The 69,972-nt window shown below is 39.9% G+C and overlaps 1 protein-coding gene across 5 annotated transcripts; it reads right to left on the reverse strand.

The window, feature by feature from the left end:
* Positions 1–5,249: 5,249 nt before the first annotated feature.
* On the reverse strand, positions 5,250–59,781 carry OGDHL (oxoglutarate dehydrogenase like). Of its 5 annotated transcripts, none has more exons than XM_032694754.1 (23): positions 59,711–59,781; positions 54,902–55,136; positions 48,723–48,902; positions 45,060–45,162; positions 41,498–41,613; positions 39,600–39,754; positions 36,792–36,938; positions 36,073–36,163; positions 35,382–35,561; positions 34,874–35,002; positions 34,320–34,499; positions 33,908–34,060; positions 32,548–32,650; positions 31,812–31,940; positions 29,882–30,032; positions 26,527–26,654; positions 17,531–17,709; positions 13,843–13,914; positions 12,424–12,549; positions 11,742–11,814; positions 9,440–9,603; positions 8,725–8,879; positions 5,250–7,940 (listed from the first exon to the last, which is right to left on the reverse strand). In XM_032694754.1, exons 2-23 carry the CDS (start codon positions 55,106–55,108, stop codon positions 7,817–7,819), a joined length of 3,045 nt encoding a protein of 1,014 aa, XP_032550645.1. In that variant the 5' UTR covers positions 55,109–55,136; positions 59,711–59,781; the 3' UTR covers positions 5,250–7,816. The 5 variants fall into 5 exon arrangements, with proteins under 5 accessions (XP_032550645.1, XP_032550643.1, XP_032550646.1 ...); XM_032694752.1 differs by having other exon boundaries at positions 59,586–59,728; XM_032694755.1 differs by lacking the exon at positions 59,711–59,781 and adding an exon at positions 59,316–59,339.
* Positions 59,782–69,972: the final 10,191 nt, after the last annotated feature.

The raw sequence follows: 69,972 nt of genomic DNA on the forward strand, positions 1-69,972 counted from the left end.
ATGAGTCTAATGAGGGGTTTGAGGGCTGTGACAAAGGCCTAAAAAAAAAAAAAGGGATGAAAAAAAATTATCACACTTCATGTAGCATGTGCCTAATTTTTTAATGCACATAAATATCAGAACAGTGATGCTGAAAAGAAGGAAAAATATTAGATTTTTTCCCTGACAGTTCCTCCAGAAGCTATTTATGTGCAGTCATAAACTGACATGCACACTCAGATATATTTTCCTGAAGCCTGTACAGTTTTGTCTAAGCAAAATCTTCAGAATATGTATGTGTATACAAATTAAAGACTGTCTGGTTTATAATGAGAAGGGTGTATTGTGGTATAAATATTGCAGAGCACATTAAATAAACATGGTCACATATGACCAAGTATCTATTAAATGAGCACATCACAGGAGAAGTTAATTATCTAAGAGTGTAACTAGGAACCGTTTAGAATCACTGGAGATTAAGTTGCTTTATTTCTGTTTATCTCTCCATCTGAATAGGCAGTAGGTCGTAGCAATGAAGAGTCCCTCAGCAACACAAAGCTTCAGCTCTTCATCAACTCTAAGATGACAGTTTTGTCAACGCCAGCTTGAAGTCATGATAAACCAAAAATTTTCCTCAATGTAATTTTGTGCAAAGTATGCTGGCACAAAACAGTATTTAAGATGTAAAAGCGCAAAATATTTACAGGTTTTTTGATATCTTGTGCTGTTCAGGGGAAGGAGGAAAACTTACATGGTAGGTATGTATGTCTCTCATATGTTGCAGCCTAAAAAAAGTATACATGGACTTCTTCAAACATGGTAGTGTCAGATACTAATATTCCAGCAGTAACATACAACTTCAGTATATTAATAAGATTTTTCTAGAGCTGACAAGTTATTGTGTTTCAGTCCACATGCAAAAACATGAGTTGAGATGGAATTTGATTTTGCTTGCGCAAGGAAACTCATGAAGAAAACTTTCCACTATTCGTTCTATACAATATAGTCGACATTACAAACACTGATTAATTAAGGATATGGTTGTGCAAACTGCTATAGCACAAAGAACAACTAATGAAGGAATAATCACAAAATTTTTGAAAGCAAAAAGAAGCCAATCCCCTTAAATTACTTAAGTACTGCTTAAACACTGTAATTAACATATAGTAATAAATATTTCATCTTTAACAAGTCTGTTGGGAGCAGTTTGTTAAACATTTATTTCTAGTCATGGGAAATTATGTACGGTCATTTTGTCATGTTCTATATTAGACAATATTTACCCTCTTTATTTTACACCCAGCAGTGGATACACTCATTTGGGGAAATATAGTCTTTCCTCTAATGTGAATTAAATATACTCTTCCTTCATATGTCCTTTGCTTTTTGCTAATTAAGTTCACCCTTGCAAAGTCCTGGCCAGCACACAGTGACTGTTCACGTTTACTTGATGGCCTCTGCTGTGGAACTGACTTACTACAGATACTGGAGTTTTATTGGAAACCCCAGCAAGACTACCCAAGGCATCACTGCAGAATTACCCTCACAAACTGGGCAAGGTCATTTTGGGACACCAGAGAGAAGAATGCAGGTGTCCTTTACAGCACAGCCGAGCCCCAGACACAGGGTGCCAGTGCTGTGTTCTCAGGCACCTTCTAACACTGATCTGCACCTTTTCCTTCAGCCCAGGTAGCATCACAGGTGCACAGAGAAATCTGTGAGAGCACTAAACATCACTGCCCTTCAACCAAGTCTGTGTGCAGACAGCTGCTATTGCACTGCAGGGCCAAATCAAATGCAGTTACTTAAACCAGTACAAAAATAAGCCCATTATAGAGATAATGTCTAATACTCACCCAAGGAAAATGACCTAGAGCCAAGCCAAGCTCTCACACAGACCTCCTTCTCTTATGAGAGTCTGAGTGCACCCTCTCCTGAAGGGGAGGAGAATTTAAGGCTGGCTGGGTAGAACATGGGCAGAAAGTCTGTCTGTGCTCCTTTATGAGAGGATCAGTGAATTTATGGGCTATTGAACAGGAAGTAAAGATTTCTGCAACAGAAATGATATTTCTGTGTTTCATGCAGCATCTTTAGTGATGAGCAAAACTGTTTTCCCTTCTAAACAAATTAGATCTCCATTTGCCATTAATGACTCCATCACTTACATATCACAAAGGAACTGCCTGGTGCGCTTATTAATAATTGAAAACTTTGAGGAAATCTGTGAAACATTTTCAATCAAAGCTAATAAATGTCTAAAATATTATTTTTCCTGAATAATTATTCCTCTTATTCTTTTATTTCTTTTGGATAATAGGTTACAATTTAAATAATGGCATTAAGAAAAGCACAAGCTGAAGTAACAGTTGAGAGGTATCTGAAACCAGAAGTGGTTTCAATGTTAAAAAGCATGCATTAGAAAAGAAGCAATATTCATCTGTTTCCTTCTTCAAAGTATGTTGAATTTCTATTTTAGACTTCATGCTGTTTCCTGATATCTTACACTGATAATTAAGAAAATGTATCCACTTAATCTCTGTCTTTGTTCTGCATAAACATGAAGAAAAATTTTCAATGATCTTTTTAATCAACAGAGTCCATGAAATCAAGACTTCTGTTACTACACAGTTGGACTGTGCAGAACTACAAAGCAGCCAAAAGGACCAAAAAAAAACCCAACAAAACTTTTTTATCAGAGCTGATAGAAATTTTGAATGCCTTCTGCCATTTAAAGTTTCACATTGTAATTATTCTACTCAATTACCTTCATTATTCAAGAACAAGGGCAAAAAGACATATGCCAAATTATGCTAATATGCACAGATTTCTTTTGTTTATTGATTTTTGATTTATAATGGCACGTTTTCATCAGCACAGAAAAGTTGTGTGGCAAAAGCTCCAAGACCTGCAATCTTGTCCACAGGACATGGAGAGAGGGAGGAGTAGTGGTCCAGTGTCTGCCCATCCCAGCAGATCCAGCCTGGGGATTGTGGCTGCAAGCCTGGAAAAGTTGGGTTATTCTGCACCTCTCCTCAGGGAAGGAGGATTAATTTTTTTATGTGTTTGTTTTGTTGGGGTTTTTTTGAAAACAGAGCAAAAAAATCCCATGCATTCCCTATCACCTTTCACTCAAATGTCTCCTTAATTTTTCCAAACAAACCTCACTGCACTCATTCTGTAAGTAGCAGTATTTTACATCCTGAGCAGCTTTAGCCATTGGCCTGCATCAGAAATCCACAGCCACACTCTTATGGTTTTTTCTAGGCCTTGAAGTCCTCAGAAGCTCTGATAATAATTCCAGAAACAGCATTCCCTTCATCCCAGGGGCAGAATGAGACACCCCTACCCACTTCCCACCAGCCTCCTCTCTTACCTGCAGCTGGGAGCCTGAGGCCCTTCCCATCTCCTGAGCCTTTCCCAGCAGCCACCGTCAGCCTCGTTCACCATTCCTTAACTCCAGTCCTTCCTACTGCACAAATGGCCACCAACGCCCCACAAGACCCACACAGGGACCCCCAGGTCCAGGAAAACAAGGGGAAGTATTTTGAAGCATTTAGGGGAGGACAACAAATGAGATAGAGATGGGCCAGCCGGGGCCAAAACCTGGGCTTTAACCAGCAGCATTTGCTTGGCTGCCCCCACAGCACACAGGCCAGTCCCATCAGCCATAATTAGGTGCTCAGGTGCACTGGGAAGCTCGTCAGCCTGGCAGGGGCCCGGACAGCCCCTAATTGTGTCCCACAGCCCAGCACCAACCTGGGGAACTGCCTGTGCAATCAAAACATTCTGAATTCACTGAACCAAGACAAAAGACAATAGCAGACTTTTTTATTTTATCTTTGACCAGACTTGTTAACTTTACAAAGATATTCTGTCTGCTTTTAGGTAAGATTTTCTGGCTTTACGTAATTTTTCAGTGTGCCTCTATTTTGTGTTTTAAACAGTGTTCAAAGTCCTCTGTGCCAACAACAATTAAAATACTTACATGTATGTGTGAGCATAGAGCAGAGGCTGCCAAGCTTTCATTTTCTTATTATTAGCAGCAGGGGCTATTCCCAGCTCTGTATCAGAGGCAGCACATGTGCTGGTTGTGCACCAAGGTAAGAGCTACCCACAGCTCTTGAAACAGCAGCCAGAGATTCTAGCAAGGGGTTATTAAAACAAATAACAAAAAAACAACACACACTTTCATCTACTCAGTTCAAACAATGCACACACATTCCTGGTTTTTGTCTGGTCTCATATGTTAATTTTCACCTCCTAGAAGGAGCAGAACGGTTCCCTTTCCAGAGAACAGGTTACTCCTCTGCTCTGGGACGACTCCAGCTGTACCGTTGGCAGAGCAAAGGTTTCCACCAGGCACCCCCCTGCTGTTAGCACAGCTCATCAGGTCGCTGCTAGGAATGAAAAACAATTCTGTGACAGGAGCTGTTTGTCTTCGCGAGTCTCTTGCTGCTGTGGGCATGGATGGCCTGGTGTGTCCCCCACAAATGCGATGAAGTCAATGGGCTCTCACATTTGCTGTTTCTTCCAAGTTACGAAGCTGCCATTTGAATTTCAGTGCTGACTTTTTTGCAGGAGAGGCTTATATAATTCTTCAGTCCTCTTCAAACACTCTACGAAGACTAATCGATTGCTGTAAAAGGTATTTAACTTGTCCACTAGTTCTAACAAAGTATTTGTTTTCTGTGAGATCACAGAGATTTCTTAACCTGGTGTAAAGCTGCCACTGCAGAAACTTGCATCCGTTGTTGATAGTGCACCTACTTAATGTGCCCCTATTTGAGAACTCACTGTAAGAGTTTTTTAATCAAGGGGCCTCATTGAAGTGCCACAGAATTCTGCAAGTATAAACTATGCATTTAGCAATTTTTAATGCTCTTTTTAATCGTCTACCATCTGAAAGCTGAATGAAATTAGTTCCAATGTTTAGAAATTAGAGAAGTTAATTCCAGTCTAGTTTCAGTATTTTAAAAACTCTCCTTGAAACAGGAATGCATCCACTTATTACTTTAAAAATTGGAAAATAATAGAACAAAATATTCTAATATAACCTCGATTCTATTACCAATTTTAACCCAATGGTTTTGAATAATTATCTTTTTCTAGTCCAAATGCTGCCTACCTCAATGCTTCTATATTTAAATAAGCCATTATTTAGGAAACAAACAGAAAACAGAAAAATGACCTGCCCTAGCACTCTTACAAATGGGATGTTAATGCCAGCACTCAAAAGAGAAACTGTCAAAAATACCAGCCATAACAGAGAATTTTCTTCTTATGTATTTTTATTTTATTGGGTTTTTTACATTCTTTGATGGAATTTTTATGCAACTATTATGCCACAATCTATGATACACAATGAAAGTGGAAATCTGTCATTTACCATTTATATTTCTATGTTAATTTTGTTTTCTACCTCTGCATATGCTGTGGCATAAGTGCATTTATCATACTCCATGCAGCACTGACCTGCCTTATGCAAACTGAGAATACAATAAACAGTGCCAGAAATATTTAGCTGCTCTCAATTCTTGCTACAGAAACAAGCATTCATAAAAGCATTAAAATACTTTAGGTGATGGTTACTGCCTATGAGCTTAATGTTTTGAGCTATACAAAGGGACAGGAGACAATATTTGTGGCTGTCAACTGCAGTACTTTCCGAGTTCATTAGGTTTCAAAAGACTGAATTAGCTTTAATGCTTCAGTGAGAGAAAAAGCCCAAGGCAACCAGCCTGATTTAAAAGGGTGTTACTGAGTTTCACCAACATGAGACTAAGTGGACTTCTGAATCCCATGGTAAGTACCTTGCCACGTTGAGTTTATGCTCTGACAGGACTGTTTTTTCACCATCATGTAGTATCCAGGCCAAACAAAGGGACAGCATAAGGCACACATCCCTTTTTGGTAACCTGCTTGGGTAAGTAGTACCTGATCATAGTTGAAAGTTTTTAATACAGGTGTTTAATTTGATGAGACAAGAAGCTTTCCAGCATCACCCAACTCCTTGAATCAAACAAAAACTGTTGTGCTCCACTGTGTCACAGCCAATACAGCAGCAGCAGCAGGGCTAAACCAAGCACAAAAGTGTCTCTGAGGAGTTTCAGGGCAGGGAAGTGGAGATGGGGGAAGTCTCATCTATGTGTTTTCCAGTCTCTTGCTATGCTGTATCCAAGTGTCTGCTCAGCAGATCTAGGATAACCCTGCAGGCACTGCAGGGCCCTTTGTGTAGCTGGTTACAGCTCCAGCAGAGGCATGGCCATTCCTCTGCACCCTCCTACACCACTGACCTGCTCATCCCGCTGTTCCCTCTGCCAGCCAGCAGAAAGAAGGGAAGAAGTCTCCTGCCACTACACAGGTTGGTGCTGCAGAAACCTGCAGTCACGAGATCCACCCAGAGCCAAGTTCTCCTGGGGCAGAGGGAACAGGAATTCTGACAATACTAGTTCTTATATCAGGAGGGGAGAGCAAACAGGGCTCACCTGCCTTCCAGCGCTGTGGAGGAAGCACAAGCAGTGGCTCTCAGACCACCCTGCCATGCAAGCACTATGTCCTGGGAGAAACAGCACCTGCTGCACCTCAGCCACCTGACACAGAGCCAGCTTCTGAAGTGGTTCACTTTTATGTCCATACTGAAAGTACATGGCAATTAATATCCTAATTGACAAATAAACACAAGGGACCAAAGAAATCAATTCTTACTTGTACAAAACCACAGCATGTGCCTTTGGTAAATCAGCAACAGTTGCTTGCCCACCTTCCTCTTTACATAAAAAAAGGGTGAGTCAATCAGGAATAGCCACTTCAGAGTTGAATTAGTATCAGCAAGATGTGAGGCAGGAAATAGCACTGGACAAAACAGAGAATCCATTGCTTGTTGCATAAACACAGATTTTTCATCCAAACACAATCTTTTTAGGGGTGGTACCAGGTCAAAGAGAAGCAGATTCTAGTAGCATGCTGAGGGAAAGTAGTATGTGTTCATCCAAAATAAGGATGTTTACAGGATCCCACAGTTCCCTAATACTACACAGCATCAAAGCAGGCAGCCTGGGGAATGGAAGCAATTGGTGCTGTCACCTCTTCCGAAGTCATTTGATGCTGAATTCTCCTGCTGATGACCCATTTCTCTGTCTGCTGTGGTCTTGTGCACCCTTCTTCCCTCCTCAGTTACCCCCAACAAACCTTTTCTTGGTCCCTTTTATGTCTGCCTTCATCACCCTCCTTGACCTTAAACCTAAGTGGTCAACACCCCTTCTGTTATCACCCAGTTTAACAATTTGTAACCTCACCCCCTATTTTCAGCCTCCTCCTCACATCCTCAGGTTACTTTACCATCTCCTTGCAACAGCCACAGCTGGTACATTTCTCTACCAAAGTCATCCACCAGCTCGCTGTTTTTCAGTTCCATTACTCTTCTCCAATATATAGACAGAAACAGCTGTCATTTACTTTCCTTGCAACAAAGCCTCTTGTGTGCATAACTATCGTGCTGTCCATGCCTACTCTACTTACTTACAGTAATTAGACAGTGCTCATGGACTGTGATACAAGCCTTACCGAGCTAGACCTTGGATCCTGGGATAGGAGACACTTCTTGTGTCAAAGAGCTCCCAATATAAACAGATAAGCGACAAAAAATGATGGAAGGCAAATTGGAATTGTTTTTTCCTTACAAACTGGGAAGCAAGGTACATATTAATGAAGTCAGCTGCTGGATCCTTTTATTTGGTAAAGCAAAGTTACATAATTTCCAGTATTTTCCCCGCTTTTGTTTTCTTTTGGATGCAGTGTTTTGAGAGACTACTAGCCAGAGATGGGCAGTGCCCTGAAGTTAGAATGTCTTTCCCTCAAAGGCCTCCAGGTTGAAAGCTGTATCCAAGAATCTCCTGAGTGACACCAGATGCATGTTCTTGTTGCCTGTGGCAGCTGCAGCGGCAGGCTCTCGGCCAACATACCTGTGTGACAAAAAGAATTGGGCAGACAAATGAGGTGAGAAAAGAGACTGTTTTGACAATAACAAGCATGAGAATACGCTGTTTAACGTATTCAAGTCAGCTTGGCAGATTTGGACATTTAGTAATCAATCTTTCTTAAATAAAAATCAACCTGAGTTATACCAAATTATACCTTTTGGTCAGCTTCCCCCTCTTTTCCCCCTCCCATCATTATTAAGCAGTGTCTTCTCCCCCATCCCTCCCAGGGCAGCCAGCTACACTGCCTAATAATTAGATAATTTGCTTTTGGCAATGAAGATTCTCATTCCTCTGACAGCTGCACAGGCAGATCTGAGAGTCAGTCATCTAAAATAATGCAAAGGTACCTTGAATGAGCTCTTAAAACAGCTGTTTCCTCCAGAAACCTAACATTTGGAAATTCTTAAAAGACAGAATCTTAGACAAAAAGAGAGAAAAATCCAAGAGAGCTAAGTGCTGTGCTAAGTGGCAATAAATACAGAGCTAGTTGCTACTGGTTTTCTTTTAGAACTACAAGAAGGAGCAAAATATGCATGTTGTACTTGAGGAGTAGTGGTATAGGCTTTCTCCCTCCTTCACCAAGAACCCAGACTCAGAGGTTTTGATTTGTGAACAATCTAATTTACCCATTAATACCATCCTCAAATCAAAAAACAAATTTAAAAGGAAAAAACCCAAACACACAAAACTTGAAAACGATCCCAAAGACATTTAAAACCAAACAAATCAGCTCAGGAGACAGAGCAATTGTTTTGAAGTCTCATACCAGATAGGTCGAGTGTGGTTCACAATAGTGCGGAAACGAGGTTTGACATAATCATAATATCCACTGTTTTTGTGCTCCTCCTGACACCAAACTAGATCAGCACTGGGATACTTCTCAAGTTCTTCTTTCAGCAAGTCAAAGGGGAATGGTGAGATCTGGAAAGAGAAGGTAAGAATTGGCAAAGCTTTCTCTTACGTGGTTTTAAGCCCATGGTGAGTCATTACTTTTTCATGGAAAGTGACTCATGTTTCTCTAATTGATTTAATGTTCAGAAATAAATAAACACATATTTTATAGCTGTACTAGTATGAACAGAAGTAGGTCATAGACCAGATCACCTGCACCTCTACAGCTTTTTTGGTGAAGCAGCTGTGACAAGTCCTTAATTAGCGAATGACAATACACTTCAAAGTGTCCTATTCACAACTTAACAGACTGGATATACAAATTTAAGGTGCCATCATGTTGTAACCTTCACTTTGTTATGTTGTTCTGGAAAAGTCATTAAGCATTCTGGATCTCATTGTCCAGTATACTACTGATGTGTTCCTTCTTCCAAAGGCCACAAAGGATTAAAATATGTCTTGTAAGATGCCAAATGGTACAAAAATGCTATTACCATTCATTCTAGCAAGTGGTGCCTATTGAAAAGCACAGGAACCCCTTGCTGGAAGTCTCCCCCAGGACTCTGTCTTCTGAGGATGAGGGAGCTCACCTGTTCAAGTCTGGTTATAGCTACTTGTTTCTCCAGGTCTTGATTCTTTCTCTCTTTCACGAGATCATAGTACACCTTTCCTGTGCAGAAAATCACTCGCTTGACCTCATGTGGCGCCTGAGCTGCCGGACCGTTCTCGGGAATCACGCGCTGGAAAGTGGTGCCTGTTTGGAGCACAAATTAGAAAAAGTGCTCTCAGTGGAACTGACATTTCAATAAAGCAGCCCAAGCAACAGTCTCCTCTACTGAGCAAGCAGCAGGTTACAGTGATCACAGGGTTCTCCTGCCTCTCTATTCTTGCTTTTCAGACCAGTAACTCTGCTAAAGTGACTTTCAGCAGTTCAGTTTCAAGAAGTTAGAAGGTTCTCAATAATCCAGTCTTTCACACTTAAAGACAGAAACATGTTAACAGTGGATTATCTTTTAGCTTTGTGTTGTGCATTACACCTTCACTTTTAAATTGATTGGATAGCTCACTTTTGCTTCCAGCTCTTTTTTTTCAGAGAATTACCTGAAATACTGTTTCTTCTTTCCAAGATGATTTCAACCATGTAACATTAATATAGCTTTACAAAATGTTAGAATATTCTTATATGAAAACAAACCACATATCCATAATGCAACTACATCTGGCAACTGCAGAAATATTTACACAAGTACGCACATTACTGCCATATATTTAGGTGATTTAAACCTCTGTTTGAGAGCTAAAATGACATTATCCAGAGCAGGAATTAGCATAGAACTGAGCCATATGTATAAATGATAATGTTTAAGTACAACTTCAGATGCATATCCTCACTGCTAGAGATCTTTTCCCCTGCAATATCAACTCCCAGGAGTACAGTTTGCTTGGGATACATGAAACTGGAAGAGGGACTTGATGGTCTAAAAGATCCTTTTCTTTGCTCTCTTATATGAATTATTAGAACTATTTCCACATTAACCAACTGCAGGGCAGCAGACAGCAGCACGACCTCCTAGTCTGAATCAGCACACCCACTCACCAGCAGAATAAGCTCCTGTTTGAACCATTTATCTTGGGGGAAGAAAAGCAACAGCACAAACATATGACAGAGGAACTGATTTATGTCAGAATTATCCTGTTCCACTGAACAGCAGAATTCATCATTAAAAAAGCCTGAATCTGTGCTTCACTGGGTCAGCTGGAGACATTCTTGCCCTCCTCCTCAGTTTTCCATTAAAAGCAGAGCAAAAAGAGATAGCTGAGAATCAGCAATACTTTGCTACCTTGCTGTCCTCTTCAGCAAGAACAAGCAAGTATGTCAGAATTCAATGTTAATTATGAATTTGGCCACTACTGAGGGTTAGCCTGAAGTAGAGGGACTCCCAAGACATATTGACAAATCACAAATGCTACAGAATTTCTAATCTGACCCATTTTACAAAGCTTTTAAACAGCAATAAAAACAGCAAATGCCTTTGCTTGAGAATCAAACTTTACTCATGTACAAAAAGGAGATAATGCAATATTTAAGCATGTTTACACACTGTAACTTGCTCTTAAAAAACTAGTTGAGTTAGTAACAACTAACTCTTCTGACAGCAGTTCTCTTCTGACAGCAGTTAAGACACTCACTGGAACTGGAGACAGACCAGCACACCTTATGCACACTTTCTCACTCTGAGCGATCACTTTAATCACCCACTCATTACAGGTCACTGCATTTCCTCGTGCCACTCCAACATGGCCTAAAACCAGTGCAAGGCAGGAAAACAAAATCACTGCAGTTTTTGGTATTCCCTCTGCAGTCACTACGTATCTCTTGGTGCTGATGGCCTGCCAACAACAGCCTGCAGCTCTGAACTGATCTCACTTTGGATCACTGGCAGGACACAGCAGCCCCAAAATGGAGTATTGTAAGAAAAACTGGGCACCTTACTCTTACAAATGGGCACAGTGTAATTAGAACCTTTGCCATTCACATCTTGGGGTCGAGGGCGTGGGCAGCAAAGAGAACAATTAAATTTTTACATGAAGAGAAAAAGAGCGGAGAGATATAACAGCCTATTGAGGGGAACATTCCTGCAGAGATGGGAATGCAGTTTTTCACTGCTTTAAGATTAATGGCTGGTTACAAGATAAACCTGTCCAAACTGAGATTCTACACCTGAAAGCAGATTTTTCAGTAAAAGTCCATGCTAGATCTCACCATGACAGCTTCACAGAAATTATGGCAAAAGAAAAGGCAAACTCTCCAGAGCAGATTCTCATCTCCACAGTCTGACATGCCACTTGGTATAGCTAATTATTTGTCCATAATACTTTAAGGTAACCTACCAGTCACCATTTCATCAAAACTGGATTTAGCTTCTGGATGCCTCAGCAGTGACTTGGGTGTCAAAACAATCAGCTGTAAGACAGAAATTTTACCAGCACTCAGGAGCTGCTTTATCTACATTATTACATGCAACATTTGGGACACTGTTCATACAAAACCCACAAACTGTATGGAATAAGTTAATGTGAATAGCAAACACAGTATTTTTCTTGTTTTGAAAGCCAGGGAAGTTTCAAAATTACTCAAAAGATTTGGGTAGTCTATTTCTTTTAAAGGTTGTCAAAACTCATTGCTTATGCTTCTTTCTGACAACAAATCAAACCACAGGCTATGAATCAGTAAAACATTCGACAGTTGTATCTTAGGTTTTTGAAGTTCCAGCAATTAGACAAGCACATGATATTTATGCAACCTGTTAGCTACATTAGTGGTATCTTGACAAGCTCATCTGAAGATCTTTCCTAGCCAGATGGAAGCAAAGCTGAAAATCAAGTTTTAGAATCATAGTAAGTCGGAGCTGAGTTTCTTCCCATCAAAACAGTAACTTCAATCTGTGTTCAGTTAAGATTTTTCTCCAATGATTCTTATCCTTTTGAGCAGCATGTCACATGCAAACAAGACTCCTCTTTATGTGAGGGTTAATATCCCTAAAAAAAATAAAGTCCATTACAGTAACTTTACCGGCTTTCTGAATGGCAGCAAGATCTGTCTTCGGAGGACATGAAAGTAGTTGGCTGGAGTTGAACAATTCACCACAATCCAGTTGCATTCATACAGCTGGGAAACTTCAAACTGCTCACTGAACTCCTGAGAGAGACATTCAAGGCATTAGAAAAATGTGCAAAAGATCAGAAAAAAGGCTTGAAAGCCATCCTTCTATTTCTGCCTCTCAGCAACTCCCTTCCTCAAAAAAAAGTTAATTAGCAGCTCTCTGCTGAGAATGTTTTATTAGCTAGGAAAGCATCCCTACAAATAATTTGCTTCTGTTCCTACTGCTTCCTAAAAATGTATGCAGATAAACACAAAAAGCTTCCATTAATTTAAATAAACTGGGAAGTCCAGGAATGAAGACTGAGGAGGACCAGGACTTCAGCAGATGAAAGACATGAAATAGAACCTCTTTGAAAGAATGTTAAACTATAATTGAATTTGTGAGTGTGCAGTTAACTCTCACTCTGCCATTTTTTGGTAGGTGTTCCATCCTCTTGTTTTATTATATTAATATGCTTTATGTTTATATATCTTATTAATACAGGGGGGTTTTTATTCATAGCTACATATGTATATATTAGGTAAGCATATAATCTCTCTACAGATTGGTACAGAATTAACCCAATTTCCTGGTCTGTGGCTTGAGCTCCTACCTTCTGTGATAAAACTTATAGCTTGCTTAAGTAAGCACCTGCTGTAGTGCTTAAGTATACTCAATCAAACAGGTCTTTATCTACTGAGAGTAAGGTGACAAAAATCCCTTTTAGTTGAGGAGGAACATGGTTTTGGAACTATTGTTGCCCAAAGGGTAACAAAGTCAAGACCAAAACTGAAATATCCATTTTATTTTGTCTTTTTTTTTTTTTTTAAGGCTTTTCAATAAATGCATGGCAGTGTTTATTAGGAAACCTGCAGTAGGGAAGTGGATGCCCAGCATCCTGGAGAGCTGTGTACTTTCTCTGTAGAAATGAATGACCAACCTATGAAAGTCTTAGCCAAATCACAATTAGAAGTTGCTTATTTTCATGCTCCCAGCAGTACAATTTAGCTCCTCTGCAAAAAGCAAGGAGTAGTCTCACTTGACCTTCTTTAGAAATTGGCTAGAGACACCTATTTGCAGTACACACAGCAATATAAACAAGCAGAATCACTGGCCCTGAGGAACAGCCATAAAAAGATCATGCTGCCAGAGATTAATTTTATGTGACCTCAGCTTTGCAATGAAGCAGCAATACTGCACACTTCCATTACTTCTACTGGGATCAAGTTAATGTTACACCAAGCTAAATCTAACCTGCTACACCTAGCTAAAAGGATGCTTCTTACAAGAAATATCTCTGAGACGTGAAGAGCAAAAAAAAGGACATGGCCTTTGACAAAGCTACTTACTGGATAGGCATCAGAATCATCATTGCTCATCTGCAGAAACCTCTCAGGCCTGGCTGATGAATGCTCTGGACCCTGGTAAAGGTATCATTTAAAACAACATTAAAGAGCCAAATGAGCAGTTAGACATCAGTCTAGATCATTCACTGCATAAATACCTCCTGTCACCCTGGCAGCTCTGCTCCATCTTGCACACCTGCCCCCAGCAGCAGTGAGAAGCGAGGACACACCACAGGATGGGAATTCCTTGTCTTCTATTAATTCTTTTCATGGGAGATTAGGTTTAACATGTATTTCCAATGCTTTTACTAGGTTCAAGTAATTTCTAGCCTTAATGTAGCTGCACAATGAAGACCAGTGAAAAAGCAGTAAGTCCATGTGGGCACAAGAACGACCTTATTAATGCAGGTCAGAAAGGAGCAGGAGGAATGTCAGGAACAGAAGCTCCGGGTGGTTCAGTGTACTGCAGTGACTCACACTTCTTGCATGATGAACAGGAGCAAACACAAAGTTAACTGCTGACTACCTTTGCTATATTAGCAACAAAAGCAGACACAGGATCTCCCTCCTATCATTGTTCACTGTTCAGTACAGGACCAATTACCTGGATGAATGCTTCAGCTAAAATGGATCAAAATACATATACACATTATCTGCCAAACTAACCTATGATTAATATCTGCTTCCTCAAGAGGTATTTTATGTTCTGTCATTACTGAACATGCACATCTGCTGTCTCACCAGCAGTACCCAAGGTAATTTCTTGAAGTGCACCAACATTGTTATATCCATTTTACATTAGCAAAACATGCATGCTGGCCACAGACAATATCAGGAATAAGGAGTGTCACAGAATCTGTTATCTTCCTTTCTATACATCCTTGTTTATAAAGGATGAGACAAAGTTGTAAGGAGTATGGGAAGAAAAAAAAAAAGCAGTGTTTTTATATATTGCTAATACTGACAGCCTTTGTTTGTTCAAGTGACAGTTACTCTTAGGAAGTAAGAGACAGCTGTGAAGTATTTTAACCCAAAGACAAACTATTACACCTCTCAACCCTCCCTATGGCTCCTCAGTTCCGGATGTTCATAAAGAGATTTTTTCTTTATATGACCGTCTCTCATCATAACTTCCTCTGTTGAAACCTTAACATATGATCTCAAAAATCAGTCATTATTCTGACACCTTGATTCAACACATTATTCTCTCTAATTCCAAGGGCAGGATTCCAGAGTCCACAGGAGGGCCACAAAGAGGATTAGAGAGCTGGAACACCTCTCCTATGAAGACAGGCTGAGAGAGTTGGGATGGTTCAGCCTGGGGAAGACATAGCCCCATGGAGACCTTACAGCATCTTCCAGTACCTAAAGGGGGCCTGCAAGAAAGTCAGAGAGGGACTATTTACAAGGATGTGTGACAGGATGAGGTGGAATGGCTTTAAGCTGAAAGAGGGCAGGTTCAGATTTGATATGAGGAAGAAATTCTTTGCTGTGAGGGTGGTGAGGCACTGGCACAGGTTACCCAGAGAGGCTGTGGATGCCCCATCCCTGGAAGTGGTCAAGGCCAGGCTGGGCCTTGATGGGGCTCTGAGCAACCTGGTCTAGTGGAACATTCCGTTGCCATGATGAGGGGGTTGAAACTAGATGGTCTTTATGATCCCTTTCAATCCCAACCATTCTATGACTCTATGATTCACTCTGCTCCATGGACTAAGGGAATTCAAAGGAAAAAACATTCTGCTGGCAACAAATGAATAACACAAACAGCCAAGAACTGTGCCTTGTATCACTACTCTTTTGAAGTGTGCCTCCACTTTTGAGGTGCCAAATAATCTGGTCACGGATGGGTAAGGACTTGGGAGCAAGGAGCAAAGCTGCACAGAACTGTGGTGCACTGTAACAGTCCAGTATATTGCAATACTTCTGCTCTATACATCTGTTTGCTGTAAATCAAATCCTGCACTAAGTACAGCCTACACATGGACAAAGAGTGCTCCACAAGCACACTGCATTCAGTACGCTGGAAACAGAGATGTTACCAGCAAATAATTGCAGGAGAGACAGCGAGGCTTCCCTAACATACACAGACAGACTGCCCCAGCAACAACCTCAATCCAGAGCCTCAACATCCACATCTATCTTGGATTTCCCTGCTGACACCACCAATCAGACTGCCAGCAACTGCTGCATGGAATGGGGTAGGGTTTATTTCTACTGTGACCACCTATCCAGTGAGACCTACACTGAATCCATTAGCTACTTTCAGATGAGTCCCCAAGGAGCCATTAGGCTGCAGAGTCTTTCAATCACAGCCAACTTGCCTGTGAATGCATGACCTAGAGGTGAAGGGATCCATATCCCATTACGAATCCTTCCCCAAATCATTTTGTCCCCAACGCTGTAGCTATAGAGACACTAACACTCCTGTAATGGAAAGATCCTCTGGGAAGGTAACAGATTTCAATAGCCTGGTGGGATCCTTAAATGTTCCAAAACCATCTGACATTAGTAGCAAAATAATCATGTTTCAGAAGACCTGTGCAAATCTTCACTGCCAAAAAAAAAAGATTTACTGTATTGTAAGTAGCAGAGAACAGACCCTTCAGCTGAATGCTTCCCTGTAGAGGACCACACCTCCTGCTGAGGGCTCATTCAGGCTGTCCCTCAGGATTCAGTTAAAAAAATTAATTTATCAAAACTCTTGTGAACAGCATCAGACCCTTTATTCTTTACGCACAATGGATATGGAAAGCCATTCATAGACATGAATGCACCCCGGTATATCAGGACGGGATTATAATTGAATGGAAATAAACTAAATTGTTTGTGAGAATGGAAATGACGCAGTTTGTGGTGGAAGGGTCTAGAGCATTTATACAGATGGAGATTGCCACTGTGGCACATACTATACTTCTCTTAGTAGGAAACTAGAAACATACATGCATCAATTCATGAAGGTTAATGTATCTGAAAAGGAAAAAATTAACCTTGCCTGGCAAGATGTTCATGTAACCTTTAAAATAATTTAAAAGATTTGAAAAACAATGCTACTGCTGATATGAACTTCATATAACATTATATACAGAGCGTGCCCCTGCCCTTTCCCTCTAAGACACCGTCTAGTTCCTCCTACTAGCCACCAAAGAAAAGAGAGTCAACAGCTAGTGGAAACATTTTCCTTTCCATAAAGAGGGAGATTTCTTATTACATCAAAGTTAATCAAGGTCAATTATTTTTGAAGAAGTTTTAAAGTTGCTTCGTATCATTTCATTGCAAGAGGATTTAGTGCAGACATACTTTATGCAAAATAAAACCAAGCAAGCACTCCTAGACACTCACATTGTACACTAAGAATCCAGCTTTCTTGGGAAAGAAGGCAGTGTCTTAGGGAAAGATACCCAGAAAGAGAGAGAAAAAAGAAAAAAATTGGGGGAAAAGTGGTACATGCCAATAAGGAGGATACAAAGCTAAGAGCTCAGAAACGTTTCTCAAGGTTTTTTTGTTCTTGCCTGTCAATCTAATCGCATTTTTTTTCTGTAACACTGAGGCAGTCCAACATGCTAAACAGTGCCTTCCTCCCCTGGGTCTCTCACACCATTGGATCCCCAGGACACTTTTGGCTTTTACAGTTGAAGAGGAAGGCTCTGTAGCCAGCATTTCCCTCCTGCATTTACCAGCCAGCAGCCCTCACCATTCCTTCCATTCCGTGCGGCAGGAGCAGGACGATCCCGTTGTGACGGACCCACTTGGCCTGGCCACAGCTGATGAACTGGTCTATTATACACTGTGCCGTGTTGTGGAAGTCACCAAACTGGGCCTCCCAGCACACCAGGGCGTTGGGACTCGCCATAGCAAAGCCAAGTTCAAAACCTGAGAACCAAACAAGCAGGAGAATTAGAAAATAAAGAGATTTGCTGAGAATTCGGTTCATTTCTCATTAAAAATAAAAAAATAAATCCAAAATAAAAGCATGAACTGGATTTTTGTAGCCCTGTTATAAATCACGCTGTTTTCAATACTACCATTTCCATCAGAAAAATCAGGAAATTTCCAATCCCAACTCCAATCCTTCAAATGATTCCTCAAACATTTCAGTATCATACAAGGTTTTAAATGAACAACTAAAACCCTCCCTCAGCTCCAACTTTTGTGTAATGTTTTCCTGAGAGCTCACTACTATCTTTTCCTGTAAATACCCACTTACAGCCCATTACCAGTTCAAAAAGTTACTTATTAATTTTAATACTTGCAGTCCTGCACAACACTGGGGGTTCCCCCCCCCCCCCCCCCATCTGCAGGTGCTGAACAAAATGACTGGTGACATCAATTTTCAGTCTACAGACAGGATCATAGTCTTCAGATGTTCCAAAAAGCTTGCACATAATAGCTGCATAAGAGACACATCTGGGACTTGGATAAATAATCCTTTCTTTGGCAGAGTTAAGGACTCTTTGGGTCTCTGCCTCAGTGGCAGAGGAGACCAGAAGTGCTCTTCATGGAGACAACATCACTACTCCAGCTATGAAAACAGAAAGATATGACCTTCTCCCTCTCTACTGTCTGGTGATTTTGGTAGCAGGTAAATGCAGAAATTTCCCTTAACTTGTGCTGTTTTAACTGTAAATTCATCAACTCCATACAGAGCAGAAGTGCCACACATTCCCAGTACTCAGCCACGCCAGGTTAACACAGCAGGATGAACATACTGCAGCAGGAGCTCAGGTGTCCTGCACAGAGCAAGCTACGCAGCTTCTTGTCTGCTCCAAAAACTTGTCAAGGCCCCAAAATAACTGAAGGCTCTACCTCAAAGGCAGAAACAAATTATTGCTCTCCTTGAGAGACCTGCTGCAGTACAATAAAGCCCTGGTTCTATAACAGGACCTGAAGAGATGATCGGCAAAGAGAAAAGAAACCTAAACTGGTACTGCACCATGAACTAGGTAATTGATTCCTAGCAGCTCTGCAAAGGCAAAACATAGAACACTACGAGGGTGTTTGCATGTGCTACGTGGCCTCTGCTGTGTAACTTTCAAAAAAAATGCAGAATTTGGTGTCAAGTCAGAACATGAAAACCTAGCCACGTGCAGAGTACCTGTCTCAGTTTTATAACCATGCTTACAGGTAAGGTTCCATAGTGAACATCTAAACATATCCAATAATATAAAAATAAATATTGGATCTCTGTTCATATTTCCCTTTGACGCTTTGATATAGCAGTGCCTGGAGTGCTGAGTGAATACCTGTACTCAGATTCTACACCTATAGTTTAAACTGAAAAAGTTAAAGCTCTCAGTAGAAAGCAGTGCTATACAGCACTGCTCTGCATATAGAGGCTCTGACTGAGGCAGAACTGATTCAATACACATAGAAAATAAATATTTGATTGACAGATAAATTGTTGAAGCTCTGCACACAATATAATGATCTGCTTTCAGATACAGAAATGCAACATAGGAAGACTCTCATTGAAGGTTACACCAGCAGAGCAACTAGCTTTGCTGTTGTAAAATTTTATTTAAAAAGATACAATAGTGTGTGGTAACTCTTTCCTGACTGATTGCAAGACTGTAAAAAAATCTCAGAGTGAGCTAACAGACTAATATAGATTTAGTATCTCTTTCAGCTTCTTTAAGACCTGCACATGTAACTGAAGTTGCAGAGTCCCATCCTGCTACCATTGATCTACACTGAACTCAGCCTCATGTTTTTGCTATGTACATATCACTGTAATTCCCATTTTTGCTGTTTGCCTTACTGTGATACACTAGCCATTCAAATGCTGCTCTACGGCATGTTCTACAGACATGTTCTACAAGCAAGACCAGGCTAGGCAAAAATGAACACAGTCTCTGGTAATAAAATACCTGTACTGTTTAATTTTTCCCCTGACTCCCAGCCTGCCCCCACCTCCAAACACTCACAAGACTAGTGTACATTTAATTAAGACAAAATGCACCTAAGACTGGCATTTAGGATGCAGAGAGAAATCCCTTCATAGCTGAGAGAACAGTACATCTATCTAGAAACTATGCATTAATTTGGGTTCCTTCTCTATTTCACTTACAGACATTTTGAGGAATACAGGACGAAAATAGAAATTTGTAAACCTCATGCTGTGGATAATATTTCCTAGATCCAAAGGTGGCTATGAGCCAAAATACAATCATAAGTCAGGTTCCTAATATGCCTCCTAAATACAGTATATGAGTAAAACCCAATGCCACATTGTGACCACCAGTGTTTCGTAAACTACAGTAAACTGTTGCAAAGCCATGAAAAATCCCAAATTTCTGACTTGATCAAACCCACTATACAGCTCTGCCAGTCATGAACTTCAAAAAGCTCAGGCTAGCTGGAAGAGACAAGCTTAGCATCTTGACATTCTCCACACACAGGAGGCTACTGCAACAGGGTCACCATAAAGTGATGGCTGACATCTCTCAGATACTCATCATTTGTGATTTATACCCTGGTGACTAGGAGAGCCTCCCTTTGTGGAGTTCAGTGGATAAGAGAATTACTTTAAAGAGAACTGTAATACCAAAAAGATTATATAAGCAATATTAGAAAAATACCTAGAATATCTTTTAGATGGCCTGTCATTCCAGGCATTAAAAAAAATGATATATTAATATATATTAGGAGATTGAACAACATGTGGCACATACAGCATATGTGCACATACAGCATACTTTACTGTTAATGCAAAGTAATTGATTCAGCTAGGGAGAAAGATCACAGGATCAAATCAAACCTGTTCCAACCTTCTTTATCCTGTTTCAGTGTTGTTCAACTTTCACTTTTGTTTTCATTATCAGAGAGACACTCTGAGAGCTAAACTAAGATTGAGGTCTCTGCGTGCTGGATGCCACAAACATATACAAGTAGTTTCATCCCTGAAAGTTTTACTGCCAAACTGAGGGAAGAGGGAGTGAAGGAAATTGAGAACTAATAAACATGTGGTTACAGAGAGTTTAAAGTAAGTTGTTCAGTTCCATAAGGAAAATCCTCAACAAAACTGAGACTAGTCATATATTAAGTCCCTCTGTAACACTAACATCAAGAACACCCTTCCAACACTTGTCATGCAGTTTTGACATAGGTCATCTATGCACAAAACTGAAATTGCTTTAGGTTAACTTGATGAGTACAGCTAAATTGGGACTGCTACAGGATTTCACTCTTCTGCTCCAGGAAGAGGCTCTTCAGCCAATGTCAGTATACAAGCTTTCCTGGAACATTAACTGAGGGACAACTGCAGGACAAATTAACTGCAAGACAAACTGACTGCATGAGCAAAAAAGCAACAAGAGCTTCCAGTGAAATTGTTTATTCACAGAGAGAACAGTTTTACAGGTTGTTTTTATAGTGTGTCTTCATAGCCTACTCCTTTGTAATTCCAACCTACCTTTTTGCTTACAATCTCCACGACAAGAAATCTTTGAGTCACTTGGCTTTTGGACTGCTGATCTCTGAACAGTCCATCCATGTCTTCAGCAGATGTTAATGATCCCACCAAAAGGCAACTAGTAAGTTAGAGGCCAAAAGGACACTTAAGTCAGACGGGCCTTTTCTCTGTGAGTCACCATGACAGGTCACTACCACCAAAGATGGCTTTTGCTGACGTGCCTTTGGCCTGGCTGCCTGAATGGCTTTTCCTTCAGAACATATTTTTGATATCTGGCCTCCTCATTTGTGTAATTCTATTGTCCTTAAAACAATGAAAACAGTGGAAAAATTTACACAACTCCTTCCATGCATGTTGTTCCCAAAGGTATCTGAAAAATAGATTTCCCTAGATAGGCTTGAATCCCATTCTAATTTTACACAAGCTTTAAGAGACCATTTCTACTGATTGGGTGACATGGTTGAGAAAATATGCAATATGTTCAAGACTTATTTGTGCATATGCTGCTCTCTGTAAGGGTGGGGTAATCTAGCTTTTAGAGAAGAACAAACTGAGGTCTTGACCACTCAGAGGTATCAGTAATCACACAGTGCTTTTCAAAGAGTATGCAGCTCAGTGCACAATTAAAATTTGGTCACAGCACACACATGATTTTACTCCATATACCAAAGACCACTGCTAAAATTCACATGCAAAAAAAGAATATAATTTCTCACGTCTTATCTTGTTGCAAACTTTGTGTTAGTCTCCACAAGGTGAAAATGTTCTAGGTGAAGCTGCATCCAAAAGTGTGATCTTAACACAGATACCATTTGCAAGCTTTCTGACAGCCATAAAAATATCTGGGAAAATATATCCAAATGCAACCTATGCATTCTGATTAATATTTTGAAATTAATGTTGCCAATTTCATGGCACATGTGTCTGTGGTAAACACATCCTTTATATACCAGAACTCAGTTTTCCACCAGGGAAATGACAATGAGAGTTCCTAACATCAAAACCATAGCGATTGTAGCAGAATAATTTTAACTCTTAAGAGACTAGGGAGTCTGTCAAAAATTACTGCTCCTACCTGCATGTGGAGAAAATCACTTAAAGAGCAAGATCTGAACTGCTAAACTAAGAAAAATTGCTGGTGGAAAGACATCTAGACAGATACAAGGTGAACAACCCAGGAGTAGAGAAGTGCTTCTCCTGAAAGAGAATCTTTGGGGCACCAAAGTCAAGGTCAGGGAAGGTGACCTGAGCTAGAAAGTCTCCACCACTCTAGGGATGGGACGTGAGCTGCAGGGGAGCAGGTTCCTACCCAGGCCTCTCATGAGGGCTCAACCTCAGACTAGAATAAAGAATATTAAAAAAACTGCAGCAGAGACCTTGCAAACTTTATTGTCTGTATCTACAGAAACAAGAACTGAATATTTCTTCAGAATGCTATGCGAATCTTGTGAGTTTAAGGGATTAACTCTTACACAGCTAGAAAAACAGGGAACAGGTTTAAGCTGTGAGGAAATCCAGTGCCAAGGCAACCAGGCAACAAGACACAGCTTTCAAAGAATGACAGATAAGGAATATGCACACCTGAAGGGTGTTGGAGAGCAACCAACTCAGGGCTCAGAGCACACCAGAGCACAGGGAACCAGGACCCAGCACAGCACTTTGGTAAACTTCTAAACTGAGGACGGAGGGGGAAGAAAGATACACAGCACTTGACTAAGGCTGCAAAACTAATGTTTTAGTTGCTGGAGTTCATTAAGGTCCCTAGATGACAGACCTAGCAGAAATGCTTGTTTCTATTAGTCCAGTTCCTGCTGTGCTCCCTCGCTGTTCTTTCATCACTCTGGCACAGAAAGAAGTGTTGTCAAGCAAAGTGGCAGCTTACACAGCACACTGTGCTGTGTTTTTCCCCACAGCACTTTTCATGATTGTCATAAGAACTGTAGTTTTTCAATTAATGTAAGTAAGGCTATAGCTATAGCTTAATTCAATATGATTCCAAAGTGACTTAGGGCATGAATGTTAGCTAATAGTTAAAAGGGCTTATCAGAGCAGGGATTTAATGTCAGAATGAGGAGAGTTACACAGACAGATTTGTGCTATGTTAGCAGAAATTCTAAGCACAGGGACTACAGACTACATGCATCCTTTCACAAATCCAAACACAGCCCAGGAGAAAGTGAAGGTAATACCCATCTGGTGGCTGACTCTATTTAACAGAAAGACTGATACCATCTTAGAACTCCATGCAGACACCATTAATTACTGCAGTCTGTCCTACTTCCTAACATGGTTTCTGACAGGTAATTGTATCTGCTACCCCTAACCTTAAAAACACACTGTTCTGACTGCGTAGCTATGCTACATATTTCATCCTAGGTGAGTATTGCAAAAAAAACTTTACACTAATACCTGTCCTCTTCCTTTCACCTTTTGCTTTAAACTTGACTTTTCCCCTTGAAAAAGTATCATGTTTCAAGAATTTCCTGAACTACGCACTAGTTCCAAGTCTATCTTGCCTGATGTTCCCTGGAAGTTCCCAGTACAGGATGCTACAGCCCAAGATCTCTCAGAGGCTGAATCTGACTGAAAGAATCACATCTCCTGGATAGAGAATCAACAGTACACAAGTCATTCTGAGGGCTGTAAAGAAAGACAGGAAATCCTTTCAAGTATTTAAAAACTGCTGAAGAGGTAGCATGGAGTGTCTCTAAGTTACTTTTGGTTTTCTCCTCTATCTTAATCAGCAAATATACTCAGACACACTTCGTTTGCTTAAATGACTTCACAGGGCCATCATTTATACTTCCAGACATTCAGTTTCAGTAAAAGGGAAAATTTATAGCCAACTGAGTGGATGTGCAGCTAAATTATAATAATCTGGATATATCTAAAAATAGTAGACACAGGATTTCAAACAAGATTATCAGAGGTTGTTAAATACCCTGATGTAATGACCCAGGTACACACACTCCACAGCTTCCTGTACACAAACCAAAACCAGCTGTCTGAACTACAAGTTAATAAGACTGCCTTTGTTTCATTTCTAAGTGAAATCAGTCTTGTCAGAGTATCATTTAATCGGAGCATTGACACCCCAGGTGTTCCTACACAGCTCAACAATAACTTGGTGCAAAGCTCACAGCTCTGAACAGATACCAGCTCTTGGCTTATGTACCTACCAAGGAAATAATCTGTAATTTTATCATGTTGGGCTGTTTAATCCATGTTTACTTAGCTCTCCCTCACAGAAAGTAAAGGAATTCCCCAAATGCTTCTGAGGTACTGCATGTTAACACAGTCATAAAATAATTTCTTAACACATTTTCACCTTTTTATTCTCTCACAACTCTCCCAACCCCCACCAAATACTTCAATACACTAATCCCAAACTGTTCCTTTGAACTGAATTATATAGCAGAAACAGCACTAGAGAAGATAAAACGTTGGGGGGTTTGGTTCTCCTGAAGAATCAACTCCATGAACTGCAAGTATGCACTTATTCTTCCATGTACTAAAGAGGAGACCCAGTGATGCTACAGCCAAACAGGTATCAATTCTAATAGCTCCTCTTTGACTGACAGGCTTAACTAGAAGAGACAGGTTCACACACTGCTGCTTATCCCAACACTGTCTCTCTATGCAGACAATACACAAGAATAAACCTGTTGGAAAAGATCAGTATGTAAAACCTAGCAAGGGAGAGGAAACTTCATTATAAAACCACTTCACCATAGAAACATGGCATTTTTAGTTTTAAAAAACCATCCCAACAAACACACAAAAAAAGCCACATCACTTATCAACTATTTCTATGAATTTCATCTCCTTTAATGCATCTCAGACAAAAGGGATTTAAAGTTCTTGACAGTTAAAAATATCAATATTATTAGTTTTGAAGAGCCTGTCATCCCATCTGCTGAAGCAGAACTGCACAGAAATGGTACTCTTGTTTTCAGTGTGTGAACGAATCCCTATTTTACCCTACTGCTTGTATTCAATGAAAGTTACTAAATCAACTTTTACCTATTTTTTGCTGGGCAAGGTGGAAGGGGCAATAGTGAGCAGGATGAGATCAAGAAAGAGAAAGAAAGAGAGCCCACTTGGTTAGTTTTTTAAAGAACAGAATTGTGACAATAAGAATTGCCCTTCAATATCAACATATCAACACCAGGCTTCCTACTGAGGTGTAATTTTTGGAACAAAATCAGATTTCAACAGAAATATCCAGATATTTGTCACTTCCGTTTGGATGTAAAAAAACCCAAATGCAGAAACCTCTGACTCACTCATAAAATTCACAGCAACACGGTAGACAGGCTCAAATTAAGAAACCCCAGAATACACTGTGAGAAACAATAGGAAATTGGAAACAATCATTCTCTGAAATTAAATTCTTGCTTTTTATCTACGCCAATTATTTTTCTCACATTTATACACATCCTCGCTGGCACTTTCCTATTGAGAGTTTACATTTACATGTTAGGGATACAAAAATGTGATTCTGTTCACAAGAATTCTACCACAGAACCAACAAAAATACCTAAAAAAAAAAAATCTCAGTTCTTCAGCCCATGTTCCAACTATACAGTTTTATACCACTTTAATTTTTAAATTATTAGCAATAGGTAATATGTAGCATTGTAAAAATTACTAAGTAATCATATATTTCTAGAACTTTGAAACAAGCAGCTATCTATTACCATCCTTATCTACTAAAATGTTCCATCTTTTTCCTTCACACAATATTTCATTATTTATCCATAGAATCAGTAACACTTTGATAAATTATTAGATGTATTTGTTTTGTGCTCCACATTCCTCTTGCCACCCTCATCATGTCAGAGTGAGGTTATCCATTCTGTGTGGCTGAAGGTAAAATAATTCACTATGATTAATGCTATCACTAACAAGAATTTGCTTTCCTGAAATAGCACATTCAGAATAGCAGTTCAGATAAGGCCAGGATGGATTTTTATATCTGTGTTACAAACTGTCCCTGGTTTTCTTGTCAGTTCTTCCCCTTTTGAGAAAGCATCAGGTGCACGTTCCAGCATTGCCAAGATCAACCACAACAGATGAATGCTTTCAGGTGAATCCCAAAATTGTAAAATGTGAGGATGCTTGTTTAAGAGATGCCAGACCCCGGGAGGAAGAGCTTTGATACCTATTTCATATATAACCATTTTACAGCTTTTTTTCCCCACATCCTTTTCCTTGCTGAGCTCTGCTTCTTGTGCAGCAGAGCTATTAAAACACAAGCACATCTGTCAGAGACATACCTAAGACCCCATATTCGGACAGGGAGCTGTTGCACACGGTGTAGGGGGCCTGCTGCTCCCACAGGTGATTCATGGGGACACACGTTCTCTTGTCAACTTCTTGGTCGTGAAGCACGTGATGGCGATGGCTGCAAAGAGTTGTTTGAAGAAATTTTTTAACCAAGCATAACTTTGGGCTTCAACAGAGCTGTTTGCAAAGCTAAAGCATCAAAGGTATGTGCAAGCAACACAGTTGTCTTTGCTAAACACAACACCCTGGTTTGGTCAAAGCCATGTGAAATACAATCACATCTAAATACAAGTGCTGCACTGTAAGAACTTTCACTGACTATCCAGGCTTGTTCTCCAGAACTCACAGAAACTGAAAATACCTCATCACTAGTAGAACTTGGGGGGGAAAGGGAAAAGGATAGGGAGGTTGTTGCTATAAAATAGAATGATTAAAGTAAAAAACTGTAGAATGATTAAAGTAAAAAACTGAAGAGAAGCAAAATTGTTATTTAAAAAATTTCATTCTTCCTCCCTAATAGAGAATCTAATCATTCTTTTCCTTAAAACAACTGTTGTTTGTCTTTTATGCAAAAAAAATAATCTAATCTAATCTCAGCACCAAGACTCGAAGAAGTTGTATCCTCTTTCCTGGTATTTCCACTCACATGCACCATTTACAGTTCTCTAGAAGACCATTAATCAGCATTAGAATGGGGCACGGAGGAATACTACCAAAACAGAGATGACTGAAGTAATTACTGTAATCCATTAACTCTCTGAGCAGACTAACTGAGTGAATCACAGCAATATGTCCAGCTTTACAACTGCTAACATAAGGACAGCTATTGTACTGGTAACAATACTGTGCATTGTATAGCTGCCAACACTGAACTAAAGTCTGGATCTTTTTGTACTTCCCTTTGCTATAATGAACAGTAGCAAAAGAGCTCTGAAATTTACTTAGAGGTCAACAACATAAGGCCAGAACCTTGAAAAACAGCACAGGGAGGGAAATAGATAGACAGGGGAAAATTCAGACACCAGGCAGCTGTTTGGCAGAAATCATTTGTGCCACTGACATTTTGGTTTTGCCATTCAGCCAAAGATAGAAGGCCTAGATAGATGATAAGCTCCTTGGGCACAAAGTCTCGTGTTTACCTAGCAAGAGATCATTAAGATGAGCATAGATGGACAGCCAGAAACATTCAGACATACAAGTCAGATGTGTGAAATTGTCAGGTTTACTGACATCAAACCAGTACAGACAAAAGTCTCTCTCTCCCCCTTTCCTTCCCTTCTCCAAGAGTGTGCCTCCAAGATGAGAAGGGGCCAGGTGCTTCTATCTGCAGCTTTACCTAGCTTCTATCTATTGATAGTGTTGAGGACTGAAACAGCAAGAAGCCAAGCTCTCACACAGAATACTGACAGAAAGGACTACTTTCTAGACAGCACTTCCCAAGTTCCAAAACAGTGAAAGCACCCCACCATGTTGTTTTCATTATGGCAACACAGTATCTTCAGTTCTTCCCAAATTCTAGCCTATACTCCCTCTTCAAGTAGTCTCAGAGATTTGAGACATTATGTACTTCAAGGACTTCTGGGAGTGAAGAAGGGAGTTATTACAAAGAGAACATAAAATGTCATACACTTTCTACATGTTTGCAATGTGTTTTTTTCCAATAAAAATGCACGAGCATTTGCAAATGTCTTCAGTTGTCAGGGAAGTTGCTCACTCTTATTAAAAATGACAAAGAAACTCAATTACAGGTAAAAAGAGCAGCTTTATGTCTTAGATGTGTCTATACCACAAGTTAACTTTTCTACCTATTCCTCTGGTGAAATGAGCTTGAATACAGTAGATTGAGCTGTCTTACATATTTCTATAGTGTTCTCTTCTGTTTAACAGAGTAGTTAAATACTACCTGACTTCCTCAGGTCCAAGGCATTTTTTCATCTCACTCTTTATTGTCCAGCTGCCTATCACATTCATAACAAAAATTCAAAATCCCACCATTGACCGGTATTTTGTAGATCCCACTACCCATCAGGCAAACTCAAAACCCAGCAGTAAAGCAGAACCAGGTTCTATAAATCAAACATCTGCATATCAGCTTCAGTCCTGAACTTCACAAGAATTCACTGGAATGCCTTTTTACTCATTTTCTAAAAGACTGAATAATAAAATCCAGATAGCACAGGAATCCTTAGCTAGCCTTCACCAGCCTAAATAGCTTTCTATCTGAACACTTTTTTTTATTTTTCCCTATATTGCTGTGAACATAACTTTTCTATCTTAAACATCAAGAAAATCTGGAAAATAGTTCTGAAAAATCCTCTTCCTCCAGTGTGAGAACTGGGAATACAGAAAATCAGTATTTGCAAGATAAGTCTATAGGTGTGCTAGACATGACTAAGCTCACACCTGAAATAGGTAGGCAAGTTGCTAATCAATGAACATGGATGTTCCTGTCCCAGGAGATGCTCACTTTACAAGACCATGGTACTGAAATCAAGGAGGATGAGAAGCTGGAGAGGGGGGAAATCTCCCGATTTTCAGTTTTGTTTTCAAATCTTGTCCAAAGGATTTTGTGAAACTGCCATGAGAATGGAAGCAAAAGGAAGAAAGCCCAAAAGACTGGATACCAAATGAAGCTCAGCACAGAAAGAGAGTACTGTATCAGAGAAGACAGGCAACCAGATTTATTTCTCTTTTCTGCAAGCATGCACAATGAAGCACAGTACAGCTGCTAGTTCATTCACCCCAGGAACTGGCATCACATCAAAGTCTTCAATTAAATACATCATTAACATTTTACTCCACAGAGAATCAGGTAAGGCAGCAAACTGTATATGTATTACCAAGTGATCAGATTCTGCCTTCCTTCATGCTCCGTAGTCATTAAAAGTCTCAGTACAAAGGATCTTATTTGACTTTAAAAAGCCTTGCCAACTGGCAACATGTTTGTTCACAGGATATGCAAGTTCCAAGCAGCCACCACTGGAATGGTATTTAAAAGAGTCAATCTTCTGCAGTAAGTCCCCTTATCTTATTTCTTAGCAATTAGATGGAATGCAGATGAATTTTTTGTTAAAAAGCAGGGGGAAAAATATAATTTCTGCTTTTCAGCAAGAAAAGGAAGAAAGTATTTAAAAATATTTGTTCTGCCTTAAATACTCTTCTTTAAAATGCTGTTTACAGAGACACAGGAGATTTGATTATTCTTGACTGCTAGAACCTATAACATTCAGAATGATGCTGAACAGCCCCAACTTCCCCTTCCCTGCAGAAGACCATACTGTTTAAAAAATGCCAAGTTGTTTCTGTAAGTATGGGACCACATTCTACAGCTACCTCAGTACTCACCTGAAAGTACCTCTCTCCACATCCTGCCCACTTAGTCGGACATGGATGCCTTCCTTCAGAACAGAGCCAAAAGCCATGTACTCTGCTAAGGCCCAGTCAACAACCCTGTTCTTGGTCATTTCCAAGCGGGCTTTCAAAATCCGAGAGAGTCCTACAGCGGAATAAAGATCAGAAATGAATAAACCTACTTCAGAGAAATTTTATATTCATATTACATTCACCATTCTCCTTCCTCACTGGCTAACGGTGAGTTAAACAGAGATCCTAAATAGGGTCTACAAATTGTTTTTCTGGAACTGAACTGCTAGCAAAGTAAAGAAACTTTTTTCCCTGGCAATAGATTGCATAGAGTTCATACCTTGTTTTTGAAGAAGAAAGTAAGATTGGCTGTGTCAGAAACTACTGAGGACAATTAAAAGACCCATGGTGAAATACTTCTTTAAGATTTATTTCCACATCTCTAACACCAAGTACTTCTTGTAAGAGACTGAAAATATTAGCAATTTGGTTTGTGATTTTTTTCTTCATTCCTTTTCTCATTTTTTCTTGGCATTTGTCTTATTGGACTTTTGGAGATGTTATAAAGTGAAACAGGCTGGACTGATCAATACTATGAATATCATATAAATAGAAAAGTGTAGCAGCTTCCAACAGATTTTCAGTTGGTAAACAATAGTTGTTTTTTTAGTGAAGATTTTATAAGACCAACTTACCTTTTTAATTAGAATGTCTAATACTAAATTTTATTGGGTAACTATAATTTTTAATTCATCAGTGTCAAAACAAAGTGCACAAATGCACAGAAGAGCTTTAAAGTTTACCCATTAAACTGTATCTGCTCAACAAGCCTGCAATTGATAACTGGGAATGCCCTATCATCACTACTTGTGTTTAATTGTCCCAAAGGAACACCAACACATAGAACACCTATGGCAGACACACTTTTCTCTAGAGTCATCCATCAAGGAGTAGAAAGATTAGCTAGAGATTTTGTACAGAAAAAAGCTCTTCCTCCTGATTCTAAGTGCATATCCTACAAGCCAACAAAAGAAAACAAAAATCCCTAAAAGTGCCTCCATGTTTCCCCATGGAATGAACATGTTATTACTCCCAGTAGTTGCTAGATTTCAACCCGACCAGGAAGTAAAACTATGTCAGAACTCAGAAGTAAAAGTATTTATTTACTTTTTTTTTAATTATCTTTTACTCAGAAGTAAAAGTATCTCAGACAGTGTTGGGATTCCACAGTGAAACAGGCACAGTTAGCTTCTTACTGTAATAGCTGCCAAAGTCAGAACTGAATCTCTTCAGAACAAAAGCTAAGATTTTTTGAAAAAAATGCTATATATATGCTATCATCAATGCTAAATGGTAAGTTGAAAGAAAAACTGTCAGAATTTGCCTACACAGTGTCCATTCAGCTGTACTAAAATTCAGCTCATAGCAGATCAGCAATGTTGCCAGGTCTAAGAAAGTCCCAACTGTATTTCTGAGCAGAAAGTCATCTAACTACAAGAAGTGTCTTAAGTGGACCTCAAATTACCTCAGGTTTTAGCATGAGAAAACCCCACTTTAATAATGCCTCCTGAGATGGGTGTCTTACTTCCCAGTTAGTCCCACAAATATGCTGCATTTTCCACAAGGACTTGAAGAATGAAAGAAGGTATTTACTTAACGTTACAAAAAACTTTTACCACCCTCAGAGGAAAATCTAATTTAATGAGGTATGGAACAGAAGTGATGTGATACTGAAAGAACATTATGCTGAGAACAAGCAGCAGGACCTTCACTGTCACATTTTCCTTATCCATAGAGTAGAAGAGTCAAAATAAAAAAGTCACAGGCATTTTCCTCTTTGGGAAAAGGCCCAGCAACAATTTCTGTGCAGAAATACAGAAAAAGAGCAAGAGATACAAAGAGCCCAGCTGACCTGAGTGTATTTTGAAGTCTTTGACTGGCACTGAACTAGCTACATTGCCAATGTGAGTCAGCAGGTCTTCTGAAATGCCAGTGGGAGGACAAGACATGCTCTTGGGTTCTCCGTCCACATTAAAGAATCCTGGAAGGAAAAGTTTTGGTGAACGTTCAAGGACTGTTCAAGAGATATCTATATTATCTACAATTTATTTAAAAATTCACAACTCTTAAGTGACATTCTAAGCAGCAGACTAAACCTAGTTCTTCACCTTTCACTGGGAAACACAATAATTTTGGTTGTCTGCATGACAACATAACTTCATCTTAGAGGCACACAATGATCTGCTTTGGTTCTGCTTTCACTCCCTGTGAAGTCCAACTATGTGGGCAGAGGCATGTGACACCTCAATCCCTCATATAAAAATAATATAGCAAAAAGAGCATGAGACACACTCCTTCTTCCTGACAGCAGAGACAATTAACAGTACAGGAAAGTCACTTCTCTGCTGAACTGGGAAGACATCTTTTTCAAAGTCACACCTTACTTCACATGTTCTTTTAAGCAAAATATTTATTTCAAGTTGATCTGGAAGAGTGCTATATTTACCCTTAGCAGGGGCTAATCAAAGGTCACGTAATTCCATTTTAAAGCAACATTATCTGATAAAATCTATTTAAATCCTGGATTATGGACTCAAACTAAAAGTGCACTTGGATAACACTAGGATAAGTGAAAGGACACTTCTTACCAGGCCAAGGTGAATCAAGCCAGTGCTTGATATGTAGGATCTTATTATCCTTGGATCTAGTATATGCTTCTTCACATATTCTATCATACTTTGCAATTTCTTCCTGTAGAACAAAAATCTTTTTTAAAATGGATAAACACAACACCCTTGTATCATAGAGGTGACACCTATCATTCAGTAGGATAACACATTCTCTAAATAAATTATTTAGTTCACAGGACAGGTATTACAGAGGACTGTACCAAGAGCTGAAGCTGCAAGCTTTACTCTAGAATGAGACAGAACTGAAGTACCAAATATAATTTACAGTCATACTTCTAAGATCAGAACCATTCAGCTCTCTTACTCCTGGCTACAGAAGCCACTTAATACTGGAAAAGAACTTATTAGAAAACCAGTCTTTCTGGGAGAGTCTCGTTAAGAATCTGCTGGCCACCCCTGTCAAGGCAACAGATACAATGCCATATTCTGTAGAGGCAGAATGCCTCTGCAATATCTATGCTTCAGTCCAAAACAACATTCAAGTTATTGAGCCAGCTAATCTTTAAAGGCCTTAACAACAATGCTGAGCTCAGTCTGTCCAGCAAAACATCCAGGATCCATGCAGGATCCTGGATCCAGTCACCAAAGCCCATGCCACTACTGGCACACTCTTACAATGATTCAGGAAAGTTACTTCTGCATGAGCTGTGATCACTCCTGCAGATAACAGAATCCACCTACAAAAACTTTTTTCTTGATCTGCAATGTCATGTCACTACATAGTTAGCCACACCTTCTCAGAAGGTCCTTTGCTGCAACTGTACTCTACACACTCATTTTCAAAAAGGTTAAGGTAAAGACCTAACCAGTCTAATGCAGGCACCAGACTCAACACTTCATCCTTCTGGAATACTTCAAATGATCTCTGAATTTAGTTGAATTCTTGCAAGAAAATAAAAAGGTTAAATTGATTCTATTGCATCATTGCTGAACACAAGCCTGCCAGAGTTATAAATATGAAGCTACAATTATACCTGTGGGTGTCTTGCTGCTGAATCAAGAGTCTAGAAATGAAGAACAGCTGAAAAATGCCTCTATTTTCCAATATTCTTATGTGATCACCTTTTACAAATCTCAAAACTGAAGCAAATTTTTCCTATGCAATATGTATTCATTACTTCACAGTACTTTCAGTCCTTTTGTTACAACAATACTATCTATTTTACATGAAAATCCAAACCAAATTGAAACACAAATTGTCAAAGGGTGAAGACTTCTCACAGTGAAAGGAAGGTTTTCAAGCAGACAGCCTACAGTGACAGTTGTGTCTTTTTCCTGAACAGCTCCTTAGGTTCCCTTCAACTCTGTTGATGTGTACCTCAAACTCCTGCAGTGTCACAGTCCCATCTGCAATCAGTTTGTCAGCATATTTCTTCAGCACTGGCACCTGCTTATGGATCTGTTTGTACATTAGAGGCTGGGTGAACATGGGTTCATCCATTTCATTGTGCCCCCTCCTACGGTAACAAACCTACAAAGGGAAAGATTGTTACTGTTGGTAAGGCAAAATGTAAAATGAAATCTTTCCATTTTATAGTTTTACAGATATTTTTAGGAGGTTTGTGGTATAAAAAACACTTATGGCTTCTTGTGGGCCTGTTAGTTGTTTGCCTTTTTAAAATGAGGATGCTGAAGGCCTTTAAAATCAAATGTTTCTTTTCTAAGCCACAGAAAAAGAAGAGAGTAATACATAATGCACAGAATGAAAAGTTAAGAAAACCAAGACTTACCAAGTCAACCACCACATCTTTATTGAATGTGTTTCGCCATTCTGCAGCCACATTGCACACATACATCACTGCTTCAGGGTCATCAGCATTCACATGAAAAATGGGAGCATTGACCACACGAGCAACGTCAGTAGGATATGGAGATGAACGGGCCATACGGGGGTCTGTGGTGAAGCCAATCTAAAAATGACAAAAACTTCTATTAAAATAATTTGGACACCTCCTTCTACTCTGGTTTGAATGTTTGTGTAAATAGTAATTTACACAGCAGTAGCACCAGCTTTTCACTGTGGCTAGCTAGCTTCTTTTTGCTCCCTTAAAACCAAACCAAAGCAAACCTAATCCAATTAAGTATTACAAACTGAATTAAATAAATGTAGGTGATAAAATAGTATCCACTCAGAGTCGCTAGATACTATGATCACTTTCAGAAACACCCCAACCGTTTTAATAAGCAGGGGGGCCAATGCACTCAGCTAATAACACTCAAGAATAAAAACAAACAGGAGAGCAACTATTCAGCAGAAAAGTTGATTGGAAAATGCTCTTGTTACCTGGTTGTTGACCACAACGTGAATGGTGCCATTTGTGGTGTAGGATGGGAGGTCACTAAGATGAAACGTCTCATAAACCACTCCTTGTCCTGCAAAGGCAGCATCCCCATGTAATAGTATGGACATGACCTGAGAGGGAGAATCAGACACTTACATCCACACCTATATTAGAAACCAAAACTGCAATTTAAGCTTCTCAGCAGGATTTCTTTATCCATATTTCTGTAGTGCTTATAAAATAGAACAGTATTTTTATAATACACCTTAAATTTCTCTGTATTTTGCTGCCTTTGTTCAGTTTGCAAACAAAAGGAAGCTTTAAGCCTACTTTCTCAAGTTACCTTTGAGGTACCATGTCAGAAACCTTATCTAGTTCAACAGGTGATATATCTCTTTTGTGGAGAAGGAAAAAAGGAAGATTCTGCACTATGAAACTACTGGTAAACTATTTTTATTAAAAATACTATGAAAAACTGCCATTAAATTTACTATAGTAAACAATTTTTACCTTTTTCCCTGCTGTATCCCCTCGATAAAACTGCTCAGCTTTTGTTTTCCCCTGCACAACAGGATCAACTGCTTCCAAGTGAGAAGGGTTAGCCATCAGGGACAGAGTGATTTTCTTGTTTGTTGCTCGGTTGATCCTCTCATGGTACATTCCCAGATGATATTTTACATCTCCAGATCCCTAACATGCAAGATGCAATCACGATTCAGGAATGTCATTCATACCTGCTGCATCTGATCCCCTACTCCTAAAATTTGTGCCTCAGCCTGAACAATGCATCTAGTTAACTGCAAATCAGTATGCACTATGGGTTTGACAACATAATTTCAAATTGGAACACTGTTCCTATTCTATTACCTTATTATTGCCATGCAATGTTGGGTAAATACTTACAGAATATTGATACTCATTCCATTTATATAAAACAAAGAAAGATGCTTAGAGATTATGAACTCAGGCAAACTCTTACCCATCTACAGTCATTCCTGAGTTATCTTCTGCATGTTAGAGGTACAACATAATCTTTACATTCATTAAGAAATTTCACCAAATCATGTTCCTCAAACTAGAAAAGAAGGCAATGCATTTCAGCAGCTGATAATGCTACTTTCATAATAACCATGACCAAAACAACTAAAAACTACTTTGAATGTTGACCTCTCTATACAGATCTCTTGAAAAAGCATCTTACCTCATCAGCTGCTTCAAGTTTGGGATCAAACTGACAGAAGATCTGCTCCAGCTCTTTTCGGATTACATTAGCCAATACATTCAGTCGACCTCTAAGAAAATTCCAGACACAGTTATATCTCAAAAATGGCAGTAACAGAGTCAACAGCATAAAACTTACAAAACCTACAAACCACCCTATCAGAAATTTGCAAAAGTTCACTTCAAACTTTTGAACCCAATACCCTTGATTCAACTCTTCTTCCTATTGCAAAGTCCCTCCGATGGGTTCCCTCAGATGTTCTATAATAGCTTGCTATCCAAGTGAATTTTGTAGTTATCTAGCAGTCTTTATATTAATTATCTTAAATAATTAATTATCTTAATTATTAATTAAGTCTTTATATTAATTTATATTAATAATTAGTTAAGGCAGACTGCAAAAGTGAGTTCAATACTATTCACTAAGCTTTCCCACTTCCAGATGCTAGGTGACACCATGGCTGCTGCCACTTTTGTTTGCAGCTTCAAACTGCACTGAGAAGAGTTTCTCTACCATTTACCTGTGAGGCCTGTAGCCTCTCACTGACAGGCACTTGTTACAGTTCTGTGTTCCCATTACTTGCTGAGATTGACTCTTGCTACCTCACCTTTTTTAATATCAACTTCGTTAATAAAATTCTAGAACCTAAAACTTAAACACAGTAAGCCCATTTGCTAGGGTGTTTCCATTGACATTACCTATGAGGCATCCCCATTATAACATATTCAATTCCCATTTCACTGGATTTGTCAATGATGGTCTTAAGAGCAGGAATCATTACTTCACATCCTTCCAAACCAAATCTCTTTTCAGAAGACCACTTGCGAGCAAGGAAGTCTTCAAATCTTTGCCAAAAAGAAACACAAAAAAAAAGAGTGTTTGTGTTAAGATAATGTAGCAAATAGTGTCAAACATCTTTTAGCAAATAAAATTACACTGTGTTAAAACATCTGTGAATACAAGTTTTTAGGCCTCTGGAATTAAGTCACACATAGGGAGGAAAACACAGGAAAAATTAAGTCTTCTTTCTCCTCCATCTGAGAAGTATTTACTAGGACTTTGAAACAATTAAGAGTCTCCATCTCAGACCAAATTCCCAAGTTAAACTCTGCTCCCACGTACACAAATACTGACCACTGGGAAGGCAGAGTGACAGCAAAGAAGTCTCTCCTACGGATTGAAGAAAACATAGCAGAGAACCTGTATTAAATACTTGTAAAAAACCAGAGTAGAAAGCATGCCAATTCCATAGGTTCCATTCAATGGCAGGGTTCCTCAGACTGTGTGATGTAACAGCTGGGAGCTTGCCAAGAGCCAGGACACTGGTATCTCTGCCTCAGCTGCAGCAGCAGAATGATGTCAATCCCTGACAGCTCTGTTTTCTTTCACTCTTTAATGCATTTGGGCCAGAGGCAATGTGAGTGGTTAAAAAGTACCTTTTAACAAATGTTGAAAGGATTATATGTTGTAAAGCTTGGAGATACAAAAGGCAAAGAAAATACATCTTCATCAAAGTAACTGTATTGGTTACATCATCTGTGCAATGCCTTGACTCATAACACTGCCATAATCCATTAATACTCAACTTATTCCTCACTTAGAATGCTGACATTTACCTCTTTAGACTGAAATCCTGGAGGCAGTGAAATGAGTTGTTGCCAAAAGACTCTCCTTAGCTCACCCATTAATACCCTTACAATTCAGCCATCCAAGCAACAAGCCAGACCCTCAGCTAAGGTATTCTGCCAGAATCCCTCAGGAAAGTCTGTAGGACTATGCCAGTAAACTGGAAGTGGGGTCCCATGGGAACAGTAAGTCCTACAGAGTGAATCAAAGCAGTGTACATGCTGTTTTCCTCCTCTTTGCAGCTCCAAGTTAAGCCAGTACTGGACAAGCAGCAAGTTCATTATTCGAGGCAAATTGCCACTGAGTGTGCAGAACTACAGTATTTCACAGTCATATCTTGCAAGTCCCCCACATGCCACTACGAGTACACAAAGGCTGGCAGCCCATCCACTGTCACTCCACACATTCTGTACCCAGTGAGGAACATATCTCATGAAATGGATAAGCTGGAAATGTTTGACCCTGCCCAGATCAGACTCCACATCAGGATCTAACGTTTACTAATAAATATACAGAGTAGTTTAAAAATGTACAAGGAATATTTTACAGAAGGAGGAGTTAAAAATGAGCCTTGTACAATAACCTATCGGTAAAAACCACAAAGGATGAGAAATCCAACCTTAAAATTTCAAGTTTCAAGTACCTGAACTCTGCAGTACTTGGAAAGAACATTTTTGAAAACCGTATTCTGGAGCAAAACAATGAAAACCTGCTTCACAAAGCCACAAATCTCAAGAGCACAACCAGGTTTCTAAAAAATCAGATTTTTTTCTTAGATCATTTTCAAACCATAGAATAAAAAATGCACTGGAGAAAACAGGATAGAAATTTTTGTAAAACTATTTTTCTTCCATTTTCAGGAGAGAATTAAATTGGCAGAAGATGAACATTTGGCTCCTTCATCCTACTAGAAATTCCAGATCTTTTCACAGTTTATGCAGGAATAAAAGCACAAATCCTTATCTTAAGATAAATGGAAGTGGTTCATATGGAGCACCTGTTAAACAACAAACAAACTTACTTAAGTGTAATATTCACTTGGCCATTAAGTTATATTTTTATTTCTGTTTAAATGAAACTTTTAACCAAACATACGATCTTGCTACAATACTGCCTAACAAAACACCTGGAAAAAATATCTTCTGACACCTCCAATGAGCACTTCACTTTTATGTCTTTGAACATGGAATCTTAACAAAAAAATGTGCCTTTATAAATCTCTGACACTTGTGTTTATCAAAGGACATGCAAACTGTTTCAGATTGTAAAAACTGGAATGAATCTTGCGTCTGAGAAGTCTTGTTCTAAGGATAAGAGGATAATTCAGTCTCTGGGATCACAGCATTTCCACACAGGTAGCCACAATGGAAGCAACCAATAAGCTGTTTCTATATGTGCTCTCTTACACTGCAGAGACTAAAACTGCTGCTGCCAGGTCATGCAACAGTGCTGCACATCTTGGCACATCCCAAAAGAAAAAGGGCAGAAACAGGACTTGAAATAACATTCCAATATTATTCTGACACCTATTTCCTGAAACAGGATACAAATCTTTAACACAGATCTATATTACTTGTCTGTTAAAACAACTTTTTCCCATTTTATTTCCTCAAGCCAATGAAAACATTGCCCAATATGCCACTAAAGGCTGCACAAACATTACAGAACACAACCTGCCTTTTAAGATAATGGAACACTAAAAGTCACAACATAGACCCGGACACACCTCACAGCACACACTTTCCTTTGATATCACAGCCAGGTTAACTGCACCCACCTGGGCTCCAGATTTCACTGACTCTATTCACCTCAGCAGTTTACAGATGGCACCAGCTCCCACCCAGCAGCCACAGAGCAGTTTCCCAGCACCACCCCAGTACCTCATTGAGCGCACCAGCCTGGCCAACAAAGTCCTTTTTTCCTCATTAGTAAACTTCATAATTCCCGGCGTCTCAAACTTCTGCCGGATCCACTGGCACTGCTCCACATCATTGATGAACATGAACTCCAAGCCAATGTGCTGGCAGTAGGTATTCTAGGAAATGAAAACACCAACAGAGAAGCTTTAGGAGCTAATGGGCCACGAAAAAAACAAATACATTTTTTAAGCTATATTCTCTGTTACTCTTCTGAAAGCTATATTGTCATCTTCCTCTTCCACAGTATCTTCCCCACAGTATTCTATAAGTGAATAAATTATTTTACTGAATCTAGGTTTGTGCCTCAAAGCTTTCTCTACAAAGTAACAAAATTTTGAAAATGGAAGATTCTCATTTGGTGATGTATTCAAAGCAGGCCAATAAACCCACCTTAACTGGCACATTTCACCTAACTCAGTACTGTTCTTACAGGCATAGTACAGTCTTTGCATTAGATGTGCCAGCAAAGATTTCCAGTAATTTACCAAAATTTACCCTGTCTTTTTGAAATGTCACCTGAAATCAAGCAATAAAGACAGTGAGAAGACAGGTATGAAGTCTCATGCAAATTATCTGATAACTGTAGAGTTTCAGAAACCTGGAAATCTGAAAAAGAATCCAAGCAGCTGAGAGCAGAGAAAGGGCAGGGAGAAATGCAAAGACACAACAGAAATTTTATCTCCTTGCTCATTTTTAAATTTTCTTTTTCTTACCTTAAAAAGACTATTTCATCAGAAAAAATGTTTCCAAAATAAAAGTCAACAGAAGTAAGACCTAGTGTGAGTTTGAGACAAAACCACTGTGAACAGAGAGGTTCAAAATCACTCATACAAAGAGCAGTATGTGCTCTCTACTGCCTCTAAAAAGGAATTGAATGTTAACTTCAATTAAAAAAAAATGCAAAGCTCTAGAGAGAAGAGGAAACCAGAGAGTTCTCTCTCCTTAACACAAATCAGTTCCTTGAGGCTTTTAGATTTTGCTATTGATTTTGTCCATTTATTTGCACATTGCAATTTTAAGGATTTTCTCTTGAAAATTGCTACACAGATAAGCTAGAAGTACAAAAACAAGAAAAACCCCAAATATAGAGCTCAAATGCACAACAGAGATAATATGTTAACAATTTACCAAGCTTCAGCTAAGCCAACATAAAAGTCAAACAACTGAGGATATCCAGCACTAAGTCACTCAGCAGTCTGCAAATTCATTATCATTCCTACTTGCTGTTTTGCTATTTGGAGTTCTCCTCGAATGACAGTGATTCCTTCAAATTAGTTTTGCTTTAAACTATTTCTGCTTTGATGACATCTTATGGCATAAACCTTATCACCTGTCAGACAATGAAACTCTACAAAAATGACTGGGGATGGAAAACAAGGAAATCACCGTCTACAAGCTACAGCTGGGCTTTCACGAATTTGGGACCCAGCCTTCACATTTTATCTCAAGTAAAAGTCTCACTAAAGCTGGGGATCTGAAGGCAACCTCTGAACATCCTGAGCACTGTATACAGAGCTGTTTTATCTGTGGTTCAACACTTAAAAGACAATTTCTAAAGGCTCTACTCCTTTAAAGCAATATCAGTTCTTGACAGAGCGAGGGCTCGAATTAGTATTCTACCATATTCACCTCTATTATACTCATCCTTAATCTATAAATTTCAAATATCCAGATAAATGAACCCAAAGGTGCTGCTACCTCTACAAACAGTACAAAGGTTATTCTTCATGTCACTTGAATTCTTTACATGCTCTGTTAATAACTGACAAATTAGAAGTTTTTTTTGTGACTGACAACTGGAAGAAGTTCACTTACAGTCTGGATGAAAACAATCATAAATTCAAAAATGTCCCACTGACCTCCAGGCGTTTGATGATCTCTCGTAAAGAAAGACTGTTCTCATTTCCTCCTATGAAGGTGGTTGTTGGCAGCTGAAAGACTTTGTCCAAATCTGATTCATGCAAACCATAAAACCCTACAACAGGTACATTATTGATTTGCAGAGCAGGGCAGGAGAGAAAAAGGAAACCAGCATTGTTTTTCAAACCATGGCAATTATGTTTAAAAAAACAATATTAAGAAAGAAGGTACCAGAATAAAAATTGAAAATGTGAATATTTTTTAGGTATCCATTAGTAAAACGCACTTTAGTCTGGATTTTAAAAGTAATATTTTAATTAAGTAGTCATCATTTGCTTGGAGGATAAACCATTCTTTCTTGAATGCTCAGACAAAACAACTGAAATTAAAATCACCCAAACCTTGTTTATGTTTTAGCATATTAGCACATATGCCATTGATTCTCCATACTACATCTTTCAGTTCACTCTACAGTAAAACAATTAACTGTGAAGATTGGGATTTATTCCTTGCTCTGTCATGAGCAACAAACACAAAAACAATCCCTCCTGACAGAGAGAACCAGCTGGTTGGAAGCACACTACATTAACAGATACACTAAGAGAAAATACACAACATGCTCAATGTAATGCAGTACAAGCACTCTGGTAGAACTTCCAGGGTGTTTCTATTCACCCTCTTTCTCTTTTTAGGGTAGTTTGAAATAGTCATGTAATGACCTGCACACAAGGATTTCCACACCCCCACCAACTAAAACAAGGAAAGCATATGTTAAAGCATATTGGCCCATCTTGCTTTAGACATACCTAAACTTCTTCTGGCTGAGAATATTATTTAAGAAAATACTTCACTTAACTATTATGCAGTTTCAAAAAACAAAATACACAGCAAACAAGACTGAAAGATTGGTTAAAGACAAGTTAAAAGCTTTGTATGATATAAGCTTAACCTAAACCTGTAAAATGAAGAAAGGAAAAATAGCTTCTTACAATTGTAAGAAGAAAATGTATGACACTTATAACAGATATTATATACAGTATCAGAAAGTCATATGTACATTAAAACTATGTATTTCACAGAGTTTCTGTGTTGGAAGAGACCCACAAGGACCATCAAGTCCAACTCTTAACTGAATGTCCTGTACAGGGATTGAACCTGTGACCTTAGCACTGTGTTCCAACCAACCGAGCCAATCTCAAAGGTTATGTGTGTATGCATGTGTGAAAATATTTTAAAAATTAAAAGCAGCTTCTTTTTAACTTTGAATTCTTTATCTTGGTTCCAGATAAGCTGCAGACATGCACTTTAACACTGACAAGACAGCCTGCACATGACTCTTAAATCAATAAAGAATAGTGCTCCCTATTCCCTACTAAATGACTTTTCTGAAGTTGAAAATGAAGCAGCAATTTAAAGATGAAATAATAACAGAACTTAACATTTAGAGTTGAAGTCAGGTCACAGGACTGCATTGGCACCACTTTTACTACACAGCACTGTCAGTAAATAACACATTCTCTGCTTTAAAAATAATATATTTTAAAATATTCATTTTGGTTTTAGTAACAATTTTAATAATATATTAAAATTTCAAACCTGGAGCAACCAAAAAAAAAAAGGGTAGGTACCACTACTTCTCCTTTTTGGTATCCTAAGAGGTGTTTTCCCAGCAGGAGGTTAGAGGGACACAGGGAATGACAGGGGCTTTAGTGTCATTTGAAACAAAGCAGTGCTAACTGTTTTGTTGGGTTTTTTCTTTGCTGACTTTCCCTCAGACTTCACAGGCTCTTCATGTGCTATCATGCATAAACCAGAACACGTACAGGAGTGATCTGGGCAAACAAAGAACATCTGTGCTTTGTACTGCAGCACCACATACTTACTGAAGCATCACCTCATGTTTAAAGAGATACAACCTTACTGAAATCCTGAGTGCAATTCTACAACTTGAATCATGCTGTAGGTACATCTGTGACTACCTGCATTTTCAGAAGCAACTCTCAGAAGAAATTTCCCACCACAAAGTTTCTCAAAAAGAAACCAGAAGGTAAGATGAAGTAAATGCACAGAAAAAAATCAAACATTAAAACACTTTCTGTATTGGCAGAGACATTTCATAAGTTTCCTGCCTGGAACATTCAAGGATGGGCAACATTTGAGACCCTCCTCTTTTTTGCTGTGCCAAGACTAGGGTAGAAATTTTGTTTGCCCTCACAAACTGAAATTACTTCAGTCTCTCATTCAGAGGTCTCACATATTTTTCCTATGGGCACAAGGGCTTCAGTGTGACGCCTTCTGACCAGTCACAACACTGTACTAAACTATCTGTACATTCCAAAGAAATGTGCACTGATGTGCTGGCTCTGACCCATGCTCCAAACTATATTCACTCACCACATGTCTAATGTATTTTCTAGTAGGTACTTTCTTTTAATTAAAAGTGACAAACTTCAGAGAGAATGCACAATTTGTGTAAGCACCTCTCAGTTTACAGTCTTAGGCACTCTACTGCCTCTTTGTGATCAGAACTGCTTCTTTCCCTACCACCAGAAATAGAAAACACAGCAGCAACGAGGTAGTAGATGAGCTTACAGTAAAATTAAGAAGAATGTGCTTTATCTACTGCTTGCACTACATTTTATGGCTGGTCCAAAAAGCTTCCCAACACATCAAAGAAAAATTGATTCAGTGTCTTCATCAAGTAGAAAACCACATTTTAAACAAACCAGGTAGATTGAAGAGTAGAGAAAAATCAATCAGGTGTTTTTTTATTCAAGCAGAGAGAGGCAAAGCAATTGATCAGTGCAATTTCTGAGACCTGCCCTCCGAGCGACCAGAACTACCTTAACAAAGGCAGACCTTGTGCACCACACTCTTCCAGCAGTAAACTGAAGTGATCACCATTGGATTATACCCACAAGCAAAGAATTTTATGCTTTCCATCTCTTCTTCTGATAACTTCAAACAGACTTCTTCAAGATATACAGAAAGAATAAGTATCAGACACTAGAATCCAAATCAGGTATGAAATTTTCCCTAAGTCCCTTTGTCCAGTGTTTTATTTATTGCTTGTTTTCCCTATTGACTAGCCTTCAGATGTCCCCAGTTCAAACACATATCAAACATAATGGTGTAAGAGTAATTTAGATTACCAGAGTCTTGGCCTAATGTATTGATTAGTATTAATTTCTGGTGTGGTTCAAAAATACAAGATTTAGGGGTTTTATAGAGTGCTTATAATCATCATTCATCAGAAGAAGAGTTCACAGGAACCTCACCTGTGATCTCAAGAGTAGAAATTCCATAGTCCTGAAATTTTAGCCCCCTTACAGATACTCAAAGGCACTATTTCATGATACCAGCAAGCAGAAAAGGAGGAAGGTTCCTTGAAATGTGGCATCCCTGCCCATGGAGTGGGGTTGGAACTAGATGATCTTTAAGGCCCCTTCCAACCCAGTCCTTTCTATGGTTCTGTGAAATGTCTTATTTCATCACCTCAGCCCAGTGAGACACAAGAGCAAAATGACCAGTGCAAGTAAGAAGGTAGCCAGACATACACACCGAGCTTATCGATTGTAGTAATTAGGTCAGATGGAACAAACGAATCCAGGTCTGCATCCAGAATTCCAAGGGGATCTAGCTGAGCCACATGGTGACCACGGATCTGAAAATGGAGGAAAGCAAGAGAAAAATGAAATCACACTAACAAAAGTCAGACAAAGGGAAAAATTCACTGATATCTCTCCACAGTGTATATCTCAGCCATTAAGTCAAATAAGCAAACACCACTAATGTGATGAGAGGGTCACATATTTCCCAAATTTTCTCATAAGAACAAAAAAAAGGCATTATATCACTGGCTACATATACTACCTGTATTAAAAATTAATCAATACACATTAGAACATAACATTTATTTTATCTGACACACAATTCAACTGGGATTACACTGAAGTTTAAGTGAAGAAAGCTACTAAAGATTACTCTCAATTTCTGATTAAAATTAAGGAACTATGACTAGTCTATAGGTCTTATCATTTGCCAATCCAGTAATTTTGTATTTCTGCTTGAATCTTCCTTTCTGAACCTGCAGAATACTAAAACACAGCACTGCTGACCTAAAACACTGATAGGTGCTGAAGTAGTTTATATTGGTAGTGAAAGGATTGCTCTTCCTGAGCTCTGCTCTGCATCAAATAGCATCAGATAGCATCCATTTTCAATTGTGAAATTTTGGAAATTTGATCTGTAATAAAAATTGACATTCGAGACACAAAAGAACACAAATTGAGTGGGGAATTTAGCCATCTTTCAGTTATAAGTATAACTGGTGTCAATGCATGCCACAAGTTGCTATAAACTAGTGCCTTACATTATCATATAACATTGCCACACAAGAAATTTTGATCCAATAGAGCCACAAATATAAAACAATTTTTAATATGTCTCTTATGTGTGACTCTCATATGCCAAATTAACTCATGAAAAGCTTTGTAGAGATGAATATATGAATGTTTTCTCCTTAAAATTTTTCTTTTTAATGACGAATTAAGATCACTTAGGTAGAATTTCATTCACGCTATGAGTATCCTAATTGTCCCTTAAAAAACCCAGAAATTATAAACTGTATTATTAACAGTGAAGTGCATCACACAGTAATAGAGTATGATTGGTCCAAGTATTCTATATTTGCAGGAGAGTTCATAACAAAATGGTTTCCAGTTGTAAAAAACCCAGAAATGCAGCATCTTTTTTAGAACCACCAGCCCTGTAAACTCAGCCCGACTTCTGCAATTCTTTGCATCTCATGAATCACCAGTAATAAAACCCTGACAGGCCAAATGATGCCCACAGCATCATCTGTGCCATCTGACTGTTTACAGCAGCACTAAGTCTATCTGACTGGAACTAAGCAAACAATTCTGTCTCAAGCATCGTCAACGGGAAAGAATTCACCTCCTTAAGTTACATCTGCTCTATACTATTAATAGGAAGAGGAAGAAGACCAGCAAAAATGCCAAAACCCAGAAGAGCAAATCAGTAAAATTATGTCCCATATTACACTTCAGGAGCATTTAACTAAATGACAATATTTTCCTCAATATCAAGCTATTCTTAATAACTTCTACTACTTTCACTGGCTACAGGGAATAGTAACATCTGCAAAAATTGGAGATCAACCTTGTGGAAATACATGCATAAAAAATTTTCATCAATTGCCATAACTTGGACTAAATGCAAGTACAGACTACCTGAAACCAGACCTTAAAATCAAGACTTCTAGACTAAGATGTAAAGAAAACAAACAAACAATCAATAAAAGCCAAACCAAAACAAAAAACCCCACCCCAAAATAAAAGAAGACTCAAGAAATCAATTTTTCTAGACATGTTTTTGTTAAGCACACACATTTCACTGGAAATCCTTGTTTCAGTGTGTTCAGTGCTCTACATTAGAAGAAGCAATAGATTAACTGCCTTTTCAGAAGTCCAGTTCAGCAGACCACAAAGCAGTTTGCCACAAAAACCATAAAACACTGACAGGTTTGAGAAATGAAAATCCTGTATCCTTCTCCATTTCACTTCATTATCAGGCAAAGGAAGGTCACAAATTATTATGCCCCTTCAACACTGAATTGAGAGGGTATTAAATACCTTTTAAAAAACAGACAGTTGCCTTAGGCAATCCTCTTTGATTGTTTGCTGCAGACACATAGGTGCCTGCCACTTACACAGACATTTCTGTTCCATCTCTTGACTTGGGCAGCACACTCTTTCAAATACAGGGAACAAAATGGCAATCCCTGAACTATTTTCAAGTACATCATGTCAAAGCGGCCTCACATTCTCTAATTTTCTCTAATTCTTCACCAATTTTTTACTGCAAGCAAAAGTGGTTGTTTTCTATACACCTCTTTCTAAGCAAATTTCATATATTCTTTACATTCACAAGCATTTATACCCTTTACAGCACGTTTCCAACTCAAAGGTGACAATGCGATGTGTACAGAAAAAGGTTTTCAACAAGTTCCTCTTCTGTTCTCTGATGACATCAGACAGGAGTTAAAATTCTTAAGGCAGGGCAGAACAGACCTGCTCAAGTCAAACTGTAGAAAACTTCTTGGGAAGTTACATACTTATTTAAAAATAAAAATCAAATAGGAACATTTTGCTCAACACAGATCTGGTTTTTGGGGTTGGGGTTTTTCGTTTTATTTCACACTGGTTTTAAGCCTTTTATTGAAATTAAAATACTAAATAGAAGTCTAAATGAAAATATTTAAATTTGTTTTACATTTAGAAAACATGTAACCAAAACCACTGTATTATTTCCAAAATCCTCCTTCATTTAGAGGAAAAGTAATTATATTAGGTCCAATTTCTTAATGTCATAAAAGGGTTAAAAATTTGAGTGTGAAACAAAGTCAGCTTTGATGAACAGCTCTCTAAAAGAAATCTATCAAAGCTGACCCAAACTCTGTCAGCCTTCCAAAATTCAGCTTCTAGTTAATTCATCATTTCTCCTCTCTCTTTTTATCTATAATCCTGCTCAAATCAGGAATCTCAAAATTCACCCTAAATGTAAGAGAAGGAAAGTACATTTCATCCTTTCTTACAAAAAGTAACATTTAGAGCTGTAATACAAACTTTCCCAGAGGTGAAGACTTGGATCATGGAAAAGTTTGCTGTTGAAGAGAGGGGAGTGTTCTTATTTCACTGCACACATCTGGAGATTCACTAGTACCAGTACATACAAGAGAACTCCCTTCACATGAAGCACAGTTATTTCAGATAATGTGGCTTTCCAGTTTGGTCAAGCAACTTACTGAATCAGACACACACACAAAAAATCTTAATACAGTCCAGGGAGCCAAAAGAATAGCAAAGGCTAAGCTTCGACTTGTTTGGCTCCTGCTCCTTGTAAAGGGACAAAACCCAAGAGATTCATGTTCCCTTTCACTAACAGCTCTCTCCATAAAGTGCTTCCAGGCTAAATCAGATGACCAACAACAGGTCTGCAGGTAATATGGATAATGAGTTTGCTAAACCAGCACTTCTGTGTTTAAACACTGTGCAGGAAATAAAAAGCTGTCTAGTTCAAGATATTTTGGATCAGAAGAAAGACAATAGTTAGGCCCAGAAGACAAACAAGAACATAAAAAGGAAGAAAAATATTGTTTGCAAAGTAGAGGCCCTCCCACACCTCCCCCCAGAGAACACTTACTTGGTATGCTCTGATCAAAGACTGCACAGCAAGGTGATCTTCAACAAGCTTTTCAGCTTTACCGGGTGTCTGGGCCAGGCCGTGGCTCTGCAGAAATGATGCTTTCCTTTCCAGCTGCGCGGGCAGATGGGGATCAGGTGCTTGGCCAACATTAGCGTTTCGGAAGAACAAATCCCAGGACTGGACATGTGTACAGAGAGGAAGAAGGAAAATTTGTTACCTCAAACAGAAGTCTCAACCAAAAGCAGGTCCTTCAAGGTGCAAATGCACCCCATTACAGTGTTAAGTACCACAAATTACCAGCAAAAAGAGAGCACTGACATGGCCAAATCTCAGTATAAACTGTGTGTTTTATCTACACAGAGCCCCTTTCCTCCCATTTCTTACACTGAGCTTGCTCAGTGGAAAACTCTCCAGCACATATGAGTGCAAAACACCTTCATCCATTATCCATTCATACAGCTCTTTTTTTTAACTCTGCTATTTATTCAGGCAACCAGGAATGGGTATGATATTATGTGGCTGGTAAAGAGCCTACAAAACAAAGAACTTTAATAAATGAAATTAATCCATTTCTTTAATGATACTTATAGAATTTATGAATTCTATAATTCATAACTGAATACACTATATCAGAATCAGTTCCTAAGGGTTTTTCTTGAAGAAACTGTTTAAAAGCAATTAAAGTCTTTTTGAGTGAGGCTTTTGTTGTAAGATCCCTTCCTCACCAGCTTAGGTCACCTTACTATGAAAGAAATTATGGACCTGGTTCCAGGTCCAAGTCATAACTTTGGAAGGGTACTTATTTCAGAAGCTGAATCACAACAAGCAAAAGATCCTTTCATTTCCATCTACGCTTTTACACAAGCTACTTCACTCACATATGCCCAAATCTTGTTTTCCTGAATTGTTTCCATTCTAATGAGATGGTCACTGTCCCAGATTAGAATGGTATTAGATACATGAACGCTAACAGACATAGGGGATAAAATATCTGAGATGCTTATACTCAACCAAGAAGGAAATCTGCACTAGCAGGCAACTAAGCAATACTTGTGCCCAGCTTACAGTTACCATACAAGTTAATGAAAGGTCATAAAACACTTCCCTCAGCTGGCTAACTCCAGAAAAAAAAAGAAAGCTATTTCAAAACTTTAAAATCTTCGTGACTAGAATAGAAGAACCGATATAAATTTAATTTTGTGCAGTGCACGTTATTTACCCTGGCTGTGAGCTTCAAACTAACACATTTCAAGGAACCAAGGGCCAGAAAAGACAAAAAGTAGCCCAGGGAGTTTATTTTAAAAAGATTACTTAATATATTCATTGTAGAACACACAAAAGAATCAAAATAATGTAGTAAAAACATGGCACAACAGGAAAATATTTATAAAATCACGTTTTCATTAACAAAAAGTCTTCACATTGAAATTTCTTCAAGATTTAAGGTGTTCAGAAACACTATGAGAGGGGAACAATAGAAGAGCTAAACATCATCCAACCTTCCAAGTTCAAGTTATGGAGGGGACTCATTGAACCTGTAGATTAGAACCTCATCATTAGCATTTGACTCCTTTGTTGAGTCAAAACCTTTTCATTTAGATGTAAAAGTTATCACAGCACAGTCCCACAAAGAACTGAATATTTTTTTAGACAAGTGCTCTGCCTAGAGAGTTGCTAACAAAATTCAAATAGACTTGCCCAACAAGTGACTTGTTTAAGGAGAATCAGCACAGGACCCTTTCTTCATGCAAACTCACAAATACAAAGAACATGTTTACATCTGAAGATGCAGCCAGCTGGGACAGAAAGAACCTATACTATTTTTTCCTATCACATTTTTGAACTTATTGATTTGTTGGGCAGGCTTGACATTTAATCAGAGGGGAGGGAAAATACATCATTTGGCTACAGAAAATTAGTTTTTTCTAGATACACATCCATCAAAGCCTTTACAAATTTCTATAGTGTCTTTCAAGATTGATACCAGATTATAGTCTTCAAGTCCTGTGTATCAATGTCAGTCTTTGGTAACAGCATTTGCCATGTGACTGAACAGACAGAAGACCAGCTTGGTCTCACAGAAAACCTGCAGCTTCTCAACTAAATTCATAAAGTTCTTCAAGAAAATGGCAGAGGAGACTTATAACAGAAAAATACATCTGCAAAAAGCCAAACTTACTATAGTGATAGATGATACATTCTTTTTTTTTTTCCCCTCTGTCAGCAAATCTATATTGTAGTTAACCATTATTTTTTCAAGTAATATAACACCATTCAAGTGATTCAGTGGCAACATTCTACTCTCATATAATAAACAGTGTTGCACTTAGAATAACAAGTAACATATTCGTTATCCTGATGGTTTGTTTTTTTCCTAGTGACATCACAATATTTATCAACTGCAGTGAGGACTTAAAAGACACACACTGAGCATCACTACATCACTTAAAAAAGAAAATAAATAAAATGAAGTCAAAACAAAACAAAGCCCCCACACTTTTTCCTAGTACATAAGCCAAGGAAGTGATTACACACAGTAGAGTGGCTGCATGCAGGATAACATGGCAGGCATTATGTACTCCATATCCAGCCATGCAGTTTTGTAATTAATCTTGTGATAGCAATAACTGAGCCTTGTCAAGCTTCTCTCTTATGATCTATGGCCCTGACACCAAGCTTCAAGGAGAAATAATGATGCTTTTTTCAGAGACTACGTCATTTTATTCTGATCGTTGTTTTGGCTACTCTAAGGATGGGAAATTCAAAACACAAGGAAAAGTAGGTAATCATCAGAAATGGATTTGCACAAAGAATAAAAGCTCCTATGCATATACATGCATATTCCTTGAAATACAACCATGATATACATAGAACAGAGAGATTCTTAGAAACACTGAATATGCTCATTGGAATGTGACAGCCATATTTCAAACAGTTTTAAATAAACATACGAGGGAAGAAATGTCCAGTCAAATCTTCTGAGAGGGAAATCATTAGGGGAGCCTTGATTAATTGGAGTTTCTAAGTAAAAGCTAATAGAGTATGATTTTTAAAGCCTAGGGGGAAAAAACAAAAAAAACAAACAAAACACCCAAAACAAAAAAACCCCCATCTAATCAGGGAGAGTCTGAAAAGGGGCTACCTGAGAAGAAGAAATCTGTGCTGGACATACTGAATAAAACATTGAAATATGAGTGACCAGCAGAGAGTCAAATTATCAACAATACCATAACCAACACCACATGGTGTCTCGACATTATTTTCCAACACTTCCACCCCTTTCCATAGCAGAAGGACAAATTCAAAACTTGTCTACAGTCATAAAATTATGGTATGAATTTTTCTGTATTTTTAAGAAAATGGGGTGATTTCAACCCTTAGCATTTTTAACCTGTTTTATAAAAGCCCAAACTGAACAATTTCCATCAGTAAAAATCTCGGGTAGGTACTCACAGTTTTCAGTTGATGAAATCAGACGGATTTCAAGAAACCAAAAATAAATTAAGTTGATGAAACAAAGTAAAATTAATTGGAAACATTCTTCTCCCCCTCACTTTTTTCCCAGGCTGTGAAAAACCTAATAATTTAGGCAAGAATAGCTATAATCCATTATTTCCATCAACCTTTTTCTTTTAAGCTTCATAAACCAGGGACACAGAGAATTTACTTTGATTCATTACTGTTATAAGTATATTACACATAGTTAACCTAGAAAAGAATCCACACATTTTTATAATTGTGCTAGTTTGGGCTGGGGTAGTTAATTTTCTGCACAATAACTGTTTTGGGCCTGTTTTGGATTTGAAAATGGGGTTGGTAAAATAGAGATGTTTTCGTTACTGCTGAGCAGCACTTACAAAGCATCAAGGCCTTTTCTGCTCCTCACTCCACTCCACCAGCTGGGGATGCACAAGGAGTTGGGAGGGGACACAGCCAGGACAGCTGACCCCAACTGACCCAAGGGACATTCCATACCATAAGACATTGTGCTCAGCATATAAAGCTGGGGGAAAGAACAAGGAAGGGGGGATGTTCAGAGTGATGGCATTTGTCTTCCTAAGTCACCATTACACACATGATGGAAACCTGCTGTCCTGGGGATGGCTGAGCACCTGCCTTCCCACAGGAAGTGTTGAATGAATTCCTTGCTTTGCTTTGCTCATGTGGATGGTTTTTGCTTTCCCTATTAAACTGTCTTTATCTCAACTCATGTGTTTTCCCACTTTTACTCTTCCGATTCTCTCCCAGTCCTGCTGGTGGGGTGACTGAGCAGCTGCGTGGAGCTTAGTTGCCAGATGGGGTTAAACCACGACAAAAAAGCATCTTGAATTGCCTGGGATCCACTCCCTAGGCCACACCCTACTCCACCAGGACATTTACATTCCTCTGTCAATTCACTTCTGCTGGTTTATCGGTCACTGTTCAAACTACAAAGCACATCACCTCATCAGGATCCATCGTCAGACCGTGCCCGAGCCGCCAGACAAATTGGATCTCCCTTCGGCAGCACTTTTCAGCATTTCCGCCCACTCCCGAGCACCAGCAAAGTAACGAGCGGGTCTAAATTCTCCGAGGCCTTAGTTCAGCACCCTGGCCAGCTCCGGGCGGCGGCGGGCCCCGCACTCAGCGCTGCCGCCCCGCTCCCGGCTGATGCAGGGCTCTGCACTTGGGGTGTGCTCCCCGAGGGGAGCTCCTCACCCCGTGAGAGGTCTGCCGGGCTTCCCGGCAGCGAAATGCACTCCGTCGCAAAGGGTCTGAACGAGGAATTTCATTCTTCCGAAAGGAAGAAGTTCACCACTAACCAACATAATGTAAATAAAATAAAAACAATGTCACCGTGATGTCACCACCTGCGCTCCTTATGCCTGAGTTCATCCCCTCAGTGTCCTCAGTACAAAAGGGCTCATATGGATCTACACCCCCCACACATCATGAGGGCTTCTCAGGAATTAGTTCAGCACAGCCCCACAACATGCTAGTCCGTTCCACACTGGCTGGAACTTCAGATGGCAGTTACAGGATGAAGTCTCAAGTCAGACGGGATGAGAGAAGGAGACACTCCTGGAGAAGTTCTCTCCAGTTCCAGGTTAAGGAATAACATAACAGACCTAGGATCTACCTGCTATGTGAATAACAGTCAGTCTTCAGCATTGCCACTGCATATGTCAGCTTTCAACAGGACTAAATTCATATACAACATCCAAAAAACCACCCAGAACTGCCTTTTTTGGTCTCCTTTTTTGTATTCCCTCCCCCCCCTCAATGTGCATCACTTCCTCAAGCTGTAGATACATAATCAAACTTAGAACAACAACTTTTAAGTGACATTTTGATATACCTGCATCGAGAATACGGGAACAGACAACCAATTTGGTAAACATTTTGGGCACAATTCACATTACTTCCCTAGAAAATGACTTTTCTGTCTTAGAATATATCAGACTTCTCATCAGTTTTTTAAGTTACTATACATGTATCACCATAACAGAGCCTTCCTTGTCAGCACAAAGCTTGTTAGAAAATAAGTCTATGTATTTTGCCCACGAGAAAGGATTTGGGCAATAGATTTAAAGTTAAAAAAAAAAAAGGAAACAAACATGTGTTGCCTGGATAGAGAGGCAGAGAGACAAAACAAAATACTTTTCAAGATACTTCAGAAGACTTTTCTGACAATTTTAGATTCAGTTTTAAGGTTACAACTTCCACAGCTACCTAAAGGGAACTAAACATTCATCTTCTTCAGACAGTTTGGAAGTACCAATGTCAACACACATTATTTAAATATAACATATTCTATGATACAAGCTTATTACAATAAACCAAGAAATGAAATGTATTTTATTCTTGGGTCTCCTTCCAGGTGTAACTAGTTACTTAACACTGCTTGAACAGCATTTTCACGGGGGAACAAAGTTTCAGAGCAGCTTACTATTTCTGGTCTGGACTTCTTGTTCTTTCCCCTCAGCTCATCATGCCCATGGCTCCTCTGTACTTTTATAGTTGCAATATCACATCTTACAACAATCAATATGCGGGAAATTAATTTCACAGTTTTCATTTCACACAAGCCCTTTTCCTGAGCTTTTTATAAAAAAACAAGTTAAAAAGTAAAAAAAAAAAAAATCCATACCACTCTTGAACCAATATTATCATTTGAAGGTGTGTTTTAGACTTACCTTATGTACACTTTCAGGGTTTTCAAGCCATGCATAGTACATTTCCTCCACATAACTTGAATTGCCCCCACTCAGGAAAGGCTCTGAGGTTCCTGACGAAAGATACCGTTGGCCATGTAAAAATGCCCTTCTGGCTATATTCTGCTTTTCCAGAAGTTTAGTGCCATGACACTTCAGCACAGCTGCAAACAACTTCAGATGACTCATGTTTGTTTATTAGACAGACGATCCAAGTCTATTAATAAGACAAAACCAAACTTAATCAGAAAAAGAGACAATGAATTGCAAACACATTTCAGCCCCACAGTGAAAACTGATGTTTATAGCTACAGTGCTCTTCAACAAAGCTCAGGCATGAAGCTCACCTCAGGGTTAGACCTAGAGCAGTGGAATCGCTGCTGATGGCCAACCCCACATCAGCAGCTCTCTCACAGCTTCTGTAACTCATAACATTCCCCTGAAGCTATCACCCCTTGTACTGCATGCCCTGAGCCCTGGTTCCCTGGGAACAAATGAGTCTGCTAATCATTGACTTTTCTGGAGATCTGGGCAACCCCGACTGCTGTCTCTCTGTTTAGAAAGCTGCAACCTTTTACCAAGTCAAGCTGGGGTAGGTTCAACCAACAGCATCAAACACGGGCACTGTGGTTACAAAAAGCTGCTACCTCAAATTTATGCCATGAGTAATGGAGCTGACAAAATAATTAGAAACATTAGTTAGGTGTTAATTTTGACATTAGCCTTCAATCAAACAGTGTTACACTAAGAAAAGGTTCAGGTTAATTTGTTCTCCTATCTAGCAACATTTATCTTGTTCTTCCAAGTGAACTCTTACCAGCTTTGAAACAAGGAGAGAAGATTCCCTGCAGTTTTGAACACAAAGGGAAAAACAATAAAGGTTGAATCTTGGGAATGCTGAACACGATCAGCTCCAGTGCTAGCAAAGGGAATCAGAGCTCACCTTCAAAATAACACGAACAAATGCAGCTTGCACTAGTCCCAAAATAGAACAGTCTTAATGCTGAAGTTGCTACAACTGCAAAGTAATAGCAATAATGTGAAAAGAAACTATTAGTTTCATTTTCACTGTAAAAGTATTTGGAATATACAAGAATAGAGAGGGTTACTTAAGAGGAAGTAAAATTCAGATTTAACTCCAAGGTGTCTCTCATTTGTTTTGTTGTCTACTGAGAGAAATAATTTATATGGTCACAAGGTAAAATACAATGTTTTTTGGTGGTGGTGTGACTAGTTGAACAGTTGCTAAAAAGAAACAAAGGTACTGAGCTGCCAAGTGAACTTCAAAGTGTTTTAAAAACAACACTGTCATTTTGAGTCATAGAATACATTTTAATGTTCCCCATTACATATTAAGTTTTCTTTATCTCTAATTCAAAAAGTAATAGATACCTTAAAAATTTTGTGTAAACATTTTCAGTATATAAATCCCATTAAATTATTTTCTCACAGTTTTTCATCTCACCCCCTCGCTTCAAAAAAACAAAATATATGGTTATAAAACTCCTAAACTTCTAAGGGATGGGAAGAGCTGCATTTTTCACCCTCCGATTTAAAAGTTCATATTGATCTTTAGAAAAAAAGCAAAAGGGCTCTTACTAAATAAAACAATATTACTCCTTGTTCTTCTGTGGCATTACATTTTTAACTCCGCATCTATTTTAAGTGCTCGTGACCTTTCCTGGTTGCTGCCTTGAACTGTATCATCCCAGCAGGGAACTCTTCTCCTTTGACACACCAAATTCCCTTGTTTCCACTTTCAAGACTTCTGCAGCCTTTTCACTCTCACCCAGTAGCAGATCTGACATGTAGTTCCTAACACCAGCTGCCATCATCCACTTACGGAATGTTCCAAACAAGCACTTGTCCACCTTCTCCTTGGTGCCCGACACATGGAAAGTACCCTCCCAAGGCAGCATCCTCCTTTAATCCCATGAACCCCTCAAAACCACACACTCTTCTCTCTCCATTTGGCATTTGCAGCAAAATGGCAACAGTTAGGATACTGATTTGCTAAATCCCCATACATCAGCATTATTTCCTATCTACCAATATTCACTTGTCATGTCCCATTTCACAGATTGAAAGCTTACTACGACACCAGTTTCCTCCTGTGTCAACACCCTGTTTCTGATCTGGTCTCTGAGGCAACTGTAGGAACAGAAACACTACCAGCACCATTTTGAAAGTAGATTAAGTCCTGCAAAAGCTCAGAGTGACTGCAAGAGCACTGACAGAGCTAATACACTGCCTGCATACATAATTCTCTTCAAGATGTAACCCTGTGTATGCATGATGTCATTTTGCAAAACCTGGTAAGATTTCAAAATGTTGTAACAGTGAGAACAGAGATGTCACCATGGCACTTACAACTTCATGAGAGAAATTATTATTCCACCTATCTTACTGCATGCAAATCTCACCCTCTGCCACCAAACTCTTGCACAGATACCTCAGGGGTGGACACTCATTCCTACAGGGTTACCTACCCTCATTCAAAATGGCTCTGCAAAGATCTGGGAGATAAGACAATGAGAGAAACACTTCTCTCAGTTTATCATACTACAGTGGCAAGCTTCTTAAGTAGGGGTAATTTCACATTCTTCATAATATGTCTGTTTGAAGAATGTGCAGCTCTTTTTTCTAGCATTTAGTAAAGAACACATAGCAACAACTTGTCAGGGAGATTTGAAAATGGATGCAAATGACATAATATATAACAGAAACAAAGAGCTTGTAAGTGGCACCAGTCACTTCCAGTTCCATTTAAATTTCAAAATGGGGTCAGAACCATGCTTCAAACTCTACCTACTGAATATGCAATCTGTAAGAGCTATGGTCATTCCTGTGAAGATATAAAGATCACAGGTGAGGAGAACTGTTACCACAGACATTATTCCTATCTCATGAAAAAGTAATGCACCCGTTTTTATGCATGTAGGAAACAGAAATGGACAGAATCACCATTCGCTTAATTCCAGTCAGATTTCACTACAGACTAATATGACTCAAAAAATCTGATTTCTTCCTAGTTCTTCCTTTTGCACACACTGCTTTTCAGCACAGATGTCAGCTGTCAGCAGCTAAACAAACCAGAGACCACCAGCGTGATCATAGACCATTCCAGCCCACTCAGCCTTGAGGCTGTCAGTCAAAAACCTGCACACAGGACAGCAGGCAGAAGTCGGAAGTAGTTAGACCTGTTCCACTCCACTATGCTTCCTAAACCAGCCCTGAAATGGAAACAGTGATTGGCACGGAATCAAGCTGAGCCAAGGGCAACCTAAGGGATGGTATTAATTAAATCCCTACCAGAGGTCAAAAATAAGAAAGAAGCAGCGAACCAAAAGAACAACCTGATATTTAATGCACCAAAGCACCCTCAAAATGGTGGAATTAAATGAAAGCCCTGAGCAGCTGAAAATTTCTGCAGCTGTTCCATCCCAAGCAGGGAGTCACCTTGGCACTTCCAGCTCTAGAAGTGACCTAATGTCATGGGCAGTCTTGTGAATTATTCTACCCAGGTTTCTAGAGGGCAATAGAAGCATGCAGAAAACAGCAAGGCACTTCTGATTACAAAGCCTTTATCCAGCTTTTTACAAAATCACTTTAAATATAAATATGTTCCACATATGAATCATTATCCTCCTGGTATTGCCATTGCCAGTGCCCTTACCGTGTTTCTTAATGCACAGGAAGCCCTGCTGCCAATGTTAACAAATGATCTTTACGCTCTGCAGAAGTGGTCATTAATAAGCCTGGCCCATATTTCACAAAAGCACTCCTTCATCCACTATCATGGTCATTTTCTCTGTATTCTGCATACAACTCACTCCTAAAGCACTTTTTAAGATTGAAAAATTCTAATAAAACAAGGCTGACAGCGAAAAAAATGCATGAAGATAATAAAGTTTCTCCGAAAGTCTGTCATAGATAATTTAAACTAGCGATGCATAGAACATCCTTATTAAACAAAGCTACTTCAGGGATATAAACCTCCACGTGCTCAATGTTTCTTCTCCCCACAGCACAGATGTACCATGCTGTACAGAGAATCACAATTCTCCATCCAGAACTTTGGCCTGGAGGAAATTTTCAAGCCGCACGTTCGCCACAAGGCACACACGGTAAACCTCGGGCAACGGAGGTATCTCAGTGCCATGAAAACAACGGATTTATTACTGTCCCCTCGAAAAAAACGCCTTCAGCGGGTACCAAAGGGACAACATCACCGCAGTGCCACAGCGGTAACATCACCGGGGTACCAAGGGGATGACACGACCGCGGCACCAAAGGGACAACATCACCGTGGTACTCCAGGCTACCAACGCGTTGTAAAAGAGCAGGGGGCAGTATCTGTGAGGGGTCGGGTTTGCTCTCCTGCCCCTCCCCGTACCGCAAGGACACGTCCTTCCCCGGTGTCCCGGTCACCGCGGCCGCCACCGGGGCCCGCAGCCCGCGGGGCTGTCGGAGCGCTCCCGGTGCGGCGGGGCCGAGGCACCACCGGGGCCCGGGCCAGGAGGGGCCGTCCCCGCTCGCCCAGCGCCCCGGCGCCCGGCCCGCGGCGCGACCGCCCCTCAGCCGCACGGCGAGCGGCCCCGGGGACCTGCGCGGCCGGGCCCGGCCTGGCCCCGCCGCCCCCCGCCCCTCACCGGCGCGGACAGACCTGCGGGGGCGGGGAGGGTCCGGCGCATCCGCGGAGAGAAGGGCAGGGAGGGCAGGGCAGGGAAGGGAGGGGAGGGAGGGGAGGGCAGGGAGGGATCGCCGGGAGCGGCGGGGCGGGGGCCGCACCTGCGTCACGTGGGGCGCGCGCGCTGAGGTCACGGCGGGGCGGGGCCGCGCGCGCCGCACCGGCACAGCCGCGCGCGGGACACGGCCCCGCCCACAGACACACCCAGCCGTGGCCACGCCCCCGGCACACCCAGCCGTGGTCACGCCCTCGGACACACCCGCTCCTGGCCACGCCCCCACACCAGTCATAGCCCCGTCCCCCCCGGACACACCCTGCACTGGCCACGCCCCCTCGCCCCCTCAGAGCCCAGGGCGCCATTGCGGGTCTGTGTTCCCAGGCAGCCTTTAGGGACCCCCCCTCAATAGCTTTTGTTAAAAATATAACTGATTTCGTTTAAAATATAACGAGAGCACTGCTCAAGTGAATCGTTTTGAAGGGTTATCCAAAGGACAAGTTGTTCTCAGCACTCCTGTGCAGGAATGCCTGGAAGTTTCACCCATGGTATGTAAAGTAGTCCCCAAGGGCACATGCGTTTCTCTCCAAAATTTGTTCATAAACTAAGCTGAAAGTAGTAGACCTTGACCAAATCGACAGGAACTACGTGTGAGGGGATTTTAGGAGTGAGTTATTGTCCCAAGTTATCTGGACAATTATAAAACACAAGGCAATACCATTTTGAGTGTTCCTTTGCTGGCAGAGTTCTTATTTATACTTTTAAAGTTTTCTTTTCTCCTGGATGCCTTCAAATTACAAATGTCTCTCCATTTTCTCTCATAATTCAGAGATGACATATTTGTAATTTACCTTCTCTCTATCAACTTACACATTGCATACAACCAAGGTCAATTGTAGTACAATACGGACGCTAAAATTGGTATTTTAGGTAAATATTGACACCATGACAAATCCCAGTCTTTGGTAACTTTCTGAGTAAATAATAAGATACGATTAATGGCAAAACTTGGCACACTTTAAAAGGGGGAAGAGAGAAAGAACTATAATTTGTTTTGTGCTAAGAGTATAGTGGAAAAATGAGTTTATCAGGGTCAGGTGGGACAGAAATGAAAAGTAAAAACCTTAAGAAGGAACACAACAGGCTTCATGTGGGGCTTTGTCACCTAATGGTCACACAAATTTTCATGAGGCTTATTGGTTGCTACAATTGTTGATTAGAGGAAAATTAATTTCTTCAAGATGAAAAGAAAAAAATCTTAATCCTCACATAAATACATCAAAAACCTTATTATCGTCTCAGCAGTTTTCCTAGCAGCTGTGCATCTTCAAGGAACTGATAAATACTGCAGAGCAAAGGTGTGAATGATGTTGTGTTAATTTTTTTGTGATACAGTATTTAGTGCAGGGAACAGATTGTGAGAGGTTTGGCAGGAAGAGGAGGCCCTGCGGGATGGCCTGTCCCACCTCAGTGCTGCCAGGGAGGGCAGCCCATCACCACTGCCCAGGGACGTGCTGAACTGGTACCTGCAGCTGGCCAGATGCTGGCTGGGCCTTCTGGCAAGTGGTGAAACATTATTAGGTGCTGCAATTACTACTTGAGTTTTAACCTTATTATGAGCACACAGAAGCCATCTTTAGAGCAATCATGTTATGCTGACTGAGCATAAATTCAATTAAAAATTGCAGTGAGGACAAGCAGACCTCCCCTTCACTTCAGAGGGAAATCCACATGTCAGATCTGACTGTGAATACCATTGCAGCAAACAGGGTAAATATGCTTGGGTAGACACTAAGATATTACAGTATATTTCAAGTGCTTATGTTGTTCCTGGAAGACTTTGCCCAATTTCACATTTATGTTCTTTTTTTTATTTCTTTTTTTTTTTAATTTTTCACACAATGGGAATTTGTATGCTTGAAACAGCAAGATTCTGGTTTATTGTGCTTTGAAGCAGCTCCAAAATTCTCAAATATTTATTGTGGCTGTGTTGTCCCACCAGTCTGCCCCAGCAGCTCTTGCTGTACTGAAGCATTGCTGGTGCCAGCTTTCAGTGTCACTTTGTCATCAGTCTGCACCCCCTGAGCAAATTACCTTCTTGCCACTCCTCCATTTGCTCTCCAGTGAGCTTATGATGGACAATAAGCTATTTTCTTGTTACTCCCATTTTAATTCTTACACTTTCCAGTTACAATTCACATTTACCTGCCCATTTATGTGGTATACTTACCTCTCCCACCTACCAGCCAGAGGGAGATCCATACACTGGCTTTGGTGCCTGCTAAACTATCACACTTTGTAATTGGCTGGAATGGAAGTCCATCAGTGCAATGAAAACTTCGAAAAAATGCAGTTTGTAGCAGACTGCTACAAGTGTGCCAGCCTGCCTTGTGTCATTCTCGTGCCAGCTCCACACTGAGGAAGTGTTATGTGCTAGAGAAGTCCTGCCTGGATAAAATGTACAGCACAGGACAGTCACAACAGCACCCCTATGCTGTCAGATGTGAAATTGTCTGCTGTGCTGAAAGACACACTGCCTACCCGTGATTTATTTTTTACATTCATCCTTATTTTCTGTAGGAGCTCAGTGTCAATCTAACGTGTTTGCTTACTTAATTCTGCCTCCTTTATCTCTCAGCTCAGGCATGAGTTAACAGAACTAGAACCAAGCTGGTTTTGGAAACTCACCATGTTGCCCGCTGAGGGCACAAGGTGACTCACTCTTTGTTCCACGGTGTGGTACTCCATGTCCCTCTCATGCCTTGCTCCTGTCTTCAATTGGTTTTGGTATGTGGATCTTCCTCACTGGATCAGCAGCCACTTGTAATCAGCACTGCTGCTCCTGTGGTTAATTGCTCCACAGAACACTCCTTCCAACACAGCAGGACTTCTCAGTGGGCTTCTTTCTTCAAAGGATAATCTCATAGGAGGTGGTCTGGGTACAGGATTACTCATAGAAGGACAATCTCATTAATAGCTTCCCCCCCTGAGATAGATACATTTATGTATTTTTGGCTCTTCATTGTTGTTGGTAATGTAATTCCACTAGAGACAATGTTTACCAGAAGTTCTCTCAAGCCAAGCCAGGAACTGTATTTCCCTTTATTCCTCTATGTGTTTATTACACAAGCAGTCTACAAACCAATAGAGGTTCAAATCTAAAGTATCATCTTTTCTTAGAACAAGGCAATTTGGAAACTGTAAAACATGTTCTCACTCTGAGCCTAACAATAAATGCTGTGAATGTTATACAGACTCTGCTCATTAGGCTTGTCTAATATTTAAAATTGAGACTTAGAACCCTCAGAGCACCCTAGACCAAACAGTTCCAACAAATGATTCAGTCAGTTTTCAGAGGGGAGGCTTTGGGGGGTTTACTGCTTATCCTAGGTAAACATTTCAAATAAGTGCTAAAATCCCTTTTTTAATCCCTGTAAATAGTAGCAGAATAACAACACTCAGTCTTCCAGATGGGATTTGCACCAGTTCCTTGTACAACATTTCTCACCCATTTCTGTAATGCTTTCAGTTGAAATATTCTGAAACTATTCTGGCAGGCTCCAGATTACCCCCCCTCTGCCAAGCACAGCAGCCTTTCCTCGGCAGGTACGTCACTCGGGTTGATTGCAGCTGCCTTGACCCTTCCCCCCAGAGCTGCCCTGCTACCAGATGCACTCACACAGGAGGGTTAACCACAAATTCTTGCTTAAACTCCCCCCAGGATGTAACAGAGACCTTTCTGCTTCCAGCCCAGCACTCTCTGCTCTCATTCCGTGCCATGCCCTTCCTGTGCAGTATCCAGCATCCTGCAGGCTGTTAAGCACCCTGTGCTGTCAGCACTCCACTTACATCTGTTAGTGTGAAAAGACATTAATTGTAGACATACTTTTCAGCCTGCAGTTCCTACCATATCTTCCAGAGGAAACAAATTACTTTTAGCAGCAGCTGACACTTGCCGAGTGCTGCCAGGCAGTTCCTCTGGAATATTTCTTACTCAAACTTCTCTGGGTTTGCTCCACAGCTCTTGTTTTTATTCTAGCAGATATATCTGCACTGAATGCAGATCCCTTCCCGGATACTTCTCTGTTGTAGCTACAGAGCCTTGTTCTACATGTTTAACTACTACAGAGTCAACAAGTGAAACCATGACCCTAATGAATCAGCAGCAAATTTCTGCTCACTTCAGTGCTTTCCCCCGGTCTCTTTTATCTTCTTTTTTTGTCAACATATCATCAGGCTTTTCTCCCTTCCCAGTCCTACTTTGGAGAAGCACATTAATTACATATGCAGAAAAGTTTATGTGAGGAATTTCACATGGGTTGTTTGTGTTCCCTTTGCTTGCTGAAACCTTGGCTTTGTGCCATAAGCTTCAGTAATATCCTTGACTTCCCTGAACAAAATTCCCATGGTAAAGGAGACATGCTGCTGGGTGTCTGAGGGACAGAAAAATCAGTCCCAGTATCACACTGCTTCTTGCATTGGGCAGGTTAAATGTGAGGCAGCAAGGGAAGCCAACGGCATGCTGGGCTGTGCCAACTGAAGCAGAGCCAGGAGCTGGAGGGAAGCAATTACTGCCCTTTAAGCTGTAGGGATAACCTGGGTAGGGGAGGGGGCTCAACAGGAAGATAGAGCCAGCTAAGCCAGGCTCTTCACAGCGCTGCATGGCAGGAGGATGAGATGGTGAAATAGAAATGGTTCAATCTAGACACAAGGAAAACATTTTTCACTCAGAGGATAAACAAACATTGCAACAGGGACCCAGAAATATGGTGGATCTTCCATCCTTGGAGGCTTACAGACACAGCTGAACAAAGACCTGATCAGCCTGGTCTAACTTCAGTGTTGACCCAGCTTTGAGCAGGAGTTGCCCTGGATGACCTCCGAGGTTCCTTCAAACCTGACTGAAGCATCTGTGATTCGTACCAACTTCCCAACAGAAGTCACGTTGAACCTAAGGGTAAGAATGCAATCAGTATTTGGTCAACAGACAAACTCATATTGATAGTTCTATATGGATAGCAGCTATCTTGCGTTTAATTATTCTCTGTTCTAAAACTTCAGGCTGTATTGCTCTGGAGGAAGCAGCTTACAAGTACAGAGTGTTTTATTGGAAGACCAATATCGCTGAAGACTGTTCCTCGATCGATTCTGGCCAACAGGTTATCCTCAAGTGACTTTATTCTCCAAACATATTCCTGGGTAGAATCAAACTGCAGGGGCCCATTTGTCTGGCCACAGATCTGTTAGAGAGAGACAAGCCAGACAATAGAGACCATTGAAAATCAAGAAAACACAGCTTCTAGTTGGTGGTTTCATGAGTCTTTCCTAATAAATTAGCCCATTACAACTACAAGAACAAAAGCAACTATTGCTGTAATTATTTCTTTGATATTTCACCGTATTATCACTAAATTCTCAGAGTAAACAAATAACTACAGCAGATGCAAAGCAGCAAGTCAGTAAGAGACGTAGGTTAGGGAGGAACTCTGGCTTACAACATTTATTATAGCTGCCAAATAATGAATTCATGTGGAAATTAGCAAGAGCACTAAACTTAATTTGTCCCAGTATTTTAATGGGAAGTTAGTACATTGGCAGGCAAAACAGCAAGAAGTCTTCCCACTCACTGTGGAAATAGATCACCACTGCCACTGTGAAAAAGCCTGCCAGCATTTGGCAGGATGACGATGAACAAAGCACTGCCAACTGCCCTTTCCCTAACCAAGAAAGAATTTTCTATGTCACCAGTGGATTACGAGAAAACTGGTAGAAAATTGTTTTCAGTATTTGCAGGTGTTTCATAAGAGAGTCCTAACAAAAATAGAAAAAGATAAATTGTTTTTGATACCTTTCTTTTGGCTAAAATACACTGCATTTTTTTAGGTTGTCCCTTTAGGTGAAAATAAAACATGAAGGTACCCTGACTTATAATACTCAACTAGAAAATTATCCTCATCTCTTTAGAACTATACCACTGGCTGTGTTTTCTTCAGGAGGATCTATTTTTATTTTTAATGCTATTTATCAGGATGAAGGAATGTGTAATTATCTTCCCACTTCTTTCATTTGGAAGAAAATAAATAAGGCAAGACAGTTCTCCATCAGCTAAAATTTCTGGGGTATCAGAGATTTGCAGCTCTCACTGGGAGCAGGGTTTGCTAATGAAGCTTTTGAAGCCACAGTGGCAGTGTCTGATTGTAATTGCTGAAAGGTGACTCTTGAAGAGCTTTATTTGCACTAATCAACACCACGTTGTGCCTCAAAGCTAGAGTTCCCTTAGATGCACTGTCCCTACTGAGTTATTCTGCAATAACTAAACAGGCTTTTCTGTTTACTTCTGTTTTTCAGAAGTAAAAACATATCTTTTGGAGCTCCTCTTCAAACTTGTTGTACAGTTAAAAGTTTATAATTTCTTTCTAACACTTACCTCTTGCAACCCCCAACTCTTTCTCCTGCGGTGCCTGAGCCAAAGCAACCTTCAGTGAAAGTACTAATGTAAAATACCCAAGGGTCGGGGTGGGCTGTGAATATCAAATCCATTATGTGCAGAGTCACAATCATTACTTATTTTCCTGACAGCGGCCTTTTGGAAACATTACATTCACAGTGCTGGACTCAGCTGGACAGTATTAGAGAGAGATTCTGCTTCACAGCTGAAACAGCTCTGTGCTTCCCTTACTTTTTTTTGCCAGTTAACTGTACAATTTTTCCCCAGTAAGAAAGAAACATCAGAGCTGAGTAGACACCTGAGCATCTCAGTTACCAAGGTGAGATTACTGTCCATGCTTCACATGGATTGTTGATCCATTAGCAGCCACCGTATCACCAAAGAAACTTTCAGAAAAATAATGTTGGTGTTAAAGGAAAAATGCAACAACTTACCTCAAACTTGCCTGCAGTGTGTAATTTTGTGCTTGTTTTATCATCTCAGAATAAATTGTTCTAACTTGGCTCTGAATTCCTTTCAGACTAACTTGCTGTGCAGTCCATGCTGTCACATTGCACAGATGCTCCTATTTTACGAAGTCCTCACCCATCGATGCCAAGCTCACTGAATTGCACTAATGCTTAAGTTGTGGAGCTCAGGACACAGTTTCCTAACAGTGCTCAGCTCTCCAGTCTCTGCAGGCCAGTTACCAGGGGATGTCGGGATGGTGCTTGTGAAAAGTCTCCCTACAGCTCCATTTGAAGGCATTTTGAGCTGCATGACATCCTAGTCTGATTAATCAGAATGCACAGAACACTACATGAAGAAGATCATCATTAAGTGAAAAGCACAGCCCACAATAAGGTGAGTTTTGGTGGTAATGATGGTAGGTTTGGAGTTTTAGTGTTTTTGCTGTGGCAGCCTAAAGCAATTACAGATGTTGCCTTAACGAACAGACCTTTCCTGCACAGACCCATTCCCCTGGATGTGCACAGCGCCTGTGGGAGGCTGTCACTGAAGCCAATTATAGAAATCTATTGAAAAGTCTGTGAAGGTGTTTGGCAAGTGAGAAATAAATCCTACCTGTCGTTTCTTACTCAATCCAGCTAGCAAATCATGATCCTCACTCATTACCACCTTGGACCTTGCAGCAAGGGAAGGCTCTAGCTGCAAAGAGCAAGGATCGCATATCATTTTGGGCACTGTGATTAGTCCAAGCCTTAAGCAGATGAGTTTGTATGTGGCAGTTCAGTCAATACTGTAAAGCCACTAAGCACAGCGGTCGCAGCTGTCCCCGCAGCGGTCGCCTGCCATAGCGGCTTAGCGGGAGCGAGCCGGGAGCCTGAATTACGACTCGTCCTGCAGACAAGGGTGAGCCTTTCGGGCCGGGGCTGAGATCATCGGCTAGACACTTCTGAGGAGCCATCAGAGCAGTGAGGCCATCAGACCAGAACGGAGAGAGATAAAGCAAGCACTTCAGTAAACAAAGAGGCTTTCGCAAGGAATTAACACCCTCTCAAGCGTGGGACAAAACACACGAGGGTTTCGCCCACCGAACCGGGAGTTGTGGCACTGTGTGACCTGCCTGTGCCTGCTGGACACTGGCTGAGCAGGGGACACTCATGAGTCCCTCGCCTCCTCTTGGCTCGTTCTTTCTCTCAGTCCACTTCAGAGAATTTCCCCCACCCGGGGACGTTCCATATGCTCATTTTTTGAAAGGCTTTAAGATACCAAACTACCAAATACATTATGATACTCGGGCCTCTGGCTGCTGCTTGTGTTATATCTCAGCCCTTGAGAAATATTAGGGCAGCAGAGAATGCCTGGCACTACTTGTTGTTTCAAGACGTTCATTTTGATCCATACGTTCCTGTGTGTGCCATCCAGTAAAACATTGGCCAAGTATCGCTAGAGATCAGAATCTGAACTTGGATTTAACTTAAGTCATAGCTCTTCTGTCAGGTCATTGCCACAGAAATCTTGAGAACAGCAAATCCTTCCCCTGCTCATTTAAGTATATAAATGCCTTATTTTGGTCACAAATTAAACAGTTTCCATGGGTACAATTTTACACTGGACTGTAGCAAAAACCAATCTCCAAGTAATTTATTAACATTTGGAGGCTCTCTGAAGGTCACATGTAATCAAGATTGGAGGCAAAAAGAGGGGGATGCTTGTTTAAAGCAAACAGAAATCTTATTAGCCTTGAAATCCTTCAAACTACTGGGGCCAAAAGCTTTCCTAGCAGCCAAAAGAGGTTCTTGCTGTCAGTCAGGGTAACAAAACCCTTCCAAAACTGACATGGAGAAGGTGCAGGTTCATCTGAGTGTTTCCAGCTCACGTGCAAACAACTGGGAAACAATTTCAGACTTCAAAAACTTTAAAACAAAACCAAGCAAAAAAGTCAGTCAAAAGATTCAGAGCCATATGAGTTTAGGAGGTACTTAGTTGTCATTAGAAACATCTAGTCCTCATGATTGCTCACAATCAAATGGCCCAGCTTCTGACAAGAAAAAAAAAAGTGCTTCGAATCTGTTGCATTTTAAATTCAATCTGCTGGGTTTGGCTGCCTAGTTTTTGTGTTTGTGGAATTGGCAGAATGAGGGGGGGTGTGCACTCAATCAATCAGTAGGTCTCTTTTTTTCATCTGAATGCTCAGGAAATTGTCATCACCAACAGTAAAGTCTAAATGCCACTTGGCTGAGACTTACAATGTGGATGAATTAGAAGCCTCCTTTTCTCAAAGTTGCAGTATGTTCAATTCTTGTCCAGAAGACACCGATTTTATTTTTTTTTTAACTTTTCTTGTCAAAATACAAGTTTTGATTTTCCACAGAATGGAACATCAAACATCCTTTCATTCCTGACCCACATTTGCCGCAGGTCATGTAATTATGAATGAAAATGCCACTTTGTTTATATGAGTTCTATTTATGACAGAGATTAAGTTGTGAAATTTGTACTCCTGGCATCTTATTAATACTGCTCTGCTGTAAAGTTCCTCAGGCAACAGGCGAAATAATGACTTAAAACTGCAATAAGATTATTACCTTACAATGCAGGCATTTTGAAGATAGAGTTAGCTCTGGATTTGAAAATACAATTTTTTAGGACCATATCCTTTATATAAAAGGGTACGGAACACTTACAATTACCTTAATTTATTTTCACGACATTTTGGTTTAGATCCAATCAATTCCTAGTACATTAAAGAAAATTTTGTCATTATTCATTAATAGGATTTAGCTATTCACAGCAATTTTCTAAACCTTTAATTCTGAAAAGGTAAGTCTTCAAATGTTGGCAGAATTAACTTCATGTCGTGATTAAATACTTTGATCTATACAATATCTTTATTGCACCTGGTGTGCCAAGATGCTTTGATAAATGAAAAAATGAGCAAATTCAGCACTTCCCATCAATTTCCACCTGAAAGGTGGTGTACATGTGCAGAGGAGCCAAGTCCTCATTGTCACAAGGCCATGGAAGAGGATTCTTCTGAAGTATCTCTAAAGCAGTTGACATAAACTACATCTAAATCTTAAGTGGACACTTAATTGATTTAACTTCCTCCCCTTTCAAATGGAAGTAAACAAAACATCTTTCTGCTTAGTTATAATCCACACTAATGTCATAGTTCAGGATCATGAACTTTCCTAAGTGTCCCTTTGTGGGTAACACCTGATGTTGAAATAGCACAATAGAATAATCCAACAAATATGTTCCCTTTGTGAATGGAGCAGGTTAAACTCCAGGGACAAGATCTGTAATACTGTGCTTTTCACCCTGGTCAGTCCTGCAAGGCCAGCAGTGCCAGAGGGGACACCCTGCCATCTCTACACAGGGATACAGTTACTCACTTGCCTGGTTATTCAAGATCGCAAAAGAGGACACCATTAACATGGGAAGACACACAACCCCGTGGAAATATTTAACTGAAA

This window comes from Chiroxiphia lanceolata, chromosome 8 (genome assembly GCF_009829145.1).
Source record: "Chiroxiphia lanceolata isolate bChiLan1 chromosome 8, bChiLan1.pri, whole genome shotgun sequence".
Taxonomy (NCBI): Eukaryota; Metazoa; Chordata; class Aves; order Passeriformes; family Pipridae; genus Chiroxiphia; species Chiroxiphia lanceolata.

Coding starts and splice junctions, on each gene's coding strand:
- OGDHL (XM_032694754.1), bottom strand. CDS start 55,108: ATGAGTCATCTGAAGTTGTTTGCAGCTGTGCTGAAGTGTCATGGCACT. Junction 26,655..29,881: donor GTGGAGAGAGGTACTTTCAG/GTGAGTACTGAG, acceptor AACTCTTTGCAG/CCATCGCCATCACGTGCTTC. Junction 12,550..13,842: donor ATGATTCTGATGCCTATCCA/GTAAGTAGCTTT, acceptor TGTCTCTCTCAG/GAGTTCAGTGAGCAGTTTGA.